The sequence below is a fragment of the Cupressus sempervirens genome, chromosome 7 (genome assembly GCF_028749045.1).
Source record: "Cupressus sempervirens isolate cs-2001-9-10 chromosome 7, ASM2874904v1, whole genome shotgun sequence".
Lineage (NCBI taxonomy): Eukaryota > Viridiplantae > Streptophyta > Pinopsida > Cupressales > Cupressaceae > Cupressus > Cupressus sempervirens.
Window position 1 is genome coordinate 7,887,714 of NC_143124.1, and position 72,089 is coordinate 7,959,802.

The following is a 72,089-nucleotide window of genomic DNA, read 5'->3' on the forward strand; positions in this document are numbered from 1 at the left end:
TTAGGACATGATTTTCCAAAATTTTCAAAATGTGACTAAAAATGAAGCATGCAATTTTTAGTCCCAACAATATGGTACGAAGGTTTTAGCATAAAGTAGCATGTTCCACCAAAAATATGAAAAAAGGGAAGAAATTATAGCATCATACCTTTAATTGACATGTGTAATCATGCTATTTATCCATGGAGTTCATGCTAAGTATTTATCCATATTCTGACATGCCTCTCCATAAAATTACACATCAATTTTGATAGTCTATATTATCCATTGTCACAAAAAGTAAATGATAAGCTAAAAGTTGAAACAGCTAGTAGATTTTATAGATTAAATTTTTATCCCTACATTCCACACTCAAAGTGTTTTTATCCCCAAGGTTGCAACAGGTATAAACTTGAGGGCAAATGTCAGATTTCATATTGTTTTAGTAGCATTCCTTTTTACCCGTAGCTGAAAAGTAAGTACTTTTTTGTTTTCAATTTAAAAGACATCACCTTTGTGCATCAAGTGCTTCTTTAGCCTCCACACTACATGGAACTGATTTTATAAATGGTGGTTGTAACTGAAACAAAATCCCCATTGATTTGCTAAGATAACTAGAAACTAACAAGAACTATCTAGCATTGTTCCAACATAAGACTCACAACTTAAGACTTGTCTTAATCTATGTTAATTTTGACTACTTCTAGCAGTGGAGCACCATTCAGAATGTTTGAGAAGATCAGAAATGTTACATCATAGTTTGGAGGATGTTTCGTATAGTCTACATCCACAACAAACAATTTAAAAGCTGACACTTGGATAGAAAACTATTTAGATAAGCTTCAACTATTTTTAAAAGTCACACAGTAAAAGAAGAATTAAGGATAGAAAAAAATAAAAAGTCAACTTTAACACTTTTAGTATAGAAATTAAGAAAATTAGTATGAGAAGGAATTGTCACAAGAACTACCAGTGGCCATTATAATGGTCTCTCCTCCCTCAAAGGATGTTCTTGTGGTTGCTGAACATCAGGGTGTGGTGCCTGACTAACTACCCCTATAGGATCAGTTATATGAGGAAATGAATGTGTGGCCAAATGCTCTATGTACTAGGGAGTGACACCATCATTCACTACATCTAGAAATTAGTCCCACCTATAAATGGTAAGGCCACTAACATCTTCCATACATCTAATTGGGTCCAATCTAGGAGAACAACCTTTCTTTACCTCCTTGGTGAAGCAGGTGTAACTACAGTACTCCTGTGATATACTGTATTGATAGTTGAACTATCTCTAGACATGGGTTAGCGGAAATCTCTCTATCTTCAATGAAGAATGGCCATTCAGTGGCTAAGATACCAACATGAATAGTAGCTAGGAGAAGACATTATCTTATGGCTCTATGCCTAACCATGGTCTATAGGTAACATACATAATGTCATCTAAATGAAGTCTCAAATAGTTTGTCTTACCTAGTGTAGGCTAGATCATCTCTCCACAATACCAATAAATATAAATCTACAAGAGTTGTTGTCAGTCCTCAAAGATAGGAACATGATTGTTGTCATTAATTCATGTTTCTAGCATTGAACGTGATGCTTATTACTTTTAGGAGACTGACCATTAGTAAAATTCTTGCAAAGTTTTTCAAAAAAATTGTACTTGTCATTACAATTACTGAATATCATTTATCACCTATTTTGCTAACACATACAACTATGTTACATGTAGTTGAGCATTGCTATATTTTCAAGACATAATATAGCTATATGTGAAGTTATAAGCACACTATTTATATCTTATGTAGGATTTATGCCCAGATTGAGATATATATAGTTGTGTCAGCATTGAGATTGAGATGCATAAGCAATTGTGTCAGCATATGAATTTAGGATTTATAAGCAGTTGTGTCAGTTATATATTATGTAAGATTTATGCCCAGATTGAGATTGAGATTTATAAGCAATTGTGTCAGCATATGAATTACATACCTTTCATCAATAGATAGATTAAATTGAGCTAGTTGGAATTGTTGATACTGAAGTTGAACCCTAAATTTTCTCATTAATGTACTAGTAGTTAATACTATTGCATACCTTTTCAAATTTTTTGGTGTACTTTCTTTTGGATGTTCCCTTTTCTCCTTTGCATCCAAAATGAACTCATTCCAATCACTCACTAAAACAAAGGGAGGACACTCGTACTTCGGGTTTAGGATGAGGCTCTTTCTATATGTGTCCCTAACAACCTTAAGATGCCTGGAAGCTTTTTGTAACAATTTCTTATGATCAAAAATATTACTACCAAACTCATGCTCTATATCTTTGATGAGCTCATCTTTTAATTTTTGATCTTCATAGTAGTTCCACCTTTTAAGAAAAAACACAAAGTTGTTAGATATAGCTAGTATAAGAAAAGACCCGAATGAAAGGAAAAATGTTGCACCAATTAATGATATGAAAAAAAGAATGGGATAAAATTAGTTCAGTTATGATGTTCCACCTTTTACATATGGTGATCCCGAATCTTTGCAGCATGAGGTCATAAAGCCTCCTATAAAATGTATCATTTCTCGCAAAAAATGTCATGGGATAATTAATAGTAAGAACCATTAAAATGAATCATGCGAAGAATACTTTTTATAGTGAATAACAAATACATAAAATGAGATAGATTTCATCTTTTTAGTGATCTATTTCAGGGTTGGAGGATCAACTTGACCAAAATTGACCAAAAAAGAAGTTTGGAAAAAAATTTAAAATGTCTAAAACTAGTCAAACTCTACCAAGGTTCTATTACTGATGTTCTGAAACTAAAAAAAGTACTATGACTATATAAATTAGTATACCTTGAAAAAAAAATATAGTGCATAATACATATAACTTGCCATGACCTTCATTTTTTGTCATTCTTAATTGATGTTGTCACTAATCATACCTGGGATATTATGGAAAACAAATATTGCTAAAATAGACAGTGAAGCTGAAAGTGAGCACTCTAAAACTCTAATAGGCAATAGAAATGATGTGGGAAATCATTGAAAATTGAACATTGAATATGAAAGAAGACTCCAACTTTTGGTTCTCTATACAAAAATTGGTTAGTATCTTCTACTAAAAGCATGAAATTCCAATGTACCAAATTACTAAAATAGAGAATTACTGGTATAGACAAAAGGTCATTAATAATTCAGATGATCCTACCAAACCACTTCCTATCATGTTTACATCTTGCAAGAAAATCCTTATTACAATATAAAACAATATTTTTAAAGTACCTAGAATCTTAGGACATTTCAAAGGCATTGATTCATCATTGTCAATCAACAACGATGTCTGCATAGCTCCTGTGCTAGAAATATGGGTAGCTCCAAGAAATGATGATGAATTATCACCAATACATGCACTATGATCCACATTTGGTGGAGTACCAAACGGTTCATCTCCTACCACAAAAAAAAATACACTATATGATGCACCCAAGATTAAAGTACATATTATCAACTCATAATTAACACAAAAACAAATATAGAAAAACAAGGATTTACTAGCTAGACGTCCCCTTGTTGCTGACATTGCAGTCGGCAATCTCGTATGGGCATCCATCAACCTCTTAGGAGTCTCCTGCACTGGATAACTTGAACAATACATTGTTAGCAAAGACATTCTGAAATAATAAAAGTAAGAGTTAAGAAGTTTTGAATGTTTGAAATAAAAAATTCCTTCTAACTTGTCAACTAAAAGATTATTTTACCAGTGGCAATCAGAGCTCTGCTACTACCGGTCTCACCGCGTTGTCCTTGACCAAGTTGTGGATTAGTTGCCAAAAATTCCTGTATAACAAGAAATTAGTAGTTAAAGTTTCTTACAACTCTTTAAAAAAATTGCATCAATAAAGTATTTTTGCCAATATTACATATTTTACTTCACACCATAAAAGATTATAAAATACAAATCTTTATTAAACTTTTCTTATAACTAAATATTCATTGGAGCTTACTTCATAACGACGAGCTTGCGCTCTCAAATCTGATAGCCTCTTCATCATCTCCTCGGATTCCATATTTTCCTCATCCAAAAATTTTCATTGCTTCTAAATTATTTTTTTTTAAAAATTTCTTCAACATTTTTATGAAATCGAGAGTTTTAGCAATATCCTCATCAAAAGGCATAGCTAGTGGCTTGGCACTTACTGATACTGCTTTACCCTTATCCTGAACATCAAATTGTGAGAGAAATATTAGTAAAACTATCATAAAAACTAAAAAATCGTAAATAAAATAACATAATAATATAACATTTTTCAACTATCTAATTTGTACAATCTCAAAAAGGTTTACCCTCGCTGAAGAAGGGGTGGGAGTAGCATCTTGGTGACCTCTATCATCTATCGGATCCATATCGTCCTGTCACAAAGATTAAACATAAAAAATTCAGCTAACTAAAAGCAATAGACAGCAAAAAAAAACTTATTAGTAAAATGGTAAATAGTACTTACACCGTAAATAAAATAACATAATAATATAACATTTTTCAACTATCAAATTTGTATAATTTCAAAAAGGTTTACCCTCACTGAAGAAGGGGTGGAAGTAGCATCCTCGTGACCTCTATCATCTATCGGATCCATATCATCCTGTCACAAAGATTAAACATAAAAAATTCAGCTAACTGAAAGCAATAGATAGCGAAAAAAAAACTTATTAACAAAATGGTAAAGAGTACTTACAGCCCTCATGATAGTAACTTTGTTTGTATCCATGCAATTTAAATGGTAATCTATTAGCAGTTCTTCCCCTGCACTTATTGATTTTATTGCACAAACAAAAACTTCATTCCCCTCACGCGCCTCAAATATGCAATTGGGTTGCTTACTAGTTGAAGAAGGTCACGTACTATTTATAAAATCTGCAATATTACCTATTTCTTTTGGTCTCCCATCAATGTACATAGAAAATCTTTTACTTTGATCATTTTTTTTTCGTTGTATATAATTAGCTGATACCCCATACCTATGCATACATTTTTTATACCGAACAACCCACATCCAATCATTGTAATTGTAACATGGACCAATATACTTGAACAATTTGACAACTTTGTTGTAACCTACCTTTATCCCATCCATGGAAAATAGGCCCAAACCATGTAATGAGGATGGAGCAATGTGATATATCCTCTCATTAACACAAAAATCTATGTTAATTGGAGGTAGCTCATTGGGTACCCATTCTTTCTCAATGTGTGAGTACCGAAAGGGCACCTTGATGTCGCCTTTGGTCTCATCATCATAAGAACATGACCCCCCATTAGCAAGGAAAAATTGCATGTGTTTATCAAATTTTTTTCTATTCTTTTGACCTCTAGTTGATCTCCCTATTTTAGCCGTACTACATGTAGAGCTTTCATCTACCAGTTCCTCATTTCCCTCATTCGATGTAGATAGATCTGACAAGTACCTATTTGGTGGGTCCTGCAATCCATCAAATGGAAAGTGAAAGTGACAAATATAAAATGTAGTAAGTTGAAAGTGACTATACAATTATATTTCTATACGGACCTTCTTTGTCTATATATACATTATATGATTATATAATATGTCTATTTATAACATACATGCTCAATGATAAATAAGAAGAATATAAGAAAATTATGTCTATTTATTGACTTATGCCTGTTGATCCATGTCACTGTGCACAATCCACGCTAAATGGGTCATATTTCCTGTAGTCAATTGATTGTTTGCAAAAAGGGTGACAATCAGACACAATATAAACATTGGTAATTATAAATAACATATGTTGTAATCATTAGAAATGAACACAATAAATATGTAATCAAATTTCATGAATATGTTAATCATTTACTTTAAGTTAGCTAAAAATTGCATGATACACATTTGCTACAAATAACTTAGAAGACAACATGAACAATAGGCAACATCGCAAACATGAACAAATTTCCCTTATATATGGAATGCAAGATCATCAACAGAAGGGGTGACGATGTACCTGTAGTCAATTGACTATTTGCAAAAAGGGTCATAATCAAACACAACATAAACATTGGTAACTATAAATAACATATGTTGTAATCATTAGAAATGAACACAATAAATATGTAATCAAATTTCCTGCATATGTTAATCATTTATCTTAAGTTAGCTAAAAATTACATGATACATGTATGCTACAAATAACTTAGAAGACAACATGAACAATATGTAACATCATAAACACGAACAAATTTACCTTAATATATGGAATGCAGGATCATCAATAGAAGGGGTGATGACGTTTGTAGTCATTTATTATCTTCTTCTTCTTCTTCTTCTTCATCATCATCATCGTCATCATCACCATCATCATCGCCATCATCATCGCCATCATCGCCATCATCATCGCCATCATCACCATCATCATCGCCATCATCACCATCACCATCACCATCATCATCACCATCATCATCATCATCACCATCATCATCATCATCATCACCATCACCATCATTGTCATCACCATCATCTTGATCTTCATCATCTTCAATATCTTCTTCTTCCATAACATTATACTTTATCGGCCTTCCTCTTGGATCATGTCTAACAACAAATGACCAACCCTATTTATTTGGAACATTTGAGTAAAACACTTGCTCACATTGGCTTGGAAGAACATAGGGCTCATCTCCAACTGGCTCAAACAACCTTGTATTGATCATTGTAAATCCATTATCATGTTGAATAACCGTTCTATCTAGATCATTTTGATTTAGTTGTAACCTGTACCATTTGACGATGAATAGAACTACTTTGAAGGTGTTAAATTCACACTCAATTATATCATCCAAGATTCCATAGTATTGATTTTGAGATTGTTGAGGATGTATGTCATTTCTAGATGATATATTGGTGACCTCGAAAATTGCAGTTATCCCAGAATCACAAGTTTTCTTTGTGTCATCCAACCTTTTTAGGCGAAATTTGTGGCCATGATAGTACATAGCTTTGTAGTGCTTGACCTGCAATTTTTGAAGTGTGTGTAATATATTTGCATCATGAGTTGATACAAAACATACGTCAAGTTATGATCATTAATAAATTTCTACATACCTCTCCACCTCTTAAACCCTTTACTAGATCAACTACCATCGGCATAACATTGGAATCTCCATTACAATGAGCTTCTATAACCAATGAAGCAACACCTTCCCATGTTAATGAGCAACCATTTTGTTGACATCATTCAATCCATTCCGTCATCCAATCAAGATTGTTTGCAATATACAAATGTATTGTATCCCACTCTCGACCACCTGTTTCAAAAAAATACACCAATTAAAAATAACTTATATTGAAGATTTATATGAATTAATTAACTACAATAAAATCTTAGATTTACCTCTCACTTTCCTCGATCTACCTTTTCCCATCAAGTACTCCCCTTCGAATTTTTTAATTGAGTTGGGATCCCAAATATGATCTACATGGATGTTTGCTCCAAACTTAGGAAGATATTCAGTAATTTACACCATGGTCTAGTATACCATATATCCCTCCACCATAGAACCCTCGGGATGTGCTCTCTATCAAACCAAGCCTTTCAAAAATTTCAAGTGCCTCTCAACCATCCACATTGACCTGGTTGGTACAGGTCCACACAATTCAATCTCCTCAACATGATGTATGAGGTAGTGTTCTTGTGCATTGAAAAAACTTGGAGGTAGACACTATTGCATTTCAGACATCAGAAGAGGAATTTTTCTCTTCCAATATTTTATATCTTATTTATTGATTTCTTTAGATGACAACCACCTCATGTATTTTCCAAGATCATATATAACTTGTTTGACATTGTTGGCAAAGTGGTGTGGGAGAGATAGAGGTAGAACATACTACAATATTTGTAAAATGATCTTGTCAATATTTTATAAAAGAATGCAATTGAAACTACATGCAGTATATAAATATATAGTGAATACAAAATAACATGAATTACCTTAATAAATGTATGCCAATTGTGTGTTTTCAACCCTGGCCCAAATTCACTTTTATTTGATATGAGAGTGTTTATGTTCGCGGCAAATCCTATGGGAAATTGTATTTTTTTTATGACTTATTTTATAGCATTGCTCTGCTGCTCTGACAATAACCAACTAAGGGCACTTGTATCAATCCAGTCTCCATTGTTATTTGGTCAAATACCATTTTTCATTGCATGGTTGGATTCTTCAATGTCACTACAAGTTTTGACAATTTGATCTTTGTCATGCGTTCCATCCAAGATTTTACATAATGTCTCTGCTACATTCTTTCCAATATGCATAGGATCAAACAAATGCACAATTGGGAGTTGCTCGTAGTACAGAAACCTAGTAAATTGCGTAGGATAAATTTTTAGTCCTTTTGGAAGTTGGACATTGATGTCTTGACGACCTTCACAACCATCAATCACATCATCAGTAAAAAAAACACAATATCAAAATATAAATTTGAAACAAAAAGCATCAAATGGAATGACATTACCTCGACAATTTATTTTATTGTATGCCAACTTCCATAGGCGAGGTGTCATTCTCTGTGGCTTTGACATCGTCTCTTCTAGACCATTGAAAAGATGTTTTTTGGTAATTCGTTACTTATGATTTATGTGCATAAAGTGTCTATTCTCATCAAACACCTACTTTCTTAAACTTTTTGAATGACGAGATTTCATCAAACTGGACATGTAAATTTACCATTTGTCTAAAGACCTACAAGATTGTGTATAATTGGATTAAATGTGTTAATTTTGACATACCACAAAAATGTGTTAACTGAAGGGCATCATGTATTATCCATACAAGCATTACATGAAATTGAAATTGTCTTTGTCCTATTGGTCTACAAATGTCATACATAGTAACCCCATTCCATAACACCACCAACTCATCGATAAGGGGTTCAATATATACGTTGATATCTTTGACTTGGTAGTTACCTAGTTGAATGAGCAAAAACATTACATAATTATTTTGACCATTTGATGGATTAGTAATAATAAATTAATTTAGATGACCACTAAATCAAAAAATACCTAGAACAATCAGTGTCAACATTATGTGCTCTCTCTTTATGGACAACCAAGGAGGTATGTTATTGTTGATAACAAAAATAGGCCACACTGAGTAAGTAGATCTCATCTCTCCATAAGGATTGACACCGTATGCTGCCGATGAAAGCTTGAGATTATGAGGTTCTTCTTTAAAGTGTGGCCATTTTTCCTCTATTTCCTTAAATGTCAAACCATCTGTAGGCATTCGCATAATGTCATCTTGACTTCTATTGCATGCATGGTAATCCATAAATTGTTCCAAGCTATTGCACTTGAATAATCGTTGCAGACGTGGAATAATGGGAATATGCCGAAGAACCTTGCGAGGCACCTTTTTTGTTAATCGATCTGATTGATATCTACTGATATGACAAGTAGGGCATTGTGTTGCAAATTCATGCTATTTATGATATATAATATGATCATTCAAACATGCATCTATTGTTTGATACTCCATTCCAATTTCTTTCATGATGGCAGATAATTCTCGGTATGAGCAAGGTAGAATGTTTGATGATGGTAACAAACACTCACCTATCAACCTATGACCAAAAATATAATTTCTTAATTTAAAGAATATTAATTGCTACATGAACCCAATGTTAATTGTAAGGGAACTACGAGTAAAATAATGAAAGAAGATGGCATACCTTAACATATGTGTCATTGCTACATTGGATAAACCATTCATAACCTTCAAGTTCACCAATAGCAATACAACGGCAAGAAGAGTTGTTTTGGAGCCTTCATATAGGGACTGGTGTGCCTTCTCAAGTAAAGGTACATCAAACTCTACATCATCATCACCATCATCATCATCATTATTATCATCTTGATCATCGTGATCATTTTGATCATCATGATCTTCATCATCCTGATCTTCTTCCATGGTATCATTACCTTCTACTTCAATATTCACACCTCCATGTTCCCTCGTTTGGAAATCCACATTCTCCGAATTGTCATGGTCCATAACATGAAACTTAGGGATGTTGACCTATATGAAATGATGACGTTATATTAACCATGACCATGATGTCATCATCAAATCATGTCTTATGTAATTTATAAACTTTTAAAATACATACCAATGGGCGATACTCATTTCCCCCTTCAATGTGACCATGTTGCCTACAATGTTGCTCAGCTATTGTGATTAGATATCTTCGAGTCTTTAAGCCCTTACACATTTTGCAAGGACAATAACATTTTCCATCACCTTTTCTTTTTAAGTTAGACCACAGTCTAGCAATTGTCTCCCTATTTTTTTGTACGTTGATTTCATCAGACATGGTCTTTCTTGAATGGAATGACTCATTGGTGGAAGAAGGATGATTTGTTTACAACCTACAGATGGAGTAGTAAGAGGAAGACACATATAAAAAGGAGTTAGGTCTCTGAACCAAGTAGGAGTTAGGACATGCTAGAGTGGGGCCAGCCCAAGATATTTTGGAATCTTGAAGAACCTGGTAAAGGGTATTTGGAAAGGTGAAAATAAACAAGTATTTTTATAGCTACAAAGGAGGAATCGAGAGCATTATAAATAATGAAGAAGAAACTTAAATCCATACAAATTCACCTCTATTTACAATTTGACCTTTCTGCAAGTGAAATATGACAATATACAAAATTTCCAATCACATTTTCACTTAAAAAGGAACACCAAATATACCTTTGCTACAATATCTTCTTCAAATTCTTTGCTATCAGATTCTTCAGAACTGCAACCTCCTGTGCAGAAAAAAGATGAGATGTAATAAGTAATTTTTGATTTGAAATATTTAAACAAATCAACTATCAAAAAAACAATTTATGAAATTCAGTTGCTTTATTATGTACTGAAGACTTGGCAAGATGTTCCCAAGTCTATCTATAGAATGCCTATCTGCATGGTTGTTTGCAAATAGTCTAGTATGGTGCCGCTTTTGAACAACAACAAATATCACTAGGGCTGGTAATTTGGCTCAAGAGATGCAAAAGCCTGTTGACACCACAGAACTTTTAGTTCATCATATAGCATTCAGCTGTCTTCTTCAACAAAATCCAAAGAGAATACAAATAAACTAATGAGCTATGTCTATCTCAATTGAATAGCAAGTACTATAGTGAGTATTAGGAAACTGACCTTGCAAATAGCATCCAGTTCATAAAGTATTAGGAAAGTGACCTTGCTAATTAGTTTAACATAGATTGGTGAATAGAAAATTCATAATAAAAATCTAATTTTTTTCCACACTTGTTCAAACCATATAATGAAACGACAAAAAATGAATTGTGTACAAAGACCATATTGTAGGCTATCCAAGTTGAAAGTGAATAGATGACCTTTATGGGGTGTTGTACCAAGTGGAGCAAGTATGTGAGAGCTTGAAGATGAAGGGCTCCTATTTTGGGGCCAATATTTGGTGGTTTCGAGGTGCCTAGGAAGAACCTTTGATGCTAAGTCTTAGTTATGTAGACTTTGGCGAATCTGGTGAGCTTTCCATGAGTTTGTACCTACTTTATCAGTAGCCACTATGCCCTATTCCAGACCTTCAGTATTCTGATTGACATCAATTATAAGTGTGCATCTAGATGTTAGCTACAATTGATTGGGGTGGCTTTTAGTGTGTATCAGTCTAATTTGGCATGTGTGATGGTAGTATCAACGTGTTTCAAGCATCTTACATTATTTAGAAGAGGTGTAGCTCAATGGGTAAATGTTTGGTCATTGTGGGAATGGTATTCTATGCTTTCTATTAGGTTAATTTGTGTTGTTGCAGCAGTCTGATCTTATAATCTGAATGTTGTATAAGTTTGTTTCAATAATGTTCTTGTTATTTTGCTATATTGTAATGCATCTCACTATAATGTCCCCTTTTTGACATGACATTCAATAATAAAAATAAAAAGTAAAAATATAAAAAATTAAAATAACATGTAATATAATTATAATTTAATTAATTTTAGTGAATGATCAAAATGAATGCAATAAAGAGTTATGAGTATTGAAGGATTAAGATATAAAGGAGAGACCATTCTATGAGAAGAGAACATGAAGGAAGAAAACAATCATTTGGAAATAAATTATTATTCCATGAGGCAGCAAAGAAGGGTGGCGACTCAATTCCTTTTGAAGGGTGGCAATTCTTTTATAAATAAAATATAAAGGGAAGATCAATAGAAATTCACCATCAAATTTCATTTCATTCAACTAGATACAAAATCAGAAATCCATTCAAGAATCAATTTATGAAATCATTACACACCAATATATCAAATCAGCATTCATTCAATCATCACTATCAACATTTGTTAAATCATCAATCTTGAATCCATCAAAGTAAACTAGTCAATTGTCCACCTATCATCAATTGGGAATCAAATATCAAAATAACCAAACAATCAGACCAGCAAGCAAACAATCAGTCACTTATATAGGCAAATATCAACTATTTGAGTATCAACCATTCTAGCATCCAATTATTTAAATATTTATAATTAAGATATCAATTGGTTAAGCATCCACCCATCAATCCTTCAAGAAACGATAATAAAGAGAAATCAAACAATTGACAATGATCTATCAAATACATCAAGATATCTATTTTGAATTCTAGTTAGTACTTGCAAATTGGACAGGTTCTGGGCCCATAGGGTAGGCTAAGGATTTGAGGCAATATTTATGATACATATTCCACAAAAATTAGCATAATTGGTATAAATACTAGGTCATTACTATAGAGCGTAAAAACTAGTTGATTAGGACATTTAACAATTCTCGATTTGGGTACTCCATTTCAATTTGTTTAAATTGTTTTGTCCAATGTAGGTTGATGCTTTTTAGTTTCAATGTTGAAACCCAAAGTGTCATATTTGGTAGGCATGTTTGTTCTTATAGCCTTAAATTCATTGACTGTGATTTTAAGAAAAATCTATGGCGAGACTTATTTTTTAGATGCATGATGAGAAATGATTTCCACATTGAAAAGTTTTATGAGAATTCCTAGGTTCAACAGCTATGTCTTTTCTAGGGCTTATAGCATCTCTTTTTTTGAGCTTATGCAAGTGACAAAGTATGAAAAGGATAGACTTTAGCAATGGCTATTGCTTTTGTTATTATTCCATTGTTTATTATTTTTCTTATCTCATATCTATGTTTATTTTACATTTTTTCATTTCCACGTAAATTGTGGCCTAAGGGGCCACACCTTTTTATATTGATTTAAGAAAAAAGATCACACATAAGGGTGCATCTATAGCTAACTACTTAACATCTAGAATCATATTAACAAAAAGGTTCATATTCATTCTCAAACATATTAAATTGTACATCAACATAGCCACCAGGGCTAGCCTCCAAAAGCAATCTAGAAAATTTCCACTATTCAGAAGGGTGACAAGAATCATAGTCCATCTTGAAAAAATCATTTTCCAGACCGATACACAGCCTTTCTCAAGAGTATAGAGAATAGCCCAAGCTTACATCTAATTTTTAGAATGAGTACTTAAGGAAGTAGAAAAGAAAAACTTAAACAGGGCTTATAGTTCCACTACTAGTACCACCCATTCAAGTTGGACATGGATTACTCCTTGAAAACCCATCTATATTGATTTTGAGGAAATCATTTGGGAGGGGAGACACTAACCTAAATGGTTCACTTTCTTGACTTGCTAAACTCTGGGAGCAAACCTATTTTGTGAAGAAAGAGAAAAGCATTGATCCAAGTGATTAGCAATGTGGAGATCCAGATGAACAGTTGACTGAGATAGCTCTTGTTTTGACAGACCACCCTCTCATGAAATCTCATTCATATTATAATCTTGCATGATCTTATCATAGCAAAGGTGATTATGAAATTGCTGGCCGCTACTACATGGCATCAGTCAATGAAAGCCAGAGGCCACAAGATTTTGTGTTGCCATACTTTGGGTTGGGACAAGCTAAATGAAATTGGGAGATCTTAAGAGTTTTGTCTCAAATTTTGAAAAGGTTTTGGAGGTTCACCCTGAGAACTATGAGAGCTTGAAAGTTGTAGGCCATATCTATGCTCAACAAGGGCAGCGAGAGAAGGCTTTGGAAATTCTAAGAAAGGAAACTCGCATAGATCCACGTGATGCTCATTCCTTTATTAAGATGGGTGAGTTATTGATATCATTAGACCCCAGTGCAGCCTTAGATTCTCTTAACATAGCAAAGTCTCTTCTAAAGAAGAGAAAAGAAGATGTACCCATTGAATTTTTAAACAACACTAGGGTTCTTCATTTTGATCATGATGAACTAGAGTTGGCTCAGCAAACTTTCATGGAGGCATTAGGAAATGGCGTTTGGGTTGAATTCATCAATAAAAGCCCCAATATCAATTCTTAAGTTTTTCCCGTGTGTTTAAAAGACATGGAATTCTTCCATCGACTAGAAGAAGAAGGTGTTTAACTTGAGTCATCGTGGGATAAAGTGACAACACTATTTAAATTGAGTTTCTTTTTAAATACTATTTAAATATAATTTAAAATATGAATTTATCCATGAGAAATCCAATGAATAGGTGCTCCTACATCATAGACGGAGGTGCTGATGAAAGGTATGATGTTACTGACTTCCCTCTTAGCGCCCTAGTCCACCAAATCATACATGAAATCATGGGACAAACAAGAAAAAATGTTGGATTTAAAAGCTTTTCTGATTGGTTATTAGGAGTATGAACGAGGTCTGCATGTTAGATTCGAATGAAGCCCTAAGACTCATTCAAAGACCCCACACCAATATCGGCATGAAGGCTTCGAGTGAAGCCCCTTGGGACCTTCGTTCAAAGATTTGGCTTCATTTGAAGCCCCTAAAATTTAGCTTCCCCACTTTCCATCTGATTTCTTCATTATGGAAAGTGGGAACCATTATTGTGGCCCTACCCAGGAACAAAATTTTATCACCTAATTTTCCTTTTGTTGACTTCATGATCTTTCTATGAAGTAAATAAAATAATAACTAACATTTTCTACGTTTCAAACTTCTATGTTGACTAAAAAACATCTGCTGAAATAACTTTATTTGACAAATTCCATTAAAAAATTATAACCTTTTTCAACCTAGACTTATATTAGACATTTTATAAGTTACACTAGATTAACATGTTTAAAAGTAACTACACATATCTAAATGTGTGCACTACATAAGTGTGCAATAAAAATATATATGTATATTTCAATCTATCTTGACATATGTTCATAATCACTCTTATGAAAAGGAATGTATTCAAATATTTCAAGCTCATCTTTGTCATTTGGCTCCCCAAAAATGTGCATACAAGTAACAAAATATTATAGAAAGTCAAGTATTCAAACTATTTGCTAAATGTTACAAGAGAAAGATAGATCGTTCATTATTGAATATATAAAATATTTCATATACCACAGAATAACTATTTTATAAATGAAAACTTTCATACATGGGATGAAGAATTCTGGTTGTTTGAAAGTCTATTGGACTTTGTGAGCTTGCATAAAAAATATCACAATAGTCCTTGAATGCTTGAATGTTCTTTTTTCACCTATAAGTAGTGGTGAATATAGAAATAATGAGACATTTTATTTAATCTACTATATGGATTTGAAGCAAACAAAATTATTATAGCAACTCAATGCAAAGGAAAATCAATATATTTAATTTAAAATAGTCTAAATGTGTTCATACAAAAACTATAAATGATTATCCCTATTTAATTGATCTTTATATATTCCTAGTTTTTTAGCTAATGACCAGCCAAATGAAGCCCTTAAAGACAACAAGACACAATTTATACCCAAATTAGCATTTTAGAATATTATGAGTGAACCACTTTTCTTTCTTTGTAGCCTATTTTATCTTGGAAATAGGATACCAAATCATGTTGTTATCCTTGATTTATAATCTTATCCTAGTTGATATTTTCTAACAAAAAAATCAATAATCTATTTAGATGGCTTGTCTTTTATAGTGTTAACCATTCTCCAAAAATACATATTTTTTTCCGAAAAATATCTTTGAACTCAATGGAAAGCTCATGATTCAACTACCTCTTGTCTCCTATTGAGGTATTATGGGGATGATATAATAAATAATTCATTCCATCCTACATTGGTAATACTTCTTATTTGGTGAATACATCATTTCATCAAAAAGACTCTTTGTGTGGTGAACCTTTAAAATTTTACCTATACAGTAGATAGATCAGAAGCAACAACATATTTAAATAAACTAAATATCCCTAGAAACATATATGTATATATGTAATAATGTAAATCAAATCAATCTGGAATATTTTCAAGATATAAGTTAAATTCTCATGGATAATTTAGAAGTCATATGTCACAAAAATCTTCAAGTGGGTTACAATTTCTTATTTTTGAAAAATAAATCAAATATTGAATAAATTTGAACCTAAGATTTATTTAAAATAATTTTAAGATATATATTCAATAAAAAAATAAAAAAATAAAAGATAATAGAACTATATCATTAAACATAAGAGGAACAAAATTTCATCACTTGATTTTCCTTTTGTTGACTTTAAAATCTTTCTGTGAAACAAATAAAAAACAAATAACATTTTCTATGTTTCAAACTTCTATATTGACTACAAAACATCTTCTCAAATAACTTTATTTGGTGAATTCAATTTAAAAGATTAGAACCATTTTCAACATAAACTTATACTAGATTTTCAACAATTTTCAAACTTCTATTTTGACTACAAAAGATCTCTTGGAATATAGATCATCCATTGTTGAATATGTAAAATATTTCATATACCATACTATTTAATCTTGCCAGGCTATTTGAACAGCTACATGACACTGAAAAAGCAAATCTTTTGTATAGGCTAATATTGTTCAAGTTTCCTAATTATGTGGATGCATATCTACGACTTGCAGCCATGGCCCAGGATCGAAATGAGATCCAACTAAGCCTAGAACTGATTGGGGAGGCACTTAAGGTGGATAAAACCTCAGTAAATGCAATTACCATGCTTGGCAACTTGGAACTGAAAATAGATGACTGGCTTAAAGCAAAAGAAACAATTAAAACTGCAAAAAATGTATCAGATCGTAAGGATGCTTATGCTGACATTTCTCTTGGAAACTAGAATTATTTTGCAGCTTCACGCAATGAGAAGAAGGATCCAGATGCAGAGGGAATACATCTTGATAAGGCTAGGGAATTTTATTGTAAAGTGTTGGCTCAAAGACCTAGAAATGTCTATGCTGCAAATGGGGTAGGCATTGTGCTAGCCGAAAGGGGTCATTTTGTTCTTGCAAAGGAAATTTTCACACAAGTTCAAGAAGCTGCAGTAGGAAACATCTTTGTTCAGATGCCTGATGTGTGGGTAAATCTAGCACATGTTTACTTTTCACAAGGACAGTTTTGGCTTGCAATGAAAATGTATCAAAATTTTTTGAGGAAATTCTATTTTGGCATTGACAACCAAATTTTATTATATTTAGCCGATCACATTATGAAGTGGAACAGTGGCAAGATTGTAAAAGAACATTATTAAGAGTAGTACATTTGGCACCCTCAAATTACATGTTATCCTTTGATGTTGGTGTTGCCATGCAGAAGTTTTCAACTTCAACACTTCAAAAGCAAAAATGTACTACTGATGAGGTTCGTCAAGCAGTGTCTGAATTAAAGAATGTGCTTCGTGTGTTTAGCCAATTGTCAGTAGTGCCAAGCCCTGATACACATGGCAGGTTTCAAGGATTAATACAAGCCACCCATGTTGCAGCCCTATATGATTGCTTTCACAACCTACCATCTCCGTGCATTTTTTCTATATGTATGCTAATTTGATTTAAGGAACTATCAGGCTATGTAATTGTATGATTTGATCATGAGAAAAACTTTGTGGGATAATGAAATATGATACAAGAAACAAGGAATATGCACTATGTTTCAATGAATTTTTAAAAATGTCAAGGTTGATTTTGCAAGATGAGCATCATAGAACTTTACAAAATTATGAAGACAAGGCAGATTTTGTGTTGCTGAACAAGAAAGCATATTTCTAACTGAAGTATTGACATAAAAAGTTTAGTAACTGTCCTAGAAAGTAATCTTGACAAAAGAGAGCATATTCTTAAAGTAGTTGCTTGGTAGAAATCCATTAAAAGTGTCCATTAAAAAACACATTACAGCCTGAATACGTCAGTATATGGCAGAGAGTTTTACATGGAATTCTTGGGATAAATAGAATAGTAGTGAAGCCCTATTCAAGAATGAAAAAGCTTGGTATTTTCCAAGGAGAGGACTTCTATCAAGATGAATCATTAAATTTGGAGTGCACTTTGTAACAGACACAAAAGATTGCATGAAAGTTGTGAAAGGGGTGCAGAAGATGCTCACTTTTTCCTTGTAGAGTAACAAGTAGTTGGTGTTGTTGTTTCTATTAGTGTGAATTATGCAAAGTAGCCAATTGTGTTTGATAAGAAACTCAGTGTCAATTCAGACGACATCCATTTCAAAGGAAGAAGACCTGATAAAGATAAGGCTCTTCAAGCATTCAAAATTCTAGAACCCTACACAGTCGAGAGAAGACAAAGTGTGCAGAGTTTCCCCTAATAGTTGAGATCATGAACATAATCCAAATAGGCAGTTTGTGGAAAGTCGCATAGTATGAGTGAAGAATCTAATGAGATGATACACTGCATATCATAAAAAGTGGAAAAAAAAACCCCCAAAAAAACTTTAAAATACCATGTGATCAGAGCATGAAGGAGGTGGCAAGAACAAGAGCTAAAACAAAAGGGAAAGCACAAATGGAAGTCTACAATCATAGCAATAAGTCGCAACAAAGTTTTATTACAATGTTCTACAATCAAATGAACCCGTCAATGATCTGTAGCAGATGTGCCCTTGTGCCCTTTTCGATGGAGACCAAACTTTTTTGCTTCCCTCACGCCAATGTTGATGGAGACTGAACTCGTAGCTTCACCAAATGAAACATGAATTACATTTTTGCCCTTTTTTTTTTTTGTTTTATGCTGCCGTGTGTGTCGCAATTTTGACGTAATTAATTTGTCGCAATTGCGACCAACACGGGCATGTTATTAAAAAATAAAATAAAATTCTTTATAACGCGACCAACCAACCCATCTAAAAAACTTGGTCGCGATTTAGGGTGAAATGCACTAGTGTTTTGGTCTAGCAATTAAGCTTAGTGTGTGATATTTAAGTTGTGCATGAGAGTTATAGAAATTACTTTAGTCTTGGTTTTTAGAACTTGGATGTAGTTAACATCATGTATCTTGTAATAGAAAATGACATCATAAAACTTGAAAACCAAACTCCCTTGTATATTCTCATAACTCTACTCAAGCTAGAGAACTACTAAAATTAGGGTCAAATTACAATGTTAGGTTGCCATCCAAGCGACAGAACCACAAATTGGCTCCCATCAGATGGGTGTCAAACTTTTTCTAGTGCAAATTTTGATGGCAAGAGCATCCATCACAATTGCAACTAATAAAACAATCATAACTTGGAGGAAGGAAGGGGCAAGAGTTCATGTTCACGTCATCACAATTGCATTGTCAATGTGACAGGTGTGTTGTGGAAGCAGCATTGATTCATGTTGTGCAAGTGACAACTAGCCATCAGATCATGTTATAGCAATTGTGATGGCTAGTCAAATTATATAATAATAATAAATTGTTTGTAACACCTAATTTTGCATTTTCTTGTTTAATGTTTAATTTTTCCTCATAATTTAATTTTTTTAGTCATTTCAAAATGAGTTTGAAGGAGGCAGAGCTTCTGCCTGAGTTAGTACTCAAGAAGAGGAAAAGAAATGAAGAATGGGAGAACAACAGGAAGTGGCAGTTGGAAGTTGCAAAAGTAAAAAATGCTACAAACTGCATCTTGGTCCTTAGTTTATTTTTGTTAAGTTTTGCATCAATTTATGAGTCACCAAGGACTAGATGGATCCTTTAATAAAAAGTTGGGTATTTTTATTGATGTGTCATTACGCCATCTATGGTTGAGGAATGTACCTTAATAAGTTTCTTGCATGTACTTTGTGACAAAAATCAGCAACATGATGTTATTAGATTGAAGAGAGAGGCAAAAATGAAAGGAGGCTTTTATATTGAGCTAGAAGCTAGGCTATTGTTCATTATTCATATCCATGGGTAAGTAGCTAGTTTTTAGTATTTTTATACCTTGTAATTTCTTGGTCTTTATGTAGTGATAGATTTGGTAGACCATTAGCTCTCTAGTCTATTTTTCATAAAAAAGAGAGAATATTTCTAGTCTAGGTTTTATTATAATATATTTACATCTCTTCTAGTTTAAATAAAGAGGAACAAAAAATTATTAGTCTTTCCCAAATTCTAATATTAGTTTTTAAGTATTTTTTTTCATTTATTGAGTTTCTTATTCTCCTATTTAGTATAAGACAAGAACAATTTTGCAACTTTTTCTTTTGAGGCAAGTTGGTCCTTTTTCAGCTTGACCTATCTCTTTTGCAGTTTTTGTTTCTAAAATAGTGGTTAGTGATTACTTTTGGATGTGTATACAATATTCCAATGAAATTGACTTTTTATGGAACTTCATTTCATATCTTCAATGGTGTGTTACTAAAAGTGAACAAAGCAACAATGAACATGTTGCATCGGGTTGAGCCATATGTGACCATTAGGTATGTTCTTTTTTAGTTATAAGCATTATGTAGATTAGTTTTTTCTTATTTCATAGATTCTTGTGTCTATTGTTATTTAATTTTCTTGTTTAATCCTTTCTACATATCCAAATTCAAAAATCATAAGAGAGCTAATTTACAATAGAGGTTATGGAAAGGTTGATAAGTAGAAGATTCTTTTACTTGACAACTCTATCATTGAAAAGGTACTTGTGTTCATGATGCCTTTTTGTGTTAGTTGGTATGCTTTCCTAGTGCTTATTATTTCTTCCTTGTTGCTTGTAAATAGGTTTTAGGAAAATATGACATAATTTGTACTGAAGATCTTATCCACAAGATTGTTACTATTGGCCCCAAATTTTTGAAAGTGAGCAACTTTTTTGTGGCCATTTAAACTCAATGCTCCATCCAGTCGATGGAAGAAGAAACACAACAAGTATGATTATATTGTTCAAGAATACCAACATTTCCCTATCATCTATTTTGATATGGAATGTATTATGAGATTCTCATTTCCATAACATCTATGAAGGAGTCATAGGTTCAACTAGGGGATCAAATCAGACTCTCATTTCCCTTGAACCTATCTTAGGGTGATAGAGAAGCGCCAATTTGGGGCACTTCAGCAGCAACAAGCAGTAGTAGTGCATATGATCAATAGTAAGCCTCAACTCACATGGGGAGTTTGATTCACTTGAATAATTCCATGGGCGCACCTTAGTTGAGTTTGAAGGAAGTGATTGAAATATATGCACAAGAACATGACATCCAAATTTTCCCTGAAGTTGATTTTAGATATGGAAAGGCATATATTTAGAAGTTTGATTGGAATTTAAGGCATGAGAGAGAGTCTGTGGCAATATACTAGAAGGAGAAGGAGAGGCTTTAGAAAGACACTGCACGATAGAAACAACAACTAGACAACATAGAGGATATTATGGAAGCATTGGATAGAACCTAGGAAACTGTTGCACTAGGTAATATGACATTGGAGTCACTTGGATAGAAAACACCATCTTATAGAGAAGATTGGATTTTCACATTCACAATGATCTAATGACTAGGGTATTCCAGATGTTAGAAAATAAGTTAAATGGAATGAAGAAGAATATGTCTCTTTTTACAAGTATACCTTGATTTAAATATGAGAAGGCTTAGGAAAAAAATCATTTGGATGGATGTGGTCTTGTCTTCTTGCTAGCCTATTACTATATTGGTATTTAGTGTAGATAGAAGCAAACTAAAAAATCTATTTATTAACGAAAACCTATATCATTCTCAAATCAATCAAATATCTTTTCACTGGTAGCATACATATTCCAAAAGATGGTTGAAATAAAATACAAAATGATAGTAAGTGTCAAGAAATACTAGAATGAACCCAACCACTAAATAATATATTGTATTCCAATTGTTCTCACAATGGCTACAAGTGTCCCAATTGAATTTTTGATACTTGTCCAGTATAGATGATCCTGATTATATCGAAGATTAAATGTTTGAAAGTATTTTTTTCATATTTAAAGAAAAAATCTATATCTTTTTATTTGGAGTATTTGAAGGTCTTTTGCTCAAAATTCGAAGCCAAAACTTTTATTGGTCCCTAAAACTAGGTAGTCCTGAGCTCACTGGTTTAGGGATTGAAACTAGATTTTTAGTTCTTCTTTTCAACAATGTAAGCGGTTTCAAAATCCAAACTCTAGGTCAAAAGTTATGATCCTGACAAGTTGGGGTAATTAAACACCTAGTTTTAAATAGTTTTAGTTTAATTTTTTTGTTTTTATTATAGCCACATAAACATTTCAAGTTCATGGATATGGTGACTATTGATATTCAATCATTTTATATATTCTTTCAATTTCAATTAATAAGCTGGATTTTAGTTTTGCATACAACACTTTCAATTTTTGCAAGATTTTCCAAAATTTGAACATTGGTATCATAGGTATTTTGATTCACCAGATATCATGTTTGTAGCCCACTTATTAAATTTAGGTTAATGGATATGAATATTAAGATTTTTTTCATGAATGAATCTGATTAATAAGAAATCAATCAATTTCCTTGGAACTTGAGGATAAAAAAGGGATCAACCATTATACCATGAAGAAATCCTACATACTGTGGTGCTATATCCTAATTATACAACAAAGAAAGAAGAATCCAAATGTTTAAAAAGTGATTTTTCTAAGTAGAGAAAGTCATTATACCATTTTTCAAGTTTCGTAATGCCATTGACACACACTGAGCTCAAATGAAGGAGTTCTAAATCAATGGCAAAATGATATATTTCAATATACTACAAAGACCAACTATAATATGTTTGAAAATGAAGACACTGGTATATCAATCAAGACAATAGATCTACATGCATATTTTGAAGAAAACCATGTTGGCTAAGGGAACTCAAACTAAGTGCCACCATTTAGCCACGCTACTATAATAGTTGGCCTTTGAGCAACATTTACACCAAGGAGTGTTATTCCTTGACCTAGAAAACCAATTGACTATAGATCTTTACAACAAAAGTGTAAGAAGCATTGTTTGTTACTGAAACAAAAAGTTTGTATGTGTGCATTGTGCTTGATATCTGAAAATGTAATGAGTTCAAAATTGAAAAGAAATAAGCTAATTGAGGAGAAAAACTTCTCGAGGATCAAATTTAAGTTAGAACTTGTCAAACATGATTTGGTTATGGCTTGCATAAAATTATAGAGATTTCTATGTCCATAATAAAAAGGATGATTAATTTTTACCATGTTTTAAGAGTTCATTGATAAGGTTGTAGTAGGTCACTCCCACTTTATTAATTCCACCTTTGATTGTGTCATTTTTTCTCCCCAAAAATGAAAAACATTTTAAAGAAAGGCACTACTGATTGTTAGTCACTTTTGTTTAAGGGTTAAAACATTGGCTCACGTAATATCTAGGAACTAGGATATAGAAAACCTATATGCATCCAAGGCCATGTCCTTCATTAGTTTCACATCTTCCTGTAAATAATGTAGTCCAAGATAAAAATAGTAATTTCATTAGGAGGCTAAAAACATAAAAAGGAATAGATTCATGATCTTCCATGGATAGTCCATGGATGGTCCCTCAAAACTCCAACATTTTCTTTCATATAAATATTCATTTGGGTAATCAGCATATGTCCCTTAGAAATCCCACTTTTTCTTGCATGTAAATATTCATTCAAGTGCTACTTGAATGGTACCTTCTCTCTAATAGAACCCATTTACTTTTTTACCCCTACAATCATTTTAAAATTGTGAAAATAAATGATGTGTATCTAGAACTTGTTTTTCTTTCCCATATCACATAAAATGATGAAATTATACATGAAAAAAGTAACCAAATAATACAACATTAATAAGTTGGTTCTTCTAGAGCCTTCTTCTACATTACTTGAAACCAAGAGATTCACACTATTAGTTGTCATGCAATCATAGGTTAATGTTGAACTTCACTTAATTTTGAGAATAGTTTAATGTTCTCTACTAATCAAGGCCAACCACCTATCAAGAGTGTTTAACCCTTTGAGCATGTGGTCTGGGGTCATGTCAAGAAACTAAGGACTTTTACTTCTATGTCAAGGATGATCTAGTGGATCAAGGTTGACCTCAACCCTAACCTAGGTCAACGATTACCTCGACCTTGACCTAGGGTAGGGTCAAACTTTTCCCTGACCCTAGATCTCATTTTCAATTTTCATGAGTTTTGGGAACTCGGGCTTTGGAGAGTTCCTTTTCCCTCTTCTGGGTCAATTGTTTTGGGTTTTAGAATGGTAGACTCTTAAATTGCATTTAATATAAGTCTATTAATAGGGGTTAAGGTTAAATGGGCTTTAATTCTCTTATGCCAGCCTTCTCTGGGAGTTAATGCCCTAGATCACTATATAAGGAAACCTTCTTCCCTCATTTTGACATCCATTATTCATAAGTGCATCCACTATCTATGAGAGACTATCTACTTTTCAAGTGAGCAAGCATTCTATCATTCAAGCATTCAATTTTTCCATTGAAGATCAAGGATTGAAGCATTCAAGCCTTTGAAGGGATTTGGCACAAGCATTCAAGATTCATCATTTAAACCCTAGATCTAGCCATCATATTAGTGTGATCTTCCTTCAAGACCATTTCTTCATCTTCAAGATTTAATCATTATGGTGGATTCCAAGCATACAATCATGGAGGTTTTGATTTACATTCATTGATATTATGTTCAAGCTTTCATATCAATATACTTGTTTAGATTTCAAATACAATTGCATATCTATTAAATATCATAGCTTCATTGTTAGATTTAGTTCTGTACTACTTGCTAGCATTCTCCATTTCAATTATATTATTAAGGTTGATTCCAAATTGAGGTTTGACCAAGGAAAACCCCTGATCAAAACAACAAAACCATTTTTCTTGCAGATATAAATGTGGAATAGAAAATTGTAGAGTAGATTTGGATACCCTTTTTATCGAACTTGCGAGATCTAAGAATAGAAATTTCATCAGAGGAATATACTGCAAGGTTGAATTTTTGGAGTGCAATTGTGCTAGGGTCAAGGTTGACCTACTCTCAAAAGGAAAACATATTTCTGGGTTTTCTCTATCTCGACATTTCTAGTCCAAAGAGGATGGGAAATTTCCCATAATTGTACAAAAACATCAAAAGGTAGCATTTTCTAGATTCAAGGTTAGTATTTTTCTTTTATCTATTTCAAGATTTAAGCACATACTCCTCAAAAGAGAAAGACCTAACAATGAATCTCTATCTAACAATAAATCTCCAAATAACTCATCATTCAAAATAGAGGGTACATGTGTGCTCATGGAACATGCAAGAGGATCAAGGAGGGAAGCCTTACCATATTTGTGCATGTGAGGTGCTAAAACATTCACACCTAAACAAGCGTTGTGTGCATCTCTAGTCCCTACTTATGGTAGAGTAGGAGGGGGGTGCATTTGTAATTAACTTTGGCAATTTGAAACCAAGGACAAGCTAATTAATTATTTCTTTAATACTAGTAACAATGCTGACTAGATGTGGGTAGACCAGGGAATATCAAATTCAAGTAGTAATCCACACCAAGACAAGTGAAAATAATTAGCATAATATCACAAAAGAAGGTGGAAGCTTCACATAATATTGTATTTCCCCTTTAGTAAAAATCCTTGTGAGAAAATGGTTGTACCAAACATCTCTAGTGTCAGAGATAATTTTGAAAGCTGAACAGAAGGGAAGCCTTACTCCCAAAAGGAAAAAAGATTTCTGGGATTTCTCTATCTCGACATTTTTAGTTTAGATAGGATGCAGAATCCCTCGAAACTATATACAAACATTAGAAATCAGCATTTTCCATATTCAAGGTTAGTATTTGTCTTTTATCTATTCAATATTTAAGTACATACTCCTCAAAATAGAAAGACCTAACAATGAATCTCTAATTAACAATATCTTGATGTGTTCTTGACCACACATCTATGTTGTTTTGTGATCCCAAATCGACCTCACACTTCAACTCCATTCTTTAACTACACATGTTCTTGAAATGATCACACATTAGTCAAAGAGGGGCAAATGTATGGACCCTAAAATGATCACCTAGACTATGGGCCCCAATTCTCCAATTTATCAATTTCCTTAATCAATGCATCGCAATATTTTACTGAATCAATTCAAATTATTTTCCTTTATCAAATTGCAATTAATTTCATTATTTCAATATTTCCTAAGGTTTGATCATTTAATCAATAATCTTATTTAATTAAAAGAAAACATCCCTGTTAAATAAATAGAATAATCTTAGTTAATTAAAAGAAAATCTCTCTTTTAATTAAATAATTTTGTCTTATTTAATTAAAAGAAAATCTCTTTTAAATAAATAAAATAATCTTATTCAATTTAAAAGGAAACCTCTTTTTTAATTAAATAATTTTATCTTATTTAATTAAAATCTTTCTTTTTATTAAAAAATCTTATCTTATTTAATTAAAAGGAAACATTCTTTTAATTAAATAAAATAATCTTATTTAATTAAAATAAAATCTCTATTTTAATTAAATAATTTTACCTTATTTAATTAAAATATCCCTTCTAATTAAATAATCTTATCTTAATTAATTAAAAGAAAATCCATCTTTTAATTAAATAAATAAATCCCCACTTAAAGCTCTCTTTTCGATGAAAAAAGAAAATAAATAAAGTAAAATCTTATAAAGAATTATGTTTTTGCACATATCTCTAAGTGGCAGGTTTTTTCCTCTTGCCTTTTTAGCGATTTATCCCACATTGCTCTTGTGAGAAGCCTCCCACCTCCACACTTTTCTTTATAAGGAGCCCTCTCATTCTCATTTGGATAGATGTTAGTTGCTATAGTTTTGTTATAAGGAGCCCTCTTCTTCTCATTTGGATAGATGTTAGTTGCTATAGTTTTTTAATGTTTTAGATTTGGAGAGCGATTTTGGAGGAGTTTGAGCATTAGGGTTTGAGCCTTAGAGTTTGGATATTGGAACTTCATTGCAACTTATCTCTTCTTGTCTTCTTCTCTCATGCATCCATGGCTTCCATCATCATGCTTCATCCTTGCATTTTCATATCAACTTAGAGTCATATTTTCTTTCATAGATTAGATTTCTTTTCTTATATTGCTTTGCATTGTTATCATTTAGATTATCTTGCATCTTCATTTGCATGAATATTTGATGATCATGGAGACTAGAACTCTTGTTTTTCCTATTTGAATCTTTCATTTTATGGTATAATTGCATGGGCACAAACTAGGTCAAATTGAGGGCCTCCATTACAAACCCTTCTACTCCATGAATAGAAAGCTATAAGATGTCATTTGAGACCTCATTCCTGAGAAATGTTGGATGTAATGACTCATAGAAGTGTGTTAACATTTTAGCAAACAAGGTTGACCTCATCCCTAACCCCAGGTCTCATTTTTAATTTTCAGGAGTTTTGGGATCTCAAGCTTCGAAAAGTTTCTTTTCCCTCTTTCGGGTTGGTTGTTTTGGGTTTCAAAATGGTAGACTCTTAAATTAAATTTAAGCTAGGTCTATTCCTAGGGGTTAAGGTTAAATGGGATTTAATGCTCCTATGTTGACCTTCTCTAGGAGTTAGTGCCTATAAGGAAACCTTCTTCCCTCATTTTGACATCTATTATTCATGAGTGCATTCACTATATATGAGCAACTGTCTACTTTTTAAGTGAGAAAACATTCTATCATTCAAGCATTCAAGTTTTCCATTGAAGATCAAGGATTGAAGCATTCAAGCCTTTGAAGGGATTTGCTTCAAGCATTCAATATTCATCATTTAAACCCTAGATCTAGCCATCATGGTGGTGTGATCTTCCTTCAAGATCCTTTGTACATCTTCAAGACCTATTCATTAAGGTGGATTCCAAGCATAAAACCATGAAGGCTTTTATTTACATTTGTTAATTTTATGTTCAAGCTTTCCTATCAATATACTTGTTTACATTTCAAATACAATTGCATGTCTATCAAGAATATCATAGTTTCATTATGAGATTTACTTCTACTACTTGCTAGCATTCTTTATTTCAATTCTACTATCAAGGTTGATTCCGAACTAAGGTTTAACAAAGGAAAACCCCTCATCCAAACAAAAAAATCATTTTTCTTGTAGATACAGGTGTGGAACAATGAATTGAAGAGGAGATTTAGATAACCCTTTTGCCAAATTTGCAAGATCCATGAACAAATTTTTTTTTAGAGCAGTCCAGGTCAAGGTCAACTTTTGATGGTACAATTGTGCCTTGGGGTAAGATTGTGCCCCACTATCAGGGTCAAGGTTGACCTCCCTTCAAAAAGACAAAATATTTCTTGGTTTTCTCTGTCTCAAAATTTCCATTCTGGAACATGTTGCAAAATTTCTTGAAACTCTAGATAGAAATTAGAAAAAAACACTTTCCAAATTAAAGGTTATTATTTGTCTTTTATCTATTTTTGGATTTAATTACATACTCCTCATTATAGAAAGACCATTTAACCTCCTTTCTCTCTATTCTCCATCACATGATCCATTTCTACATTGATCACTTTCTTGTGCTTAGTCAAATTTAGATCATTCCTTTTGGAAATTAGGGTTAATAAAGGAAACCTTATTTTCTTTCTATTCAGATAGCTTTCTAGTTCACCCAATATTGCTTGGTAAGAAGGTATGTGAACCTTGTTAGATGAGTAATGTCTCCACAACTCATTATAAGTCTACTAGTAAAATTTGTAAAGTAATTGTGGATGGTGATAGTATTGATAACCTTGTTACTGAAGATATGATTTAGAAACTTGGTTTGAAGAGAGTGAGACATCCTTGTCCATATAGGATTGGTTTGTTACAAGATGAACATGCTTTGGAGGAGAGGGAGAAATGTCTAGTTGATTTTCAAATTGGGTAGTATAATAATCAAGTGTTGTGTGACATTGTGGACATGAGTAGTTGTCACATATTACTTGACAAACCTTAGAAGTATGATTGTTAGGCTATGCATAATTGTGTTAGGAGCATGGATACAACTAAGAAAGGTGGCACAAATTTTTCACTGATTATTTTCTAGAACGAGGAACTTAGTAGGAGGAATGTAAGATTTGGAAGCCAAGTTGAGTTGAAGTATTTTATAGAGTTCATCATGGAAAAAAAATGTTTGAGAAAATAGATGAATGTTGTTGGAAAGGATTGGCAAAAGTGGAACAAAAAAAAGAGTTTTCAAGTTGATAACTTGGAGAACATGTATATGAAGAACTAGTTTGGGATTTATGTGTTGGATCCCAGAAGATGTTCTTCAATATGTTAAGAACATTTTTTTGCACCTAGGGTGCCTAATGTAGGAGCATTGTGGGATAGTTAGCGATCCTGCATGTTGGTGTGTTTTGACCTTAGAGATGGTAAATTTTGTCTAAAAAGAAGTGTTTCTTAGTAATTATTTAATATTTTTTGGATATAATGTTGACTGATGTTCTTAGTTGGTGAAGAGACTTAGTTGTCAGGGACTTAGTTGTTAAAAGAGCTTGGCATAACTTATGGTACTTGGCAGACTTGTTGGTTTGGTAATATTTGGATTTTTTAGTGATGCTTGGGAGTTTGGTAGTCATGCTTTATTAGCAAAGCCTAAATTTCTTGGTTGATAGTTTTATGACACTCAATAGAGTGGCTTGGTTAATGGAGTTCTTAAGGTTTTGATTGGCTTACTTTGTGCATTTAATGTGCGTAGCATGTGATCATGGTGTTGATCAATCTAGGGATGTGTGAGGACATATTTCTAGTCTTGGATCTTCGTGTTATGTGTATTTAATGGATTTTGTAAGATGACTAAGGAATTTTACATTTCTTTAGTTCCAGAGTGTTATATTTACAACAGGGCAACTTGCGACCATGCAAGTAGTTAAGGAGGCCTTGGATAGTGTTGTAGGTAATTAATTTAGGAGGAGGATTCAGAGGAGTGGAATTAATTCAAGAAAGGAATTTGAAATTGAAAATTATGAGAAGATCTAGTGGCTTTGGCTTGGCTTTCAAGCACAAGTTTAGATCTTGTTGGATGTTTCAACCAAATTGTTCTTATGTTACAAATTTGGCTAGCTAGGGTTAGGTTTTGGTTGGATCTTGAGGGATCTTGCAAAAATGTTACTTGCTATGTATTTAGTTGTAACTAAGAAGGTCGTATACCCTAGAACATTGCATGTAAATGGTTATTTTATGAATAAAGAGTTGAGATTGGTAACAGATCTTGTGGTTGTGTTGTGTTTTCCATTGTGTGGTTGTTAGCTAGGGGTTTGGACATCTCCTTTTGGGATTCTCCAACCTTGCATATAATCACCTAGTTTACCTCAAACCTAATCACCACTTTGATGAATGAGTATACCATTAAGCATGGGAATTCATCTTCTCACCACCCTTTAGCTAATGGCCAAGCATAGATAACCAATAGGGACATTGAAGCAATCTTATCAAAGACCATAGCCATCCATAAGAAAGATTGGGCACTCTACCTTCCTGAAGAAATTGGGGCCTATAGGAATAAATGGAAAACTATGATTGGCTTCATCCCTTGAGAATTGGTTTATGGAAAATTAGTGTCTATATGTATGTATTTTGAACACAAAACATTTTGGACAACCTTAGAGTTGAACATTGATCTCACTTAAGCTAAAAGAGAAATAATCTTGTAGCTAAATAGATTGGATGCGTATAGGAAATATAACTTGCATAATACTAAGGTTATTTAGTAGAAACATAACAAATGCCATGAAAAATTCATAAATGACAAATAGTTCTCTATTGATTATTAGGCACTTTTTTCTAATTTTTGTTACTAGCACACTCTTGGGAAATTCTAAACTAGGTGGTTGGGTCCATATGAAATAGTAGCAGTCTTTGACAATAATATTGTGCAATTATCTATCATTGATATTATATAGTTTAATTTATTGGTGAATGTCCATCATCTCAACCTTTATCATAAGCCTCAGAGTAAGGAAGAGTTATTGCAACAATTTGAATTTCAAGGAACTCATGTTGCTTTTGGAAGAGATGTTACATGAAAATATTGATTGATGTGAATGGGGGATAGAATATTCCTTTTCGACAAGATGTTATTTGATTGATGAAGAGGATTTAAAATGAGATGTGTTGTATGAGGGGGATTAATACCTTCCTTATGCATGTTAGTGACATTCATGTGAAGCATAAATGGGGGACCAAAGATAGATGATGAAAAGATATATTTGGTAATCTTGGAGCTTAGATTTTTTTCATATATGTTCCGATCAATGCCAATGGGGGAGATTGTAGCATGCATCTAATGATATTCCTATGGGGGGTCATATTATCATTATTGGAGACATGATTCAGAGCTTATATGTTGCATTCATGATTTTGTTTTTCATTGATGATAACTTCTAATTATCTTTCTATGAAGACCAAAGTAGTAATTAAAGATTTTATTTATACGGTTCAAGGATGGAAGATTAGTGTATGCACACTTGAGGATACATTCTATAGTATGTCTAGAGGATACAACTAAGAGCATGGACATAAATATGAATACTAGAAATAGTAATGAAAATTTAAGTGAAGATTGGTTTTAGGCAATGTGTATAGTGAGAGTTTACTAATATTTTAATTTTATCTCATGACAGTGATGGAATCTAACTGAGAAAGCTTAGAATAAAGTTGAAGACATGTTAGAGATGCTAAGGTTGAGAGAGAATAATCTAAATATCACTGTATGAAAAGCTATAAAGACTATTAGCCAATACTTGTGTGTCATCTTGGATAAAGTGCAAAATAATAATGTAACATGTATTGTAATATCTTAAGATGGTCCTATACTATTATTGTAAATTGGGAAAACCCTTGGGTTGACCCAATAACTTGTTTTAGGAATTGAAAGGAAATATATTTTCCTTGGATGAAAAGCATGATATGCGGTCATATCCTTGGAATATGTATTATAAGAACTTGATATGCAAATTAGTGGAGAGTAGAGAAGTGATTTGTACAATTGAGGCACAATGACCTTATAGCAAATTGTATTTGGAAAGATAAGTTTTTGGTAGGATAATTCTTGTTTCACATTGTATTATTCAAAGGACTAATGCTAATTTTTTGGGGACACTGGGCTTAGCTGACTTCCTATAAATTTTGAAAAGGGTTGGCACAACTCCTAATAGCATTAGAATTTCCAAAGAGGGATTCAAATTCTCCTAAAAAGGAGTCATATGTATTGATTATATTTCAATGACTCCTAAAAAGGAGTCATATGTATTGATTATATTTTGACCCTAAGGAACTTTTATATTAGTACATCATCTTATGGATACCATCCCCACCAAGTGTTTCCCTCTGATCAAGGATTTCCCTAGTTGACATGTTTGGTGTTATTATGCATGTGCATCTTTCTATGGTTGTTATCTTGGTTATTATGACCAATTCACACCACCCCCCCCCCCCCAACCCTACCCCCTCCCCGCCTCCCTCTTAGTTATCTTTGTGGAATTTACTTTCTAACAGGAAGAGCTTTGTATTCTTGTCCCCCTCTAAGAGTCATGTTTGTGTGGATTTTTTCTTCCTAAAAATTTCTTCTTCTATGATGAGGTCAACTTTCTTGTTTAGAAGTTCTTTTTCTCATAAATAAAGAGAATTTTCCATGCCTTCAATCAATACTTTTCCTTTGGTTCAATTATATCTACGTCCACTATTTTTATCTCTTCAAAAATATAATTGAACGAGAGTTTGGTCCACTCTTTGATTTTCAGTTTTAGGTGCTTCAATTTAGAGACAAAATGAAGCATCTTGGAACCCTAAAATGATAACTCATTCCACCAAGTTTCTAGGAGGGATCGGATGTTTTTATCTTGAAACCACATGTTCTCGCACTTGAATGGATTTTTCTTATGTCTGACTTCTAAAGAGATGTCAAGCCTAATGGGGAAGTGATCCAAGTGTGAAACAAACCTAATCTTTTTAGAAAGGAAATGATTAAGGAGGCTAGATCCCCATATAACAAGAATCTATCCAAACTTTCAGCTATGAGATATGATCAAGACCTCTTGTTCTTCTAAGTACACACCCCATTAGTGGTGTGGATATGTAGAAAGTTACATGACATAATCCACTGGTTGAAATTTCAAGATACTAGACTCAAATTCCTAATTCCATGAATATTTCCATCCAAAATAGAGATGGAATTAAAATCCCCTCCTAAAATGACATTACTATTGACACAGTGCAAGGCAAGAGAATCCCCACAAGAGATGTCCTAGCCCCCAACTATATAACCATGTAGTGGAAACACAACAACAAGAAGCAACAATACAAGATCTGATACCAAATCATAATAATATATTCATAAAATATAACTGATTACATGCAATGTGTCGGGTTGTAAGGCCTTCCTGGTTACGGCCAGATACAAAGCAAGTAATAGTTCTACAAGATCCCTCAAGATCCAAACTCAAACCCTAGCTAGTCTAGATCCACACTCTAGTAGAAACCTCCAAGGAAGATCTCAACTTGACCTTGCAAGCCCACCAAGCATTCTCCTTCTTTTCCAAGCTACAGCTACTAGCCCTTCTCAAAATTCACTCTCCCAAGCTCCTCCTTTTCTCCTCATGGATGAATAATGCCTAAAGAATCCCCCCCCCAACCCCTACTTATACCAATCTAAGCCACAAGTCATCCTAGAACACAAATTAAATACAAATACATAAATTAAATGCCACAAGTCGGCCTCCTACAACAATTAAATTCCCAAAATCGATGTCTTAGTAAAATTGTAATATCTCCTAGCTCCAAATGAATTAGAACTTGAGCTTCGAACCATAGGTAGAAATCTAGACTTCTTCAATCTATGAAATTTTCATCCTTTAACTCGTTGTAGAAAATTAGTTATAGAGCCTAAAATAGACACCAAATTCCCAGACCATGCCGAGCAACCAAAGACCATGTCGAGCTCCATAGACCATGCCGAGTTCCAAAGACCATGCTAAGTTCCATAGACCATACCAAGCTCCCAAGACCATGCTGAGCTCCCTAGACCATGCTGAGCTCCCAAGACCATGCTAAGCTCCCAGACCATGCTGAGCTCCATAGACCATGTCAGGCTCCCAAGACCATACTAAGCACCAATATTCACCAAGCTCCTTAACTCTTAACCAAAATCCCTCTCAAACATGCAGGATTGCAAGCAAACCCAAGATGCTCCTACATCAGACACCCTAGGTTTGAAAAGATGTTCTAGTAACTGGAAGAACATTTTTTGAGATTCAACACATAAATCCCAAACTAGTTCTTCACATACATATCCTTTGAGTCTTCAACTTGTACACTCTTTCCCTTGTTTTTCTTCTTCACATCCACCACAGGTGTTCCATAGGTCTAATTTCCATGCTGATCTCCAACTTTCTCAAAATTTGACAACTCAACTCGGCTACCAATACTTAGGTTCCTCCTACCAAGCTCTTCATTCTGCAAAGAAATCAGGGAAAACTTCCTACCACCTTTCTCAATTGTAAACACATTCCTAACACAATCATGCATAGCCTTGCAATCATACTACCAAGGTCTACCAAGCAACACATGACAACTGTTCATATCCACAATATCACACAACACTTGATCCTTATACTGCCCAATCTGGAAATCAACAAGGCATTGCTCCATCACTTCCAAAGCATGCTCACCTTGTAACCAGCCAATCCTATAAGGATAAGGATGTCTCATTCTCTTCAAACAAAATTTTTGAACCATCTCTTCAGCAACAAGATTATCAGTATTACCACCATCCACAATCATTTTGCAGACTTTACCAATAGACTTACAATGAGTTTTGAACAAACTGGTCCTCTAACAAGAATCCAATGTCCTCTCACCAACCAATACTTGTCGAGCCAACAAACTCTCTCCTTGCTCAGGCTGACTCTCTTGGACTTCAACCTCATTCACAATAGCAGTTGTCCTACCAATTTGACATTGAAAAGATCTATGCCCCTCTTGACCACACTTGAAACAATTACCTCCGAACCCACCTCCACCTGTCCTTCTCCTGGGTTCCATAGGTTTTGGTTTACCTTCTTCTTTTGGTTTAGCTTGTGTTGAACTATCTTGCTTCTCCTTCCCTTGAGAACTACCTTGATTCTTCCTCTTTAGTTTCTCCTCTGCTCTCAAAGCATACTGATAAGCATCCTCAACTAAAGAAATATTTAGCATACCAACCTCATCCTAAATATTGAATCTCAAACCATTAATATATTGTGCTACCTTCTCTTTTGATAATTCTTGATGCCCAGACCGAATAGTCAAGTTGTAGAATTCTTCTATATAATCTTTCATAGTCATATCCTTCTGCTTCAGATTTTGCAACCTCTTAAATAGCTCAAGTTCATAATCAACAGGAATGAACTTAACCTTCAACTTAGTCACCATCAATTTCCATCTAGTGATCTTCATTTCACCTTCCTCTTCTCTCTCTCTTTGTAGTTCTTTCCACCAAAGAGTAGCATGTTCCTTCAGCTTAGTCTATGCCAACCTTACTCTGAGTGGATCCTCAATATCCTCAAGCTCAAAGTAGTCTTCCAATTCACCAATCCAATCAATCAAATCTTTAGGATTCAAAGTGTCTAAAAAATTAGAAACCTCCATCTTATGCTTTAGCTTCAACTGAGATCCAGGTCAAGCAAACTGACCAGCCCTAATTCCAATAGGTCTCTCCACATGATCAGATCTATCCTCACCACTAGATCTAGTAACTTCAAACTCTTCAGCAACTTCCTCATAACTACCTTTAGTACCTACATGCCTAGGTACACCACCTAATGCACTCACAATTTCAGCAATCATGTCACTCTTCATTGATGTTATCTCTGCTCTAACATTCTCAAACTCAGATCTTATATCTGCTTTAACCTTCTCTAAAATCCGTTCTTCTAAAGTATCAGTAAGATCAACAATTTCCCTAGGGTCCAATATTTTGGGAGGCATTTTCAAAAATATTAGAAAACCCTAAGAAACAAATCCACGACCAGAATCTAACTCTTCAACCCAAGTCTTGGTGCAAACTGACTCAACTTCTACAATCTTTCCACATACTCAGGAACAACCTTCGCTCTGATACCACCTGATGCAGTGCAAGGTAGGAGAATCCCCAAAGGAGATTTCTAGGCCCCCAACTATATAACCATGCAGTGGAAACACAACAACAAGAAGCAACAATGCAATATTTGATACCAAATCATAATAATATATTCATAAAATATAATTGATTACATGCAATGTGCCAGGCTGTAAGGCCTTCCCGGTTATGGCCAGATACAAAGCAAGTAATAGTTCTGTAAGATCCCTCAAGATCCAAACCCAAACCCTAGCTAGTCTAGATCCACACTCTGGTAGAATCCTCCAAGGAAGATCTCAACTTGAGCTCGCAAGCCCACCAAGCATTCTCCTTGTTTTCCAAGCCACAACTACTAGCCATTCTCAAAATTCACTCTCCCAAGTTCTTCCTTTCCTCCCCAATGGATGAATAATGCCTAAAGACTCCCCCCCAACCCCTACTTATACCAATCTAAGCCACAAGTCCGCCTAGAACACAAATTAAATACAAATACATAAATTAAATGCCATAAGTCGGCCTCCTACAACAATTAAATTCCTAAAATTGATGTCTTAGTAAAATTGTGATATCTCCTATCTCTGAATGAATTATAATTCAAGCTTCAAACCATAGGTATAAATCTAGGACTTCTTCAATCTCTGAAATTTTCATCATTTAACTCATTTCAAAAAATTAGTTATACAACCTGAAATAGATACCAAATTTCCAGACCATGCCAAGCAACCAAAGACCATGTTGAGCTCCATAGACCATGCCGAGTTCCAAAGACCATGATGAGTTCCATAGACCATGCCAAGCTCCCAAGACCATGTCGAGCTTTGTAGAACATGCTGAGCTCCATAGACCATGTTGAGCTCCCAAGACCATCCTGAGCTCCCAGATCATGCTGAGCTCCCAAGACCATGTCGAGCTCCATAGACCATATCGAGCTCCCAAGACCATGCCGAGCACCAGTATTCACCAAGCTCCATAACCCTTAACCAAAATCCCTCTCAAACATGAAATATTGCAAGCGAACCCAAGATGCTCCTACATCAACTATTCTAGCGTGCCAAAAGAAACTTGGATATTTCTCCCCAAACCTCAAGTTTCCTTGAGGAGGATATGGGACCATAGAGGTTGATAAGAATGAAGGAAAGAGAGGAGGATAATCTATTGTTATGAGTGTAATTTTTTTTCTTGGATGAGGATTATGTTTGAAGCTAGGGTTATGACTAAACTTCAATAATTTACATAATGATACCCTTGTCATTGATCTCAATGGGGGAGAGATAAGTACATGAAAAATATTGATTGATGCCAATGGGGGAGATAATATTCCTTTTGGAAGAGATGTTACTAGATTGATAAAAATTATTAAAAAGGATATTTTGATGTATGTGAGATATTAACACATTCCTTATGCATGTTGGTATATTCATGAGCGGGGTGAATGGGTACCAAAGGTAGATGTGGAAGAAATATATTTGGTATTCTTGGAACTTAGATGTTTTTCATATATGTTCTAATCAATGACAAAGGGGGAGATTGTTAGCAAGAATGATGATGATATTCCTATAGGGGAGCATATAACATTGTTGGAGACATGATTCAAAGCTTATGTGTTACATTCATGATTGTGTTTGTCATTCATGACAACATAGTTATCTTTCTCTAATGACTAACAAATTAGCAATGAAAGATTGGATTTGTGTAGTTTGAGGATTGAAGATTAGCTTTAAAAAAATTTAGATGTTCTACAATATTTATAGAGGCTTCAACTAAGAGCATGTATAAAACTATGAATACTAGACATAGAGATGAAGATTTTAGTGAAGACTAGTTTGAGGCAATCCGTGTAGTGATTTGTTACTGATAATTTAAATTTATCTCCTAAAAGAGATGAAATCTGGTAGAGTGAACTTAGAAGAAGGTTGAAGACATGTTAGACATGTTCAGGTTTAGAAAGAATAATCTAAATATCACTACATGGAAAGCCATGAAGACTGAGAGCTAACAGTTGTGTGTAATCTTGGATAAAGTGTAAAATTATAATCTAACGTGTTTTGTAATATGTTTTTAAATGGTTCTATATTATTATTGTAAAATAGGAAAGCCCTTGGGCTGACTCAATAAATTGTTTCAAGAACTAGTATAAAGGAAAGATATTTTCCTTGGATGAAAAGCATGATATGTAGTCATATCCTTGGAATGTGTATTGTACTAGCTTGATATGAAAATTTGTGAGGAGAAAAGAAGAAATTTGTGTAGTTGAAGAACATTGAGTTTACAAGGAACTATATTTGGCAGGATAAGTTTTTGGTTGGATGGTTTTTGTTTCACATTATATTATTCAGAAGGAATCGTACTAAAGTTGTTTGGGTAGTAAGCTTAGTTGACCTCTTTTCAACTCCTAACAGGGTTGGCACAACTCCTAACATGGATTCATTTTTTTCTAACAAGGACTCATATGTATAGATTATATTTCATTGACTTCTAATAGGGTCTATGCTTCACAAGGAACTTTAATATTAGTACATCATCTTGTGGCTACCATCCCCACCTAGGTTTTCTCTCTAATCAAGGGTTTACCTAGTTAACATATCTAGTGTTATTGTATATGTGTATATTGTGGTTGTTGCATCTACTATTTACATGTTTTAGAATTAATAAAGATAATGAGAGTTGTTTGAAATTCATAACTAATTCAACACACCCCCTCCCCTCTTCAACCCTTCAACTATCTTGGTGGACTTTAACTTCTAATAGGGATAAATTGTTGTTCCTATTCCCCTCTAAGAGAAATGTTTTTTTGTAGATTTCTACTTCCAATAAATTTCTTCTTTTGTGAGGAGGTTAGCTTTCTTGTTTAGAAGTTCTTTTTCTTGGAAATAAAGAGCATTGTCCATGCCTTTAAAAAATACTTCTTCGTTCAGTTCAATGATATCTAGATCCACTTTATTGAGTTCTTCAAAAAAATTATTGAAAGAAAGTTTGTTCCACTCTTTGATTTTTCAATTTTAGGTGCTTTCATTTAGAGACAAAATAAAACATCTTGGAACCTTGAAATGATGCCTCATTCTGCCAACTTTTTAAAGGAAATAGGAATGCTTTTTTTATATTGAAACCACATGTTCTCACAAATGAAAGGATTTGCATCAAGTCTGAAGATTTGCATTGGGTCTGAATTCTTCAGAGATGTCAAGCCTAATGGGGAAGTAATCCAAGCCTGAAAGAGGCCCAATCTTTGTAGAAAGACAATGATTGAAGAAGGCTAGCTTCTAGATCCCCACAAAACAAGAATCTATCTAGTCTTTCATCTTTGAGATCTAATCTAGACCTCTTATTCTTCCAAATACATACCAAATTAGTAGTATTGATATCTAGAAGGTTAGATGATAGTATCCATTGGTTGAAATCTTGAGATGCTTTATACAAATTCCTAACGCCGCAAATATTTTTATCCCAGGATTAGAGATGAGGAGAAGGTGGAGATAAGGCATGATGTGGACATAAAGAAGTTGAGATGTGCAAATTGGTGAAAACAAAACCCCATCTTTCACTGAAGTTCATCATGGGGGCTTGAGTTGGGGGAGTCGGAGATGGAGGGCTTGAATTTAGGGACATTAAAATATCTTGCAAAGATATAATTTCCTCCATAAGAGAAACCCTACTATCATCAACGGCACATAATAAGGTTTCAAAAAAATGCTAAAAGAAGTGTTGTCATTAAAATTTTTCACCTTTGATAATTTAAAGTAGGGATTAACTAGGATAAAACTCATATGCTCCTCTTGATGGGAGCTAGGATTTTGAAACCCTAGTAAAAAGCCAAGGAAACCCCCCTGAGCGTTAAATGACATCCTTGTTAAGAAGAGACAATAAGAGAGTCCCCAAATTAAACCAAACAACCTTTCATAAAAAAATAAGAGATGTGTTGAGCACTAGTCCCTACCTCGGGAGGGATAGAGGGGGGTATTATGCGATCAAAGGGATGGAGTGGACTAGAGCAGGTTAACAATGCAAGCAAGACATGAAAAATGTGCAAGAGTCTTGTGGAAGCAAATAGGCCACAACCATATTTTCTGGTGAAACAATGGACTGTTTGTCCAAATGACAAGGCATCCACCATAAGGATTTTACAATAAAGAGCTCGTGCAACACCATGGTGAGGACTTCTATATAAGCACATAGCTCTCTAATGTTACAAAGCCCAACTCTCAAATTCCCTTCACCAACAAAAAAAGTCCATTGTAAGCAGTCATAAATAGGGAGAGCACTACAAAGCATAGAGAAGTCATTTACATAACAAGTGAGAGGGGTGTATACAATAATCCTTGAATCAATGTAGACTGAAATATCATTTGAAAATCAAAGGAAAGTACAAAGGGGTCATTTCTACCACCTTGAAGAGGTTCATCTAACTTACAAACAACAGCTGCATCTTCTTTCTGTAAAATTAAAATTTTCTCTTGTTAAAATAAACTATTTCTACAACTATGTCAAAAGATCTCAAATCAAGTGGCTACCTCCGACAAATGGTTGCATCAAAATGAACTTTGATGGATCTTCAAAAGGTAATCCTAGAAAAGCTGGTTGTGGCATGTGTTTACGAAATCATTTGAGTGACGTTCTTGCATTGAAATGTCTCTCTTTACTCTCAAGCACAAGCAATATGGTAGAGGCACTAGGATTACTTTATGGTTTGGTTTTGGCTAAGAACTTGGAATTAAAAGTGATTCATATTGAAGGTGATTCCACTCTCATCATTCATGCTTGCATCAAGAGACAAATCGTTAACTAGAGAATCAAATATATCATGTCTAAAATCTGGTATTTGATTGACTCATTTGATTCTTACCTCATTTGAAATATCTACAGAGAGGGCAATTTGGCTGTTAATCTTTTAGCAAAATGGGGGTCTGATGGCATTGATCTTGATTCCACAAGACTAAGTATCTATGTGAAAGATTTTCCAGATTTAGCACACATAATTGATACAGATAAAGAGCTTTATGCTTCTGCCTAGGAATCTTTTTGTCAATGTAAATGCAATTGATATTGATATGCTTTTTTGTATTGGCTATGAATTTAGGGTTTTCTTTCCAGATTCTTTCCCTAATGATCCCTTGAATCTGATATATTTTTATCTATATATAAGGTGCCTCTACCACCTTTGCCTTTATATATATATGGTATGTAAATTCATTACCTAATCTGTTACAAAAATATGCAAAATAAAATCTACAGATTTTACCATAACTGTATACAAAATAAATAGATGCGATTGTACACAAGAGCTTTAGTTAGAACTAGTAACTTTGATATAGAATGCAGATAGATATATACAATTATCGTGGAAGAACTGTCCAAAGTAGTGGCATTTTATTAAAAAATAGATGCGAGTGTACACAGCATGTTCACTGAAAACTAAGATCAGAATATCTTAATTAAGATACATAAGCTAAAAACGGAGTCTTTTGTTCATCATGTCTAAGATGAACAGAGACATGGAATGGAGACTATTTGGATATTCTGACATGTTTATGAGAGGTGGTGTCTTCTTAAATCTATCTATTTTTGTATTAGTATTATAAAGCAATACAGTTAGATTCCATAATATGGTGAATATATGTTAAGCAAATATCATCAGTTCAAAAGATATAGTGTGTGTTCATATTCTTAAGCGAAAACATGTTTATATTTATGATTTCTTAATGTATAACTGCATGGACATAGTGAACCATCAAAAAAATTGGACTCGTACCATTAGCATAATCATTAGGTATTACAGATGTTCCAATTTTCTAGGTATAAAACAGAAGCATTTGAGCTGGAAAATTCCCATGCCGGTAATGAATAAGATGTAGCTTATGCTGCAATAAACCCAGAGGCGGTCTCACTCTTATCAGAACAACATAGAGCGAGAGGGAGAAATACTATTTTTTGCATTCTAAAATGGTTGTGGGCTATTTCTCACAATTCATAGGTCGCTCTTTTTATCTGAATCTCATGTACACTTGAAGAGAAGGTAATAAATGATAGCCTAATAGAGGTAGCCACAACCGGTGGTCCATGAATATGCAAATCAGATATGTTCCTAAAATTTTGCATAAATGCTAGCAACCAAGCCTAGATTTGGCATTATTGTTGCAGTCAAGGAGCTTAACTTGGAAGACTTACATGGTCAAAAAGAGTTATTGGGAAGTACAACACTACCTCACTTGATAATCTCTATTAGGTTGAGAACTCAATATATTGTGATTATTCATGAAATTTAGGTTTGGTGTGTTCAAATTTATCTTTAACTAATGTATCCTATGGCCAACTAGGATAGAAGTTATTACTATCCACATCTAGTTTGGTATTTTGGCTTCTATTTCTACATTTAGAAGTAGGAGATCTAATGAACAAATTTACAAATAATATCTTAATGATACAGTTCATGTTCTTTCAAAGACCTTTCCTGGTTTGTTCTTTCTAATAGTATGTGAAATAGATCAGATTTTCTTCAAGTTAGAAAATCTAAATTTTTCTATAAAATGATTTGAACACACCTTCGAGAGAAATAATAGTCAGTATATGCAATGATATTTGCAAAGAAGTTGGCCTATGCAACCATTGTCGCTGCCATCAGCGAGTACTACATATTTCAAATGCATAAAATAAATGATATATAAGTGATCTTCAAATAAACTAGAGAAAATGGGGAAAAAAATATACATCCAGACCAATAAAAGCTTTCAATTGTTATTATATAGGCTTACCTCAGGGTGTGATAGAAGCAAAAGGTGCATTCCCAATAGCTGAAGCTGAAATTGAAGATATAATAACCTGCTAAAAAGAAAAACAAAAGAAATGAAAGGAATGAGGCTGAGATAGGATAAATTCACAGAGTAAATGAAAAGAATGAGGCTGAGATAGGATAAATTCTACATGAGAATGGAAATGAATGATGAGTATTAATCTAATAATAGGAAAATTAATCCCAATGTCACTTGAGCACTACTCAATGCTACTATGTATGGACATTATAACGTGACCTCACGACTGTGTACTTGTGGATGCGTCTTTTGGGATTGTCTGGCTCTTCAAAATATTTATTTGATTTCAAACTAAATTTTTTTTTTTTGCAAAAAGAGGGGTAAAAATTTATTAAGACAGAAAGGAATACAACAAGGAGAGCTCAACAAGGAGCTCGATCTTGAGCAACAAGATCATCAAATTCTTCACCATCTCAAAGGACAGATGCCCCCCTATCCCTAATATTCCAACCCGGATCATGACTAGAAGCCCATTTGGCTAAACAATCAGCAGGTCTATTCCATTCTTGCAGAATATACTTGAACCTAATGAACTGAAAAGAGGAAGAGAAGAAAAGAATCTGCTTAACAACAGCGGCTAGCTGCCAACTAACATCCTCTAGCTCTTGCGAAGAAAGCATGTTCACCACCACCTGGGAATCAGACTCACAAATAATCTTACTCCATCCCCACAAGCAACACTGTTCCACAGCATATAAAATAGCCTGAGCTTCCATGAGATTGTTAGTATAATCACCCTTATGAATTGAGAAGAAAAATTTAACATTCCCAGAACTACAACGAGCCACTCCACCAATACCAGCCGGACCAGGATTCCCACGAGAAGAACCATCAGTGTTAATTTTTAGAACTCCATAGGGAGGAGGAGTCCAGTGCCCATCTCGGTTAACCCGACCCTTCCTCTGATGGTGAAGCTGCCTGGACATAGAAGGAAACCTATGAGCCGCAACCTCATCCTGCAGATGAAAATTAAGGCGATTACAGATAGCAAGATCAACCGGATCCATACCCCCATCAAGCTCACACTTCACAAGAATAGTTTCCTGGAGAGAATGTGATATTTTCCACCAAAGATGCAAAACACCAAGCCGAACATCTTGGAATATGCGGCGATTCCTCTCCAACCAGAAATGCCAAAGCATGAAAGATGGGCCAACAATCCAAGCAGCATGGAGAGAAGAAGACTTGGAGGGAGCACTACCCAAGCGAGCCCAGAACTCAGGCAAAGAGGAAGCATGCCGACAAGAGCAACCCCAAGCGCTCCACCAAAGGTGCCATATCTGAGTAGAATAGGAGAAATGGAAGAACAGATGGGAGACAGACTCCTCTCCATTACCACACAAAACACAATAAGAGGGCCCCTGAAATCCACGTTTACAAAGATTATCCCAGGTAAGACAACGGTTGTGAGCCACTAGCCACATGAAAAAATTGCACTTGGACCAAGAAACTTTATTCCAAACTTGCTTCCACCAAGGGACCTCAGCATCCCAAAATAATTGTCTAGTTATCTCCTGATACCCAGCAGACACATGATATTTACCAGACAAGGTACTGCCCCAAGCTAATACATCTGGACCAAGCAAAGAGGAACACTCTCTAGAGGCCAGAATTTGAGAAAGCTCCTGACGATCCATGTCTGTACCTCCAGGAGGCCAATCAGAGGAATGCTTTCATCTATAACTAACAACAGGTCCCAATTGATAAGAAGTCTTGTAATGAGCCACTTTATCCCATCCAGCGGCAAGAAAAGAGTCACAAAGAGGCTGAAGATGAGGGTATATGGATAAAATGGAAGAGAATCCATCCCAAGCATCAGACAAAAACAAAGCCTGAGAACCTCCTTTACATATCTAGAACAGACCTCTTTTCACCAACATCGCACCTGTCTTCAAAGTATGCCAAACCATTAAGCCACGACCTTCAAGAGGAAGTGCAGAAACAGAGCAAGGATCAGCACCATGAAAATATTTATGAGTGATAATACGAGCCCAAAGTTGATGCTGTCCAAAGCACCATCGCCAACAAAGTTTAGCAGCCAAAGCTTGTCTACTCAATAGAGCAGAACGAAGACCAAGACCACCCTCCTTTTTAGGCCTACAAATAGTTGCCCAATTAACCAAGCTCCATTTAGTACTACGCAAATTACCACTCCAAAGGAATTGTCGAGAAAGAGCATCAAACTCCTTGAGAAAGTAAATAGGTGCAGCATGAACCATGCTTCTATAAGTAGGAAGAGCTTAGATAACAACTTGAAGAAGAGTAACCCAGGCAGCAGTAGAAAGCCATCTATGAGTCCAATGATTTACCTTATCCTGAAGCTTGGTAATCAAATTTTTCCAGAAGAGACGTGGCTGCCTGGAAACAACAATAGGAATGCCAAGATAAGTCAAAGGAAGTGAACCTATCTGAAACCGTAGGATACCAACAATCCTGTGTTGAATAGAATCAGGAGTGTTAAAAAAGTAAATGAAAGATTTGTGCTCATTAACTTTCTGGCCTGAAGCTGCCAAATAAACGTCCAAAGCATGTCGAAAGGCTTCAGCTTCCTTGATCCTAGCAAGACCGGCAAGAGCAGAATCATCAACAAATTGAAGATGGGAAAGAGAAGGTAAGCCATTACCCCACCGCCAGCCTTGAATAGAATTCTGGGACACCTGATGCTTAATGAATTTGCCCAAGCCTTCAGCCATGATGATGAATAGATATGGGGAGAGAGGGTCACCCTGGCGGAGGCCTCTAGAAGCACCAAATAGTTGTGAAGGTTGACCATTAATAAGAATAGAAAAAGAGGCAGAAGTAATGCAACTCATAATCCAACTCACCCAGTCAGAGCTAAATCCAAAAGAAAGAAGAATACTCCTTAGGAAGCTCCATTTAACTCTATCGTAGGCCTTAGCCATATCCAACTTAACAAACATGGCTCTCTCCCTTGAAGTAACCATAGAGTGAATAGCCTCAGTAGCAATAACCACCCCATCCAAAATTTGTCTTCCAGCAACAAAACCACCTTGTTCTTCTAAGATAATAATGGGAAGCCACCTTTTCAGTCTCTCAGCAATCAGCTTAGTAATAACTTTGTAGACCACATTACATAAGGCAGTTGGTCTAAAAAACTCCAATTGATTAGCACCCTCTCTCTTAGGAATAAGAGTCAAGAATGTAGAGTTCAAAGCTCGAAGCATCTGCTTGCTAGCATATGATTCTTTAACCACCTCCAACAAATCATGATTAATGATTTCCCAAAATTCCTGAAAGAATTCAACTGCAAAACCATCAGGACCAGGAGCCTTCCCCTTAGGCATGCCAAAGACCACCACCTCCAGCTCTTCCAAAGAGATAGGACGCATGAGATAATCATTCATTTCCTGAGTGATAAAAGGGTTTGTAATAAACCTAGTGTGACTCGAACCGGAGTTGATGCGTAGCACCGGGATCATTAGCCTAACACTACGCCTCACGACTCGCCTTCACACCAACTGGGCTACTCACTCACCCTTCAAAAGGGTTTGTGGTAAACCTAGTGTGACTCGAACCGGAGTTGATGCGTAGCACCGGGATCATTAGCCTAACACTACGCCTCACGACTCGCCTTCACACCAACTCGGCTACTCACTCACCCTTATTCCAGACTAAAGTTATTTATGTATATATATAGTAAATATTCAATAAACTATCCTCGAGATAGTTATGGATGTCTTTATCTATAAAGATAAATAATGAACATTTTGTTGTTGTGTACATTAACTTCTAAAATTTATAACAAGAGATAGAACTTTTCTATGTGGATGAATTTTTATTTTTTAAGATAAGCATCACATCTGTTTAGATTTGATAAGAATAACAAGTGGACAAATTTAATGTAGCTTACAAAAAACTAAAGTAATTATAAATTAAGGATTTTAAAAAAATTGAAAATATAGAAATGATGAATGATTTTTTTTCAACTTCTTTAAATCAAATAAGAAACTCAGACTGGAGCAATAATCCAGAATTAATAAATATAGATGAAATAGACATAACTTGTGGGTTGGAAAATAATTAGAAATATAATTTTATTCAATGATATTTTACCCAAATATAAATGTCAGACTTGGAATGGATTAATGGCCCAAAATTTATAAAGAATTACTAAAAATTAAAAATGCTTCCAAGAATATTAAGTGATTTTGAACTGAAAATGCAAAATTCAAGTAGATCTTTGTAGCCATTGAGTTCAAAATTTGTCAAAGAATTCAGAAATGATTATCCACCATACAGAGGGATTTTGGGTCTTAAAATAAATGTTAAACTTTGAATGAAGTAATTGTAAAAAATCTGTAAATAATTGTCAAAACTTAAAAATATTTTCAGCAAAATAAAGTGATTTTGAGCATCATATGTAAAATTCAATTGTAGAAAGGAAGATTGCTGGTGATCTTTGAAGCCGCAAAGTTCAAAGTTCAGATTCGGTAGAGAACTTAGAATTGATTTGGGGGCTAACTAAATTTATCATTTATTTTTCAACTTTCTGATACGTTTACCAGGCCAAGTCGTAGACTCCAATGCGAGCACACTCAGTTTTACTAATACACTTCCAACATTTAACCGAAGCATTCCCAAAATATAAACCAAGCTTTTATGTCTTTTGCAATTAACAAAAGTTGCACAAGAGCATATGTCGAATATATTTAAACTTGGGAAATAGAAAAGGCACAAGCGAAGCGTTTGATTAAAAATTAATAAGAAACATGATTAAAACTCTCCCTATCTGAAATAGAATGTGAAATATAGAAAGGTAGGGTTTCAATTTAGTCATGGATGTAGATCTAGCCTTAGTATCAAAATAGAAATGAGAATGGGATAGGAAAATAAAACTAAGTTGTCTTAAAGGAGAAATGTCAGAAGGGCATACCTAGTGGTTTGGAGCTGTAAAATGAAGTAATTTTGTGCATTGCCAAAATAGAGTTTCTTGCGGTAGTAAAAAAACCTGATTGATAACACCCATGTCAATTAAGCATGACGAAGCCATAGAAATAAGGAGATACATGTGTTTATACAGTAATGTGGAGAGAATATTAATTTGGCTTGGCAACACAGTGAGTGTTTATTCCATCATAATTTGTCACAGTTAAGTTTTCAATGTTCTAGATAAACCTAAAAGTATCTCACATATAATAATCAAAATGTACACTATCAAATTTCAAATTGATCAAAGATATCATCTTAGAGTCTAACTTCAGAAAAAGATAATGCATCTCAAATTTTAACTAGGATTTTTCAAAATCCCAAGAATAATTTCAAAAATCAAGTGTGTACCAAAATCATCACAATATTTTTCCATGCTCTAAAGAAACTTGAAAGATCAACAACTTCATCTATTTCAAATAGCATAAAAACTAATTCATTTTCCTTCAAGTAGACCCGGGATCTTCACTATGATTCCTTGAACAGCTCAAATACCTGCCACAATCCTAAAAGAATGAATTAGAGAACTGTAAAATCAAAAAATTATTAACAGTTGACGTAGATTCATAACAGCAATAACATTCAATGAAAAAACGGTCTTTAATTTACCAAAATTTGCAGACATTATCACACCATCATCCACCATCAATTGATGTTTAGAGCAGCACAACCAACAGAAGCCCAATACAGAACTTTTGAGGTTTTTCCAAAAACTTCCTCAAGCGACTCACTCAGATTTCTCTCCCAATACACTAGCATGATAAATCAAATATTTTTATAATTATCTATGGCTAGTATCCTCAGTGCAACATAATCTACATTCTCCAATCCTTTTAATATATACACTACCATTGAATGTGCCTCCATAGAGAACTAAGATTCTAAGATTTTAAGAATTGCTACATTGAACAATTGACAAATCTTGTATTCAAAATATTGAGAAGAAACGATGATAAATCTGTTATTTAATTTAGGGAAAGAAAATTATTTTATGTAGTTCCTAATTCTATACAAATAAGTTCATTAAGATCTGAATTACCTGGTTAAAGATAATTTTTGTGGCACCTGAAATATCATCAAACTTGTTCCACTCTTAATAATTTTGTAGACCAAGCCATAAGCATCCATATAAATTTTAAATCCAACAAAAACAAAATAGCAAGAACAAATGGAAGAGAAACTTAGGTTAAATTAAAAAATCAAAATTCACTTTAATAAACAAATGGAAGAGAAACTTAGGCTAAATGGTTATTGCACAAATTTCAAATCTTAATTAATAGACTAAATACAACCGAAAACTTAAGTCTCCTGCCTTTCGGCAGGGACTAACAAAGGGGGATTGAAATTATAGTCCAATTCCAAGAAAGGGAATGAAGAACCCTTGAAATAGATGTTGCCTTCTTCTATTAGAAAATCCTTTTGTAGGAGATACTTACCTAGATAGAGGAAGTTGTGACCCACCAATCCTCCATTTTTGAATGATCTCTACCATTCCAATGTCTTAGTTTGTAAGAACTGTTGGAATATTTAATGCAAGAGGCCGTTTGCTCCTAGAGCCAAATGTCAACGTACCTCCATGACAGCTTGTAGAACGATCAAAAGAATTTATTGCTTGGTAGGTGAGTTTTCAAATTTGAAAATGAGGGGGAAAATATTTTGCAAGTAAGAAAAAAGGAATGTTTGATTCATTCATTCGAGAGACAGTTAGAAGAAGAAGTTGAAGTTGCAGAGCAGAGAGAAGTTGCAGAGAAAGTGATCAGCAGATCCAATTTGTTGCAAGGACAGAGGAAGTTCATTTTGTGACTGCAGTTGCACGTGCTTCTTTGTGTCATCCTATAAATTCATAGTTTATTGTTTGATTCGACCTGTTGAAGCAATGATTGCTCCAGACATTGTAGTATGCAGCCATTAGAGCTATAAGTTTGAAGTTTTTCAGTTTAAAATTTTAGGGTTACTTTAGGGTTTTTTGGTTGAAGACGAATGCTTCCAAATTTTGTAATGATTTAATCTAAGTTGAATAGAAAGCAAGCTGGCATACTTGAATCCATTGTTCTTCTTCTTCTATTCCTTGCATTTGAAAAGTTTATTTGAAAGCTTCAAGTTCTGGCTCTCTAGTTTTAATTGTGAAAAGGAGTTCACGTTATAGTTCTATCACACGGTATTGTCTTTGGTAGAAGTCATCTATAGTTTAAGCCGAGTTCACTCGGTAACGTCTTCTACCAAGCTCCTCCCTACTTTGGCTATCGACCTCACTTGGTGCTTTCTTCTACCGAGCTCCACCCTCCTATGGCTACTGAGTTCACTCGGTAATCACACTACCTAGCTCACTCGACATCCTTTGGCTACCGAGTTGTTTATTGTCCATTTGCCGAGCTCACTCGACAAACTCTCTTGCCACTCAATTTCTTAGTGTTTACCGAAAAAAGTTGTCACTCGGTTTATTAAGGTACCGAGTAATACTTGCACAAGGTAATAGTTTTTGCCGAGAAATTTTTTAGGTTTAGAGTTGTGAATGATTTTGATTTAAATTTCTCACATGGTATCAGAGCTTTGAGGCCCCACATCCATAGTGAGTTAGGGCATTTGTTTTTCTTAGGATATTTGACATGGCAGGAGATGCAGGAAAGATATGGCAGCAGCCACCACCCTTCAATGGACAAAATTATGATACGTGGTCAAAGAAAATGAAGACCATAATGGTTGCAAATGATTTGTGGGAGTTTGTAGTTAATGGATTTAATGATGTGATAGACCCAACTCAGTATGCTGCTCTCACAAATGCACAAAAGACTCATTTGAAAGAGTCAAGGAGGAAGGATGCTAAGGCATTAAGTCTTATTGAAGCAACAATGACAGAGACTGTATTCTCAAAGATTGCAGCAACAAATTATTCAAAAGAAGCTTGGGATATCCTTGAGATAAACTTCAAGGGGACTGATAAAGTCTGCATAGTAAAGCTATAAAATATAAGGAGAGAATTTGAGAACCTTCAGATGAAGGAAAATGAATTAGTTGCAAACTTCAATTAAAGGACCTCCAATGTGATTAACCAATTGAAGTCAAATGGAGAAGACTATCAAGAGTAGAGGATAGTTGAAAAGATATTGAGGAGTTTACCTCATAAATATGACAATTTGGTCATGACCATAGGAGAGGCAAAAGACCTCACTGTTTTGACAATGGATGAGTTAATGGGTACACTTCAAACCCATGAGCATAGGATCAATAGATCTGTATCTTCTTCTTCCCAAGAGCAAGCATTCAAGGCTCAATCAAATCCAAGAGGAAGGGGGAGAGGAAGAAATGGCTTAGGCAGAAACTCCAGAGGTAGAGGCCGAGGTAATGGAAGACAAAGGAATGGTGCAACAGAAAGCTTAAGAAGAGCAGATGGAGCAAGTAGCTTACAAAATACCTCAAGAGGAGGTAAAAAAAACTAAACTCAAATAAGAGTAATGTAGAATGCTACTACTGTCATAAATATGGGTATTATGCAAGTGAATGCTAGAAGAAGCAAAATGATCAGTCAGGACAAATAAACATGGCTGATGTTAACATGGGAAGTGGAAAGAATGCCACTATCTTCATCATGTGTAATGTTGGTGAAAAGGAAGCCCTGAGGCTTGGTACCTCGACAGTGGATGTAGCAACCACATGAGTGGTAATGAAACCTTGTTTTCATTCATTGACAAGAATTTCATATCAGAAATTAAGATGGGTAACAATGGAACCCTATCGGTTGTGGGCAAAAGATCTATTATGGTCTGCACCAAGAAAGGTGAGAAGAAGGAAATACAAAATGTGTATTTCACCCCTGGTATGAAGCACACTTTGATGAGCATTGGTCAGCTCATTCAAAATGGATACAAAGTGCTGATGGAGAATGACAAGTGTATCATTCAGAAAAAAGATGGGAGCAAGAACTTACTTGCAGCAGTTCAAATGACAAAGAACTGAATGTTTCCTTTGAAGATAGAGACATGTTTCTCATCTGAAGTTGGAGCTGCACCTCCCACACAATCAACTCTAAGGAGTGTGATAGAAGACCCCTCATGGCTATGGAACCTCAGGTATGGTCATCTTGGCTATGCTGGTTTACATTTATTGTTAAATAAAAGAATGGTAGAAGGTTTGCCACACATAAAAAATTCATGTGGCAAGTGTGAGACTTGTATTTTGGGTAAGCAACATAGGCTTCCCTTCGATTTTGAAAATTCTAAGAGGGCTAGATATCTATTAGAATTAGTGCATACTGACTTAGTCGATCCTATGCAAGTTACTTCCATTGGGGGGAGTACTTATTTCATGACATTCATTGATGATTTCAGTCGTAAGACATGGGTGTATTTCTTAAAGAATAAATCTGAAGCATTTGATAAATTTGTAGAATTTAAAGCCCAGGCTGAAAGAGAATGTGGACACTATATTAATGTCCTAAGATCAGATATAGGAGCAGAGTATACCTCCAATTCTTTTGTAAATTTTTGCAGGAAACATGGTATAAAGAAAGAGCTCACAGCCAGCTATACACCACAACAGAATGGAGTGGCTGAAAGAAAGAACAGGACCATTGTTGAAATGGCAAGGAGCATGATGAAAGAGAAAGGTCTCCCAACTAAATTTTGGGGATAGACTATCTATGATAGAATTTCAATGGAAGCATGGTCACGAGGAAGATGGACAGTTGAACACCTAAGGGTATTTGGATGTACCTAATTAATAGGTGTCCTACAAAGACAGTCCGTGATACAATTTCAATGGAAGCATGGTCACGAGGAAGATGGATAGTTGAACACCTAAGGGTGTTTGGATGTGTTGCATATGCACATGTGCCTAAAAAACAAAGGCAGAAATTGGATGACAAAGGTGTGAAGTGCATCTTCACAGGGTACAGCTCAGAATCAAAGGCATGCAGATTGTATGACCCATTGAACAACAAGATGACTCTTTCAAGAGATGTGAATTTTTTTGAAAATCAATCTTTGTATGGTCCAACTAATGAGTCACCGAGAACATCAAGTAAAGTGTCAATTATAAGTGAAAAAGATGCTAATGAACAACAAGAAGAAGGAGCAGATAGAAGAAAAGGCAAGTAGCCTCAATCACTACCAAGCTCCTCTAGGCATGACCGAGTGTCAGTGCCAAGTAGTAGCAATGAAGATTATAATCCCACACTCTCCTCCCTATTACCAAGACAGACCAAGAGTCTTAGGGAGATATAACAAGATGAAAGGTATGAAGATTATGATGAGAGTGTTAATTTTGCATTATTTTCTCATAGTAATCCAATATATTTTGAAGAAGTTGTTAAGGAGAAGAAATAGTGTAAGGCCATGGATGAGGAAACAGATGCTATAGAAAGAAATGAGACATGGGAGCTAATTGAATTTCCTTCCAAGAAGCAAGTGATTGGAGTGAAATGGGTCTACAAGACCAAATGCAATGCTAAAGGTAAGATTGATAGGCATAAGGCAAGGCTAGTAGTCAAGGGCTACAAACAACAATATGAAAGAGATTATGATGAGACATATGCCCCGGTTGCAAGAACGGAAACCGTGCGTGTTTTCATAGAAATTGTAGCTCAACACAAATGGAAGGTATACCGAATGGATGTGAAGTCCGCATTTTTAAATGGTGTATTGAAAGAAGAAGTATATGTGGAGCAACCACCTGGTTATGAAGTTGCAGGTGAAGAACACAAGGTATATAAATTGAAGAGAGCTCTTTATGGGCTCAAGCAAGCTCCAAGGGCATGGTATAGTATAGTTGACTCATATTTGATGAGCAATGGCTTTAGCAAAAGCAATGGTGACCTTACTCTCTATATCAAGGCAGAAAATGAAAATCTGTTGATTGTTGTCTTGTATGTAGATGATTTGATTTTTACTGGTAATGACAAGGCTCTAATTGGTGAGTTTAAAGAGGCCTTAAAAAATGAATTTGAAATGACAGACCTAGGTCTCTTAAAATACTTTATAGGCATAGAAGTAAAACAAATGCATGATGGCATCTTCATCTCTCAAGAAAAATATGCAAGGCGGATCTTGGAGAGATTCAAGATGCAGAACAGTAAGGTAGCTCCCACATGAACAGTAGTAGGTCTGAAGTTGAGCAAAGAAGACAACAACAAAAGAGTGGATCCAACACTATACAAGAGTATGGTTGGAAGTTTAACGTATTTGACTGCAACTCGGCCAGACCTAATGCATACAGTAAGCTTGATTTTCAGATTTATGGAAACATCAAAGGATTCCCATTAGAAAGAAAGAAAAAACATCTTAAGGTATGTGAAAGGTATCAAGGGATTTAGAATTTTGTATACTGCATCAAATGATGATTTCAAGTTGGTTGGTTACACGGATAGTGATTGGGCTAGAAGTATAGATGATAGGAAGAGCACTTTTGGATATGTATTTCATATGAGATCGGGTGCAATTTCATGGGCAATCCAAGAAGAAACCTATTGTTGCTCAATCTATAGCAGAGGCTGAATACAAAGTAGCAAATGTAGTAGCATGTCAGGCTATTTGGCTAAGGAGGATCTTGACAGATTTGAATGAAAGGCAAGAGGATGGAACCACAATGTATTGTGACAACATCTCATCAATTGCATTGTCCAAGAATTCAGTCTTCCATGGAAGAAGCAAACATATTGAGATTAGATATCACTTCATCATAGAGTTGGTGGAGAATGGAGATATTAAAATAGAATTTTGTAAGTCTAAGCACCAGCTAGCAGACATTTTACTAAGCCATTAGGCATTGAAAATTTTGTACATCTAAGAGAGTGTCTTGGTGTAGTTTTTCTGAATCAACAGTGATCCTTGTTTGTTTGGCTCGGGACAAAGGGGGAGTGTTGGAATATTTAATGCAAGAGGTCGTTTGCCCTTGGAGCCAAATGCCCACCTACCTTTATGACAGCTTGTAAAACTATCAAAAGAATTTATTGCTTGCTAGGTGAGTTTTCAAATTTGGAAATGAGGGGGAAAACATTTTGCAAGTAAGACAAAAGGAATGTTTGATTCATTCATTCGAGAGACAGTTAGAAGAAGTTAAAGTTGCAGAGCAGAGAGAAGTTGTAGAGAAAGTGATCAGCGAATCCAGTTTGTTGTAGGGACAAAGGAAGTTTATTTCGTGATTGCAATTGCATGTGCTTTTTTTTGTCATCCTGTAAGTTCATATTTTTTTGTTTGATTCGACCTGTTGAAGCAATGATTGCTCCAGGCATTGTAGTATACAACCATTAGAGCTGTAAGTTTGAAGTTTTCCAGTTTGAAGTTTTAGGGTTACTTTAGGGTTTTCTACTTGAAGCCAAATGCTCCTAGATTTTGTAATGATTTAGTCTAAGTTGAATAGAAAGCAAGTAGCATACTTGAATCCATTGTTCTTCTTCTTCTATTCCTTGTATTTGAAAAGTTTATTTGAAAGCTTCAAGTTCTAGCTCTCTAGTTTTAATGGTGAAAAGGAGTTCACGTTGTAGTTCTATCACTCGGTATTATCTTTGGTAGAAGTCATCTGCAGTTCAAGCCGAGTTCACTCGGTAACGTCTTCTACCAAGCTCCTCCCTGCTGTGGCTACCGAGCTCACTCGATGCTTTTTTCTACCGAGCTCCACCCTCCTCTGGCTACCGAGTTCACTCGGTAATCACACTACCGAGCTCACTCGACATCCTTTGGCTACCGAGTTGTTTATTGTCCATTTATCGAGCTCACTCAGTAAACTCTCCTGCCACTTGGTTTGTTAGTGTTTACTGAGCAAAACTATCACTCGGTTTATTAAGGTACCGAGTAATACTTGCACTGGATAATAGTTTTTGCTGAGCAAATTTTTAGGTTTAATATTGTGAATGATTTTGATTTAAATTTTTCACAAGAAGATGATTAAGCGTGAGCATCAAAACCAATATTTGGAACATCGTTCACTATTTCCCTACTGGGGATAATAGGACTTTGGGGGGCTTCAAATTATAATGAATCATAGTTTGACTGTTTCCATTCAATGGTCTACGGAGAGAAACTTTGTTTGGTCTAGAAGCAAAGGCGAGATTAATGATAAAACGAGAATGGCTTAAACCCCTACAACTTTGCATGAAATAGCTTGGTTGAGGGCGATTTTAAGGGCCACGAGATTCCTCCTTATTTTTAGTTCCTTTGAGCCATTGTTGATCTATGAATGGCGTTACTGGCATTGGCATTCTTGAAGAGGATTTTTTTTTTCCATTATTTGCTAATAACTTGAAACTAGGGATTTCTAAACTAGGGAATAGTTGGATTTAGGGCTGAGAGAACATGACAATCTTCATTGTCCATGTAAGGAGATGAGACCCAGTGAAGGGAGGAAGGCGAGGGAAGGCCAAACAATGCTACAAAGAGAGAGATAATATTACAGATGAAATTCTCTTTAAAAAATTCTTACTTTAAAAATCCTACCATAATTATAATTATTTGGATTGGTAACTTCTTAGAAAAGTATAAGATTATTCCATTAATCTCAACTAGTTTATCATGACATATATACTTTTTTTCCTATCATCATCTATTTGGAACATCTAATACTAATTATCCTGGTATTTATTATTATTAATTAAGTCTACATACTTTCTACAATAGCCTCAAACTTGATTGTAAACCTTTTGTCTTTTTTAAAAAAATGAACTTCATTTATTCTTTCACATTCTATAATATCCTATGTTGGATCCTTCTTTATTTCGTCACAAAGATTTTAAAGTTCGTAGAAATTCTTAGGATTGACATCGATGCTATTGGCCTCCATAAATATTATTAAAATTTTCAAATAGAAAGAGATTAACATATTTTTTATTGATTGTATAATATTATTTTAATAACTTTATTATATCTCTATTTATTTCTTCACAGAGATATTTCTGCAAGATGAATTTTATGTTTTTATGTTTATATGACTGATTTTAGCTTTCAAAAATAAGATTTCAAGTCACTTGTTTTTATTAGGAAGGTTTAAAATATATTTTCTTTTTCCTCATTATATATTGATGAAATTTTCATTTGAAAAGAATTAGTAGATTTGTTTATTGATAGACTTCACTTTATCTTTCTTTCTTTGTTTTTTTTTTTTTTGTTGATTAAGCTTTACTGTAAGCAAAGCATACGTGTGCTGCTATGAGCTATGTCGTACACAAGCTAGAAAACAGGTGCTGTGAAAGACAAAAACATGGTACCACAATTTTTTTTTGCGGTTGCAGTTTCTTAAATGCTTGCTCTGCTTTCCATACATACACAACATTTTGTAGTTTCTTCTCTACAGTACTTTGCCCCCTCTTAGGGTGTAGCATAGAGCCTCAAACTCATTTGGTTATTTATTAGTTGTAGAATAATTGAGTATTGTTGTATTAGATGCGGTTATCTTTCTTATAAATTGTACCATTGACAAAATTTCAAAAATACGAAAAATACAATTTTTGAATTTTTCAGCATTTGATCTTCATGTTCTGTATATTTTTGAGATAAAAAATAATAAATTTTTTGTGAAAATTTCGCTGTATTTTCGTGAATCTGAAAAAGAATCATGTTTGACTTTTTTTCCGTCTTTAGTACATTTTATCTGGAGATTACCAACGCCTTTACCAACCTATGAAGAAATCATTGATTAATCATAGTTTCATCTGATTGTTTCCATTGAACATTCAAATAGTTTGCCTCTACCGTGCTCCGCTTAAAGTGTTTCTTACGTATTTGGGATTCTAGTCCTGCATTCATACATGGCTTCCTCCTCCTCTCTTCAGGGAAGATCGATTGTTTCTCCTAAAATATATGATGTTTACATATGCTCAATATCTCTTGTGCAAATCGCAATTTTATCCGAATTATATGCCCAGTCCACATGATGTTTACACAAGCTTGTTCTTATGCTACAACAATGTGACGCCATCTTTATTCTCGTCTTCTACGATGTCCACCCCTGGGAACTATGCCACGTCGACAATGAAAAGTCAATATAAATGTAAAAGTAGAAACCTTGATAAGCTAGATGAATGGACAAAGGACCTCCTCGGCTGTGGTGGCCAGGGCTCCTACGATCTATGGTGCGCTTCTTTCTTACTCCTCTCAAAGTAAAAACTAGACAAGGCATTTGTTAAAACATTTCAATTTATGTGCCCGACTTTATTGAAAAGATGAGTAAATCCTAAAATAAATAAAGAGTATTTTAAATCATTTAATTCTAGAGGTGTAACGTTATTAGATAACTATTTTAAGAGAGGCTTTTGCATTTCAAAGGGGAGACTTTTTAATAGGGAATAACTCACCTTTTTTTTTAGATAGATCTTTAATGATTTTTTATTTGCATAATGTACATAGGGTTTAAGATTCTATAATTCCATAAACGTAGTAAACAAGGTATTTTTTTCCTTCACTTATGGTTGTTAACTTTTCATATGTAAAACAATGATTCTTATTTGAATATATATGAATTATTAGTAGTCTATATAATTTTTGTAACAAAATATTACTTCTTTATAGTATTCTTATTTGGTTTAGTGGAAGTAACCTATTTTTTCATATGTTGAGATATGATTTATCATTAATTAAATCTAAGTTGATCTTTTACAAGTCGACAATCAGGATTTCTAGTATTAATATCTTTTTAATTTATTTTTTCTTATTTATTTCTTAGGTTAAAAGTACACACAAATACAAGCACCCACATTTTATGAGGGATTTGCACCTCTAAGGTGTAGAGAAAGGTGGTGAGTTGTTGTAATTTATCCAATCATTAGTATGATTGTTTTTTCTTAGAGGTGAAACATTGTCAGTTCTCAAGTAGTACTTGGGTGATAAATTTGTTTACCAATAATATAATCTAATAATGTATTTGACAAGTTAACACTTGTAAGGAAGATTGGTTATCAAATGGACTTGATTGGTGGAGTCACTTTCCCAATTAAACAAGCTTATAAAATGAATCCAACAATAATTGAAGAGTTGAATAAACAAGTCTAAGATTTTCTATGGAGAGGGTTGATTTGTGAGATTTTGAACCATATTATCTAAAAGAAAGAAATACACCTTTTGAAGATGTCATTTGCATTGTGTTTTCTTGAATATAAGTATATTTTGAATCTGGTGATGGACATGGAAATAATTTTTGAAAAAATTCAAGATAATGTATCAATATATAATAAAATGTGATGACAAAATAGATGAGAGATTGTTTACAAATCAAATTTAAAAACTTACACTATGAATTCAAATTGAATAGGAGGTGAGGGTTATGGTTCATTTGAATGGCCTATAATTCTCTAGGGCTCGCCTGAATGGCCTATGATTGTCTAGGGCTCGCTCGAATGACCTATGATTGTCTAAGACTCACCCAAATGACCTATAATTGTCTAGGAGGAACTTACACTACAAATTCAAATTGAAATAAATATAAAATATACTACATAAAACTAATATTATCATCAATACTACTAATAACTTTAAAATAATATAACAATAGTCATTTAATTTATAAATAAAGTTAAAAATATTAATTTAAAATATTTATGTTAAAATTACTTTTACTTATTTTATAATTAATTTTATATATTTTAAAACATGTGTCATCAATTTCAAAGAGCCCATACAAAAGTGATTAATTACAAAAGCATTAAAAACCAAGAAGTGAATCCGATATATTAAGGGTCTATTTGGTTCTTGGAAGATGACAGGAATTGGCTTTTTCAAAACTCGAGTTTGAAAATCTGTGCGTTTGTTTCAAAATTTGCAAATCGGAATTAGCATACGAGACTTCTAATTTTGCCTCAAAATCAAGTTTTCCAACTTCCTAAAATACGGAGGAATTGAAAATCAAAACCTGATTTTGTTTTTTAAGGAGTGTAAAAACAATAGATTGGACTACTTTTTGAAATTTTCCTTCAACTCCAAGCTTATGCATAAAAGTGTCTTCACACGCATCTTCCCAAAAATCCCAAAAATTGGAATGAAGATATACAAAACCTTAATTTGGCTAAACCAAGGTTTGTAGAAATCCAGGTTTTCTAAATTCCACGAACAAACAGACCTTAAATGTTGCAAATCAATGACTACAATTGAACGAAGATGATGAACTTTTGAATAGAAAATAGTCAAAGCATGTCGGTTATACTTCTCTTATTCTTTGATTTTTGTTTTCACTTCTTTACCACATCATAGGCTGCTAGTTTTGGCATCATTGTGTGTTTACATAGTCAATCAACAATTCTTTGCATTAGAGTTTAAGATTTCCCTTCTTCCCCACCATTCACTATGGCCTTAAACCCCTTCTTTGTTGGTAGAGAAATTTATCCCACCCACCCCACCATCTATAGTCATAGACAAATAGTTGCACATAGTCATCCATAGTCAACATTAGCAAATAAGCAGCCACGGTAGCTGTTCTAGCTGCTAAGCATTTATTAATGCATTTAATATTATATTTTTATATTGTGTGGAGAGCCAATTTTAGCCATTCAAAAATACTATTATAGTAATGTTGTAATCTATAAATTGAATTTATTGAGAATGGAATGACAGAGCTCATTTTGAGCCTTCTCCATGGTTTCTCTTCTCTTCTAGTTTCTTCTCTTCATGTTTTTTCAACATTTGATATTAGAGCCAATGGTAAAATGATCTTGAAGCTTTTTGACTAGGTTGTGTGAGTTGACAAGTGGTTGAGGCAATGTAGCCCAACAAGAAATAGAATTTGAAGATGCCCTTTGTGTCATTACATCTACAAAGGAAAAAGCTGGAAAGAAAGAAAACGCAAAAGAGATTCATGCTAGTCATTGCATGCAAGATCTCAAGTATGTGAAGATTAATCATTGCCAATGTAGAAAAAAGAGAAGCTATAAAAAGTGGGAGGATAAAGTTAAAGATTGAAGTTTATTTTACTAATATTAGAAGCATGTTTTATGTGTGTGTGTTTGAAGTATTTTATGAATATTGAGGTTTCTATTTTATTTGTTAATGAAATGTAGAATAGTTAGTATTTCTTCTTATTAATTGAGTTTTTCAAAGGAATGCAATTGTAAGTAGAGAATGGAGTTGAGGTTGAAGTTTGTTTGGAAGAAGTATAAGGCTAGTTGTGCTAGTGTATTTGGTCAAAGAAAGTGTTTTGTGTAGATGCAAGATTAAAATTGTGATAGTTTTCTATCCTCAAGGGCTATGTATTTTGGACAATTTTTTTGTGTATGAATTGCATTTGTTAAAGGTAAATTTAGATATTGTATTGTATCTAAGTTGTTGTTGTATATGAGCAATGTTAGTATGCTAATAGAAACCAAATTTAAATAAAGCTTCTACAAACTAAACAAAATTCATAAACTTCAAGATAGACTAAGATGAGCTCTCAATTGAGAATATGAGCCATTAATGGGCTCTCTCAATGAGAAGCTCTCTTGTTGAGTAGCTTTGTCTAAATAGATAGGATGTATGCTCAAGCTTTATGCTTCAAAAAGGGCTTCAAATGGACTTGGAATTTGGGTGTGAGTGTATAGCTTTGATGTAAAATGGCTTCTCAAAATGGCATTATGACTTTACTTCATAGATTGTGTTGTTTTGCAAAGGGGAAGGATCCAATTTATAGGCAAGAGGCTTGAGGGATTGAGGGCTAAGATGCAAGGATGGGAAAAAGCTCATGGAGGGCTCAGATTGCATGAGAGGAGAGCACATGGATTGTGCTTCCTTACAACCAATCAAGGAGTGACACATGTCACAACGTGAGAGGATGGAGGAAAGGGGAAGGATGAATCAACAAAGGAGGCTCAAGGGATAAAATCTTCATAAAGACCCTCATAATGGCTTGTAAGAGCAATAAAAGGGCTTCGAAGAGTCATTTATGGCCTAGTGGGCTTCATAAAGTTTTATGGTTGGGATATTTTGAAGGAGATGAGAGGAATTTCGACTTGGGCTTGATTAGGAAGGTTTTAAGCTTGCTTAGGATTGTGCAAATGATTAGAGGATGGATTAGGATGGTTTAGGATTAGCTTAGGGATAGGCAAGTGGATGGCATTTAATGAGGGTGGGTGAAGGAGGAGATATTTGTTAACTTTGGCTTGGGTTAGTAAGTTTTAACCCATGTTTAGGGAATGTGACAAGGTTAGGAGGGGATTAGGATTAGGTTTAAAGATATCTTCTAAAAGAGTCTAGACTTTGGATGAGGATAAAGACTTTCTAGAATAGTCTAGAACTTCCTAGGATGAGGATGAAGACTTTCTAAAAGAGTCTAGAACTTCTTAGGATGAGGATAAATTAGAGTTTTAGGAAATAAATAAAGTTTTATTTATTTTAAGGGTTTGGATTGAGGAGATATTTATTAAATTTATTTTAATAAACATGAGGATTAATATTTAATCTTAATTAAATATTTTGAGTTGGGATGAGGGGTAGGAAATGATGGGATTAGCCTTTAATCAAATTAAAGAAGGATTAGAAGATTTTGGAAGAGGTTAGTGGTCTTAAGGAAATTGGCCAAGTTTTTGGCAAAAAATAAATTTTTTATTTATTTTGGGTTTTTTGGTCAATTTATTAATTAAATAATTAATAAATAAGGAAATAATGTTTAAATAAGATTTAAAATTTTTTGGGAGGGATTCCTTAATTAAATATTTTTAATTAAGATAAAGGGATTTAATGGCATAAAAATAAATTAATTAATTAATTAATTAATGATGATGTCATCAGAAATTTTTCAGAAAATAAAAATACTTTATTTTCTAAAAGTTTTTAGGTGTCTACATTTTGCCCCTCTTTGATGTGATGCCGCAAGTGGCATGGCATCAAAGATAAGAAAATAAGATGCCCAAGGCTAGAGCAGAAGAGGAGAGAATGGACTGCAAGATGCCTCCTCAAGAAGAAGGCGGGGAGAGAAAGCGAGATTCGATGACTTCTTGAAAAGTGCAAGAATCTGAGGTGAGCAAGAAGACTCAGATTGGCTTAAGAGAAGAGGTTTAATTAGCTCAAACTCTCACTACGGGAGAATGATAAAGGGAGAATCAGAGGCATAAGAGGAAGCAAGCTTAAGATGTCAGGGATTGCAGAGGATGAAGGAGCAGAGTGCTATAAAAGGAATTTAGGATGGGGAGATGGATGAGGGGATTAAAAAGCTGATACAACAGGATTTCAAAGAGTCAGATTGGCGGAAGATGGGTTTCGGAGATCCCTAGGACTAGGATTGTGGATCTGAAAAGATGAGGCTTGGTGGATTGATTTGGATTGGTGGATCCCTAAGACTAGGATTGTGGATCCCTAAAGCTAAAGGTTAGGAGCGATTCAAAAAGATACTGATGCATAAGCTGGGGTAGGAGAGACGGATGCTGGATATGGATGGGGGATAATGGAGATGAAGAAAAACCATTGCAGCTTTTTGAGCGGGCAGGATACTTCAAAGAGAAGTACCACCGTGTAGTTGAGCACTAGATTTTCTATAGGACTGTTGGTTAATTGCCAAGGTTACCAAGAACATCAAGGCCTTTTCAACAATTGTCCAGCGGACTGATAGAATGACTCAAAACAAACACGCAAGGATTGCCCCAGCATCACACATGAATCTTGAAAGAATTAGAGTGGAACCGACACTGGGTAACCCACAAGTAGAAAAGAAAAACAAACAAAAGACTTGATCAAGACCTTACACCTAGATTGCCCCATTCGCAGTATACCATGATATGGAAGATCGTGGCAACGTTGAGGAGGGAACAAAAAGATTGTTTGGAAAAGATACTTCAAGACCCAAAAGGGAAGATTCCAAATCAAAAGAAAGTGAAAATCCAAAAGAGAAACATTTGCCAACGAGATGGGTAGGACGAGGTACTAACGGACCAAGATTAGACATGAGGAAAGCTATATCCTACAAGGATCTATCGGAGAGCATCTAAGCTAGTGGATTTGGATAAGTGATGCGTCTGGCAAGCTAAACTAAGAAGGATAACACTTTGGTGACAGGAGATCTAGCTAAAGGATGCATTGGAATAGCTAACCAAGGGTTGTACGATGTGTGCAAGATGCTGATCAAGGTGGAACTGACATGAAAGCTGGATAGATACAATGGTACTAAGCTAAAGAGGATGTACAAGCTGATGGACCAAGCTATTTACAAGTGGGCTAATCAAGATATGGTACAAGCTAACGGACTAATGATAGGTATGATACAGATGGATAAAAATTTTAGGATGAGAGGATAGTGGGATGGCTCAAGTTGGTGCAAGAGGTAGAAGCTAAGGATGACGTGATAATGAAAAATATGGATTTGACAAGATGCATCCAATGATGATGATGGGGAAAATGCTAAGGTTGGTGGTAGCTGAACAGATAGATGGTGCTAGAGTGAATGGCTAATGAGAGGATGACATTGGATTTGCATGGGGATAGCCTAGAGAGGGATACTAATGACAAGGGAGGATGGACAAGACAAGATCTCCAAGGAAATACAGTGCCCCCAGTCAGAAGATGACATGTGGAAGGAGGTCTTACGATGGATTTGATAGGATTCAAGCGAGGATGGAAAAGTGAAAGGCGCTAGGGAGATCGATGATAGCTGGGATGATTGGCTAAAGCTGGAGAAGATCAGTGGATGGTGTGAGATGGAAGTTGGAGGATGGAGGATAGGTGTATAGATTGAAAGATGGAGTTGGATGTCAAGATGCCACCAAAAGCATGAGGATGATAGGCTAAGCTGGGGATGGGATGGATGGATGACTTTTTGACTTTGGACTTAGCTAGAATGATTTTGGCTTTCTTCAGCCATTTTTGGCTTTTTTGGGATTTTTCACTAGCTGTTGGAATGTTTAATTTTGTTGCTAGCTGTTGGTACACCGAATGTGTGATTTATGCAATAGATCAGATTAGATGGGATTGATGGTAGGAGATGGAGGGATGAAAAGGATAGAAAGGAGCATGAGATGGAGATGCTTGTAGGATCAACATTGGCACATGTTGGGACGGGTGTGAAAAGAGTAGATGGGGAATAGATGGTGGACGGGGGCTTGATGGAGGATTTGTGGAAGCACGCTTGGGGATATAGGCACCCAAGATGGAGTTAGGAGATGGGGGACATGAGTCACTAGATGGGGGATTAGCAATGGTGGATGCCATGATGCATTGGGTTTCAACTTTTTTCTTTGGGATCCACATGGTTTTGGATTTTCTTTTCATAGGCTTTTGCATTGTTTTGCATTCTTTGATTGGATTTTGCCTTTTTGGAGTATGTTTTTTAGAATAGACATATGATTGCCTAGGATGTGGATTTTTAGCTTTATGCATTTTGAAGTTGGCATTCACATTGTTGTGGTAAGCTTTGGGAAGATTGTTATGAGAAGCTTTGCGAGATGGAGAGGATATGTAGGAGCTTATAGTGGGAGGATGATGATGGATGATGTGCCTTGATATGTGCCTTTGCTGATCTTGCATAGGAATGGAGGGAATAGGATTTGAATGATGGCTGATAGGAGGATGGAGGATGGTAGATTTTGGGACATAGGGACCCAAAATGGATTTAGCGGATGAAGGGGGGATATGGTAGGTTGTTTTAGGTTGCAAAGATGGTGGAGGGGGGATGACATAAGATTTCTTGAAGGAGTGATGGGAGGTTGGCATGGGGGGTTTGGAGATAGGCTTGGTTTGGGGGTGCGGTGTACCAACACCTTTAGATGGTGAGCCTTTGGATACATATCCAAGACCATGAAATCCTAGATTTTTTTGTGCAATAATAGGCTTTCTAATTCCTTGCTCTTGTGGTCCTAAACCTTGACCTTGATAATGCCATCGATTGAGCATTTGAACTAGCTGAGGATACTTTTTGCTTGCAAAAAATGGTGGAAGTGCTTTATCAGATGTACTGCAATAGGGAGATACTATTCTTAATTCTTCTGCTGAGAGGAGGCCACTATGGATGAATGTAAGTGAACCAAGAGGGTATATTATAGATGGTGAAATAGCTTGGATAGGTGGTAAGATGGAAGCATAGATTGGAGGAGATGGTAGGATAGGATCTTGATTTAGCTGATGGGATGAAAAGATATCCTGCAGTAGAGGAAGTATGGCTTGAGGTTTTGGAGATGGAGGGGATAGTGACTGTACTATGGATGGAAGACATGGTACAATGATATATTCATTTATGCTTTGGGGGATGTCAACATGCTTTTGGGCAGGGTCTTGATAGGATTGGTTTGGAGTGGATGGTGCGATAGGAGGTGAAGGGATGGACTCTTCAAAGGCAGCGGATGGATAGATGGGAGATTTAGTAGTGGAGATGGGTGAGTAGAAGATGGATGCATAAGGGTCATTATGGGAGATTTGGGAAATTCTTGGAGGTGATGTGGATAGGATTTGGAGGGTTTTGACAAATGGTGGGATTTTGATGCTTGTGGGAAGTGGAAGGATTTTAAGCAATTTGATGGATGGTATGGGGATGATAGCTATGGGAGATGGAGGTGATATTATAGATGGGGAAGCTTCATTACTGACTACTTCACATGGTTGGATTAGATGACATGGCTTATCGACTGCTGGAGGCAACTTTTCTTGTATTTCCTCTAGGAGATTCCTTGGAGACTCATGTGTCGAAGGTGGAGGTGGATTGACAGGAATAGCTAGTCTGATGGGGGTGGAAGATTGGAAGCTTGGTTGATTGGGTGATGGAGGAGAAGCTGGGATATCAGATGGCATGACTAGATAGTTTGGAAGAATGCATGGATTTTGTGGGATGCTTGGGGGAATGTTTCTAAGGCTTTCAATATACCCGTCATAGTCAACAAGATTTTCATCATCATTGGAATAGGAGGTGGCGGGAGCAAGGACAATACGACCAAACACATCATGATAGGTTTGGGATTTCATGTTTTGATGATGAGTCGGATGGGGATGGGGTCTTGCATATGGATGAACACAGAAGCTCATGGTTGGATTTGGATTAAGCGCAGATTTTGGATTGGCTAATGAAGGATTTCCTAGGGAGAGTCAAAGCTGTATGATAGACTTAAGGAGGATTGGCTAGAGATTTTTGGCTTTCCTGTGGATGGAAGACTTCAAGGGCATGCTGTCAAAAAGTGAGTTTTTCTTTCCTATGCACTGGATTGGTGGAGATTGTGTCAACTTAAGGATAGACTAATGATCCTATGGGCATGACACGAGATTGACCACTTGTGGATCCCAACCTTTAGCTCAAGGTGATGAGGGATAACAAGTGACAAAGCTAGATTACCCTAGACAAAGCTCTGTCAAAAGGATAACCTTGGTGAGGCTGGTGGATTGGTCAGATTGATCGGATAGCAAATTCTAGCAGAATGAAAACAACTCTCTAAAGGCTTGGGTGTGATTTTGGATTGGGTTGCTAGCTAGCTAGGGGGGATGATTTGGAGAGACTTTGGATTTCGGATTGTTCTAAAGCAAGGAACTAGATAGATTCGGTTGCAGCGGGGGAGCTTGGATGATTTTTTGATGAGGCAATGACTATGCTAAGTATGCCTTGAGCTGGGAGATTTATGCTTTTTTGGAATTTTGACCAAAGTTGGCAAACATTCATTGAAAAGCTATGAACAAACAAGCAGACAAAATTTTGGAGCAAGCACGTCAAACACACCAACATCCTAGGAAGCTTTCTACAAGGATGAAATTTGTTATAGCTAGGGAGTCCTTGATATATGCAAGGTACGTGAGGCCCAAATTCGTAGATGAAACCAAAAAGATGTCACACAGCCAAGAGGAGCAGTAACCCACTTCTCCTCTTTCACTTCGCAAGGGTATAAAGTTCCTTGAGGCTTAGCCCAAGTGACAAAATCTTGATTCCAAGAGAGGTGTCTTTGGATTCACCTCCTGATTTTTATACTCCGTCGAAATGCTGGAGTTGAGGTCATCCCAAGGGGTGATGAAATCCCCAAGAAGGCCTCCTAAAAGGTGTAAAACAAGACCACATACATGATCTCGGGCTTTAAAAGACACACGTTTATTCCAATTGATGATTTAGATTTTGTAAGCTATGATTGAAGACACTTGTGATTATGGTATACAATGTTCATTCCAATTTGATAGCATCGTCAGCATAATGAAAGTCGAGAGATCGTCAACATAAGAAATGCGAGCGTCATTGAAACTGCGTCCAAACCATGCAATGTTCATTGATTGTTAGGCATTCAAGATTGAGTGTGAGTTTGTTTTAAGCCCAAAACAAAGATGTGTGAAACTTGATTGCCAAGCGCGCACTCGGAGGCCTTCCACGTCAAGATTTGTCCAATTTTTATGCCCAAATAAAGTGTGAGTGAGATTAATGTGCATTCAAAGAATTTTCTAACTTAGAAAAACCACTAAAGACCCAAGTGAGTGGAGTTTGATCTTTGTGGAGCACTTAACACCCTCTTAGGTAGACCCATCCCCATAGATGGTGCTAAGATTGCAACCAATGGTTAAATTGATGGGTGATTAAAGAGGGTGAGTCCAACTACAAACTTACACAAAGCGTCCTTATTAGTTTTTATAACTTAGAAAATTTCAAAAATGTGGATTCTTATTATGCCCCAAAAGATGATTATTTGATCTATGGCATTCAAGATTGGATTTTTTGTTTTAATCATGCATTCATAAAAAAAAAAAACTTGATTTTAATCCATGGCACTCAAGAGTGATTTTAGCAACATGCATTCAAAGACAAGTGATTAAACATTCAAGTTTTTTCCTTTGAGCATTCAAGATTGAGATTTTGTGTGTTGTTTTAAGAACTTTGAAGTGCTTTGTTTTAACCTTAGATCATTCAAGATTGTTTTGGACTCAAAAGTGAAAATGACTCTTTGGACTTTGATTTTTATTCAAGATTTTGTGTTCTAGTTTGCATATTTTAAGCCCAAAAATGATATTCCTAGATTGTTTTGATGCATGAAAAACCTAAGAAACATTCAAGATTTTGCAACAAGACCTTTGTTTGGAACAAATAACAAAGCTTTTAGGACAATTTTTGGCAACCATTTAGGACTCTTAGTTTTCATGAGATTTTTAAAAGAACTTTAAAATATTTGCAAATGAGGTTCATTTTATCCTTGATTGATGCTTTGAGTTTGATTTAGATTTTACTGTGCACTTAGTGTTAATTTTGAACCTTTTGAAATGGAAACTTGAAGTTCTTTTTAAATTTTCAAAAATGAAGTGTTCCTAACTTTGCATGAATGCATCTAAAACCTTGATGTTGCAAGGATGCAAATGATTGGATTGGTTTAGTTTCACTTGTTAAAAGGCTCTTTTTTCTTTTGCAAATTTTTAGTTTTTAATGGATTTAAGTATGATTTAGGGGTTCATTTTAAGCACTAAAAAGAAGTGTGTATGATTTTGCTTCCTTAAAAAAAAAATGGCCAAGATCTCCCAGAAGAAGAAGAAGAAGAAGTAGATGGAATAAGAAGAATATAGAGAAGAAGAGGAAGAAGAATTCCAAGTTCTTTGTCCACCTATAAGCTTGAAAAATCTGCAAACACTATTAGATAGACTATGAGTTCCTTTGTCTTCTTCATGCTCATGTGGACCTACAAAACCAATTTATACAATCCTACCAATCACAAAAACAAGAAAAATTAGCCAAAATTAGCAAATGACGTACAAAACTTGACTAAAAAAGTTAATGAAGATGACCCATGTGGGGTCCCACCGGACGTGCCAAAATGTATATGAGCAATGTTAGTATGCTAATAGAAACCAAATTTAAATAAAGCTTCTACAAACTAAAAAAAATTCATAAACTTCAAGATAGACTAAGATGAGCTCTCAATTGAGAATATGAGCCATTAATGGGCTCTCTCAATGAGAAGCTCTCTTGTTGAGTAGCTTTGTCTAAATAGATAGGATGTATGCTCAAGCTTTATGCTTCAAAAAGGGCTTCAAGTGGAGTTGGAATTTGGGTGTGAGTGTATGGTTTTGATGTAAAATGGCTTCTCAAAATGGCATTATGACTTTACTTCATGGATTGTGTTGTTTTACAAAGGGGAAGGATCCAATTTAAGGCGAGAGGCAAGGATGGAAAAATGCTCATGGAGGGCTCAGATTGCATGAGAAGAGAGCACATGGATTGTGCTTCCTTACAGCCAATCAAGGAGTGATACATGTCATAGGGTGAGAGGATGGAGGAAAGGGGAAGGATGAGTCAACAAAGGAGGCTCAAGGGATAAAATCTTCATAAAGACCCTCATAATGGCTTGTAAGAGCAATAAAAGGGCTTGGAAGAGTCATTTATGGCCTAGTCGGCTTCATAAAGTTTTATGGTAGGGATATTTTGAAGGAGATGAGAGGAATTTCGACTTGGGCTTCATTAGGAAGGTCTTAAGCTTGCTTGGGATTGTGCAAATGATTAGAGGATGGATTAGGATGGTTTAGGATTAGCTTAGGGATAGGAAAGTGGATGGCATTTAATGAGGGTGGGTGAAGAAGGAGATATTTGTTAACTTTGGCTTGGGTTAGTAAGTTTTAATCCATGTTTAGGGAATGTGACAAGGTTAGGAGGGGATTATGATTAGGTTTAAAGACATCTTCTAGAAGAGTCTAGACTTTGGATGAGGATAAAGACTTTCTAGAATAGTCTAGAACTTCCTAGGATGAGGATGAAGACTTTCTAGAAGAGTCTAGAATTTCTTAGGATGAGGATAAATTAGATTTTTAGGAAATAAATAAAGTTTTATTTATTTCAAGGGTTTGGGTTGAGGAGATATTTATTAAAACTTTTTTAATAAACATGAGGATTAATATTTAATCTTAATTAAATATTTTGAGTTGGGATTAGGGGTAGGAAATGATGGGATTAGCCTTTAATCAAAATTAAAGAAGGATTAGAAGATTTTGGAAGAGGTTAGTGGTCTTAAGGAAATTGGCCAAGTTTTGGGCAAAATTTTTTTTAAATTTATTTTGGATTTTTTGGTCAATTTATTAATTAAATAATTAATAAATAAGGAAATATTGTTTAAATAAGATTTAAACTTTTTTGGGAGGGATTCCTTAATTAAATATTTTTAATTAAGATAAAGGGATTTAATGGCATAAAAATTAATTAATTAATTAATTAAATAATTAATTAATAAATGATGATGTCATCAGGAATTTTTCAGAAAATAAGAATACTTTATTTTCTAAAGGTTTTTAGGTGTCTACAGTTGTAAGGGTTGTATATGAGACCCTGGAGTTTGATTTAACATATTGATGAATCATGCACCTAAAAATAATTCCTATAGAACTGGCGAGTACAATAGTTGGGTAGCCATGTATCTTGGCAGATGGATTTCTTTTTATATGGACTCAATAATTAGTTTGATGCAGATCAAGAGGGAGAAAAGCCAAAGTGATGATAGTTTTCGCATCATGTAATTTTTTGGTAATTTGAAACCATTTGCAATGTTTCCACATAATGTGAGTTTTTGGTAATCTAAAACCATTTGTGATATTTGGTGGTCTATTATAACCACTATTATGTGAGGTTCATGGTTAGATGAAACCATTTGAATGCAAGGTTTTTGGTCAAATAAAAACCATTTGTATTACATTTTTTAAGGGTAAGTTGTAAAACCCAAAGTGATTATGACCAGGAATAACAATATAAATGCAGTAGCATTAGTGCAATAAATTAAGGGGGAGTGTTGGCAGACTAATTTCTCCCACCGAGCCCATCATCCATAGTTGCACATAGTCATCCATAGTCAACATCTGAAATATTAAGATGAATGTGTTTCAAATACACAAGACTACCAACCAATTGCCTGTAAAAGGTAGGATCAACATCTTCTACTTCCATGTCTTTGCTTAACTTTAATCTTGGAGCAACTAGAGTAGACACACTCGTATAGTTTTACATTCTAAACCTCTTCAACAAGTCCAAATCATACTTTGTTTGATAGAGATAAAAACCATCATCCTTTTTCCCTACTTGTATGCCAAGGAAATAGTATAGAAAATAAAGATCCGTCATCTCAAATGCATCTTGCTAGTTTCACTTCATGTTATTTATTTGATCTATGTGATGTCCTATGATAATAAGA

The 72,089-nt window shown here is 34.7% G+C and overlaps 1 protein-coding gene across 1 annotated transcript; it reads left to right on the top strand.

Annotated features, from left to right (window-relative positions):
* The first annotated feature begins 13,995 nt into the window (after window positions 1–13,995).
* LOC149545145 (protein CTR9 homolog) lies at window positions 13,996–41,361 on the top strand. Its single transcript, XM_089793710.1, has 5 exons — window positions 13,996–14,379; window positions 16,868–17,129; window positions 17,181–17,407; window positions 17,641–17,774; window positions 41,214–41,361. The coding sequence occupies exons 1-5, from the start codon at window positions 13,996–13,998 to the stop codon at window positions 41,359–41,361; spliced, it is 1,155 nt and encodes a 384-aa protein (XP_089649836.1).
* The last annotated feature ends 30,728 nt before the right edge of the window (window positions 41,362–72,089 follow it).

Excerpts from the sequence above, each read along its gene's own strand:
- LOC149545145 (XM_089793710.1), top strand. The coding sequence starts at position 13,996 with ATGAAATTGGGAGATCTTAAGAGTTTTGTCTCAAATTTTGAAAAGGTT. Across the intron at positions 17,408-17,640 it reads TTCAGATGCCTGATGTGTGG|AAGTTTTCAACTTCAACACT; the intron begins GTAAATCTAGCA and ends GTTGCCATGCAG. Across the intron at positions 17,775-41,213 it reads AGCCCTGATACACATGGCAG|AGAGGGCAATTTGGCTGTTA; the intron begins GTTTCAAGGATT and ends AAATATCTACAG.